This window comes from Coregonus clupeaformis, chromosome 7 (genome assembly GCF_020615455.1).
Source record: "Coregonus clupeaformis isolate EN_2021a chromosome 7, ASM2061545v1, whole genome shotgun sequence".
Taxonomy (NCBI): domain Eukaryota; kingdom Metazoa; phylum Chordata; class Actinopteri; order Salmoniformes; family Salmonidae; genus Coregonus; species Coregonus clupeaformis.
Genome location: NC_059198.1, coordinates 3875949 through 3936896, shown reverse-complemented (window position 1 = coordinate 3936896; position 60948 = coordinate 3875949). Strand labels below are relative to the sequence as shown.

General features: G+C 42.6%; 3 protein-coding genes and 1 pseudogene across 3 annotated transcripts; 2 read left to right on the top strand and 2 right to left on the bottom strand.

Moving 5' to 3' along the window:
- Window positions 1-3063: 3063 nt before the first annotated feature.
- On the bottom strand, window positions 3064-4885 carry LOC121570363. Its single transcript, XM_041881821.1, has 5 exons — window positions 4622-4885; window positions 4346-4512; window positions 3959-4213; window positions 3491-3841; window positions 3064-3366 (listed from the first exon to the last, which is right to left on the bottom strand). The coding sequence occupies exons 1-4, from the start codon at window positions 4764-4766 to the stop codon at window positions 3563-3565; spliced, it is 846 nt and encodes a 281-aa protein (XP_041737755.1). The 5' UTR covers window positions 4767-4885; the 3' UTR covers window positions 3064-3366; window positions 3491-3562.
- Window positions 4886-5272: 387 nt separating this feature from the next.
- On the bottom strand, window positions 5273-6323 carry LOC121570742. The gene is made up of 2 exons (XM_041882198.1): window positions 5580-6323; window positions 5273-5451 (listed from the first exon to the last, which is right to left on the bottom strand). Exons 1-2 carry the CDS (start codon window positions 6157-6159, stop codon window positions 5273-5275), a joined length of 759 nt encoding a protein of 252 aa, XP_041738132.1. The 5' UTR covers window positions 6160-6323.
- Window positions 6324-15692: 9369 nt separating this feature from the next.
- On the top strand, window positions 15693-19218 carry LOC121570741 (annotated as a pseudogene).
- A 4374-nt stretch (window positions 19219-23592) lies between these two features.
- Window positions 23593-26407, top strand: LOC121570362. The gene is made up of 4 exons (XM_041881820.2): window positions 23593-23956; window positions 24154-24420; window positions 24629-24735; window positions 25209-26407. Exons 1-4 carry the CDS (start codon window positions 23664-23666, stop codon window positions 25448-25450), a joined length of 909 nt encoding a protein of 302 aa, XP_041737754.1. The 5' UTR covers window positions 23593-23663; the 3' UTR covers window positions 25451-26407.
- The last annotated feature ends 34541 nt before the right edge of the window (window positions 26408-60948 follow it).

The following is a 60948-nucleotide window of genomic DNA, read 5'->3' as shown; positions in this document are numbered from 1 at the left end:
TTCTGGACCCAAAAGTCAGAACCATGTCCAAATGTCATATTAAATGTCCAAATGGCATATGTAAGTCTTGAAAGTACCAAATCAGTATGTCATGTCCATTTGCCAGATATGATCATAGGAAGTCAGTTCCAACGCCAAAGTAAGTGAACCATGTCCAAATGGCCTGTATAATGACAAAATGGTATATATATATCAGTATGTTAGGTTCTACTCCCTCAATCCCCTCAAATCCCTGTTATACTGGACATGTTGGCACTGGCAATACATCACATGACAAATGGACACTGTCCAATTGCAGTATAACATGTTAAGACTGGCAATGAATTATGGGTAATAGCAATATCTTACAATGGATCATGAATTGGACATGCTGTAATTTGCTATTACAAAGCTGAATTGCCCAAATGTAAAGCTCACTGAACTCGTGATGGCCTAGAAGTGATAGTGGGTCCTCTCCCTTACTCATTGGTGTTGATTTCAGCATGTCCATTTGGCTCATAATAAAGGCCCATTCAAACATATTCCAAATGTACTTGTACGTTTGCAATATGAAATACAGCCAATGCCAGTATAACATATTGGCATTGGCAATGTTTCATATGGCAAATGTACAATGTCCATTTGCCATATGAAATACAGCCAATGCCAGTATAACATATTGGCATTGGCAATGTTTCATATGGCAAACGTACAAGTACATTTGCAATAAGTTTGAATGGGCCTTTATTATGAGCCAAATGGACATGCTGTAATATGCTCTTACATAGCTGAAATGCACAAATGTAAAGCTTACTCAACTGGGGCTGGCCAAGAAATTATAGTGGATCCTCTCCCTTACTCATTGGTGTTGATTTCAGCACGTCCAGTTGGTAATGGTCAGTCACTGCTTAAACATATGACTAGGGGACAGTCTCCATCATAATATGACTGGTAATGATTTATGTGTAATGGACACTGTCCAATAGCAATATCTACAATGGGCATTTATAACCACCAATTGGACATGCTGTAACATGCTCTTACAAAGCTTAAAAGCCAAACTTTCAAGATTATTGAACTCGGGCTGGCCAACGAATGATAGTGGAACCTCTCCCTTAGTCATTGGTGTTGATTTCAGCATGTCCATTTGGCTCATAATAAAGGCCCATTCAAACATATTCCAAATGTACTTGTACGTTTGCAATATGAAATACAGCCAATGCCAGTATAACATATTGGCATTGGCAATGTTTCATATGGCAAATGTACAATGTCCATTTGCCATATGAAATACAGCCAATGCCAGTATAACATATTGGCATTGGCAATGTTTCATATGGCAAACGTACAAGTACATTTGCAATAAGTTTGAATGGGCCTTTATTATGAGCCAAATGGACATGCTGTAATATGCTCTTACAAAGCTGAAATGCACAAATGTAAAGCTTACTCAACTGGGGCTGGCCAAGAAATGATAGTGGATCCTCTCCCTTACTCATTGGTGATGATTTCAGCATGTCCATTTGGTAATGGTCAGTCACTGCTTAAACATATGACTAGGGGACAGTCTCCATCATAATATGACTGGTAATGAATGATGTGTAATGGACACTGTCCAATAGCAATATCTACAATGGGCATTTATAACCACCAATTGGACATGCTGTAACATGCTCTTACAAAGCTTAAAAGCCAAACTTTCAAGATTATTGAACTCAGGCTGGCCATGAAATGACAGTGGAACCTCTCCCTTACTCATTGGTGTTGATTTCAGCATGTCCATTTGGCTCATAATAAAGGCCCATTCAAACATATTCCAAATGTACTTGTACGTTTGCCATATGAAATATTGCCAATGCCAGTATAACATGTTGGCATTGGCAATGTTCCATATGGCAAACGTACAAGGTCCATTTGCCATATGAAATACAGCAAATGCCAGTATAACATATTGGCATTGGCAATGTTTCATATGGCAAACGTACAAGTACATTTGGAATATGTTTGAATGGGCCTTTATTATGAGCCAAATGGACATGCTGAAATCAATACCAATGAGTAAGGGAGAGGATCCACTATCATTTGTTGGCCAGCCCGAGTTCAATAATCTTGAAAATTTGGCTTTTAAGCTTTTTAACAGCATGTTACAGCAAGTCCAATTGGTGATAATAAATGCCCATTGAAATGTATTGCAAATGGACTTGTACGTTTGCCATATGTAACATTACCAATGCCAGTATGTTACAGTGACATAGGCTGTATTTCATATGGCAAACATACAAGTCCATTATAACGACACTCGGCTGTTGGATTCTGTTAAAGCTGTTGCACCCTTGTGGCCCAGCTGACTTCCATGCAGGCCCACATTGACCTTGTGACCTCTGGAGCTCCATGTCTCTAATTGTGCACTCCCTGCCTGTTCAAAAGACATCTCCCATGGGCCTGAGAGTACAGCTCACTCCCTGGACCTCCATGCATCTATTTCTACACTCTCTGCCTATTAAAACCCTCTCTCCCATGGGCCTGAGAGTAGAGCTTACTGTCTGGACCTCAGAGAGTGACCAGCCTCCACAGGGGCACACACAGACAGACCTATTAACTTGGGCCTTCTACCATGTGGCCCTGCTGACTTCCATGTAAAGTAGTGTTAATGTGTTATTGCATTCTTATTTTTAAATGAACTTAGTTAAGTAACACAAAAGAATATAGTGGATATAGGTGCTAAATGAAGCTACCAAGTTGAAAAAACACCATTATTTCAGGACATAAACCTCTGAAAACACTAAGTCAAACCAACAATAAACCTAGTTGACAGCTGCATTGTGTTCACACTCTGAGAAGGTTTTGAAATTAACTATTTCCTAAGTAATTACTCTCTGATAAATAACAGAGAGAAATTAATTAAGATAATTTTTTTAACCAACATTCACAGACAATAAAGACAAGACAGTGCAGGTTGAATATAATATAAGTGACACAAAGCAAATCCAAACCTTAAAAAAAGCACAACAACACAATGAATTACTCAAAAAAATGTCTTATTAAACAGAGCAAACCTTGGAACATTATAAAGAATCACACCAACATGGAAAATATATTAGACAGTTTGAATAAATGACACATATTTTATGATCTGAGCAAGCACACTAAAATAGAAAACCACACAACACAAAATTAGAACAGTGTAAATGTGAGAGAGTCCTTAAGAGTCTTGGTAAGAGGTGCTGCTTTTTTGAGTCGGTCTTTATTTGAATTCAGCTGCTGCATACCTTGCATCGTGACAATGGGGGAGGTGAGGGCGACCACCATGCGGCGCCTGCGGATCAGCTGCTTCTTGCTCGGGGTATGGTACTGCTCCAGCTCAGGCATGGACAACTTGGAGGGTGTCTGCAGGCACAGCAAACACAAAAGAGAACATATATATATATAAAAAAATGCACGTTTGACTGTTACATGGTATACAAGCACATTTTCGTAATGTAATGTGTGGTGTCGGAATAGCTGATCTTACCACAGGTTGTCTGGCCGTCCGTTCCTCATCCTCGACCTCTTCCTCCTCCGAGTCCCTGGAGGACGTGCCAGACTACTGGTACATCACCTTGGTCTTTTCGGGGGTGGTGCTCCCCTCGGAGAGGGAGTCCTCCTCTCCCGCCTTCCGCTTTCTTTTTGAAGAGGTGGAGGCCTGGTTCTCTGCGGCGACAGAGGTATCTTCTCCCTTTAGTGCTGCCTGGAAGAGTGCCTTGGTTTCACTGGCTTGGGCCGGATTTAAATTGATGGCATAAAATTTGTCTGCCGTCTGGATGTCGTGGCACATGAAGTTGGCCACCCTTTCCCTGTCAGCCTTCGGGAGCATGTTTTTGACCTGTAAGACACAAGCAAAAAAGACACACACACAAATATTTTTTTAAAATTGATATTATTTCAGACAACAGTGGAATAGGATCTTACAATACTTCTATTCATATCTAATCTGATTTACATGAGTGACAATGGAGGTCCGCAGGTCAGTGAAGGTAGGAGTTTCAGGCAGACCCATCTCCTTCCACACCTCCCTCAGGTAGGCAGGCAGGTTCTTGAGCTGAGTGCTTGTAGAATTGAAAAAGAAGTGCTGGGACTTCTTTCCCCCTGGGAGGCAGTGCTTGAATTTGAGGAAGTCTGAAAACCAAGTGTACTCATCCTTTGTCAGCGACATCTGGACCATGCCATGGTCTCTATTCGTTTCGTGTTCCCCCACCTATTAGAAATTGAACAGAAAAAACACACAAAAACACACAAATGACGCAAAGGCGACTGCAATTGTTTCCAAAAACAACCAACCAACCAAACAAACAAATAAACACATTCAGGTGTACGTTTAAAGACTTACACTGATGAGATACATCCCAGTCTGGTCACATTTTGCCTCCTCCACCTCCTTCACCAACATATTTTTATACAGGCCCGGTTTATGGCCGTATAAGGAGGTAAAATAGGCACACAGGTATCCATAAAACTGGTACTGATTTTTCTGTGTCCTTGTTTCTTCCAAGGTTTCTGTGGGGGACATGAAAATAATAACAGGCATCTTCACACTGCACTCTATACATGTCTGACGTTTATAAGTGTGTAATAACAGTGACATCACAGATTTAGAAACACTTACTCAGCACTTCTGGGATATTGGCCTTGGCAAGAGACTGGCACTCCAGCAGGGTCTTTCTGGAAACCACCTTGGCTTCCTTGCTCTCTTTAACCTTTACCTGGTGAATGGAAACTGGGCGTTTCATGGACTTGTTGATCCCCTTCATCAACTGGTTGATCCCCTTCCATTGATTTTTCGTCAGCCGGCATGCAGGTGGAGGGGTCTCCTCGGCATATTTAAGAAAGGCGCCGACAGTCAAGGTGTAGTGGTTGACTGTGGTGATTGCCTTTGTCTTTTGGAGGGATTGAACCCATCAAAAATAACATACATACACACACACACACACACACACACACACACACACACACACACACACACACACACACACACATCATACAATCAATTACTGCATTGTTAACCCTCCCGTTGTCCTAGGGTCAAAATGACCCGCCACTGTGTTGAACCAACTTTATTTTATTTTAATATTTTTGGGATCATTTGTGAGAAGGAGGCAGTGAGACTTTAAAGAAAGTATCACTGCCTCCTTCTCACAAATGATCCAAAAAATATAAAATTAAATAAAGTTGGTTCAACACAGTGGCGGGTCATTTTGACCCTAGGACAACGAGAGAGTTAATGAACGCTGATGAGACTAAAAAGAAAGAACTCTGCTTACCCCCTTATTTTGTCATGGTTAGTGAGGAAAAGGAGATTGGACTGGTAGGTCTCATCCTTCGCCATGTAGTTCAAAAATTGCGTCACCCTTTTGATCTTTCCAGCACAATTTTCCCTTAGTTTATAATTTGGATTGGGGCCCTCACAGGTCTTCCTGAATCCCTCAAGAAACACACCTGTCAAAGAAACATAACATTTTAGACAAGAATTACAATCTCATGAGGCAACATGAATCAGTCAGGCTGTTTAAAAAAAAAACTTTCCAACACAAACACTTGCCACTATTTAAAGAAACAGTACTTACTAATGGCAGAGCCCGGGAAGATAAGTATGCTGCCAGATCCGGACGTTGTAGCCTCCTCTGTCTGGTCCCCTGAACCTGTCACTTGGTCCAGCTGCAGCTCCTCTTGGGCTGTGTCTGCCTCGGCATGAAAGCTGAGGGACCTCTTTGCCGACCTCTCTTTTGCCGGACTCACCCTGAGAATCCCCATCTTCCTTTTCAGTAGCTGGTACCTCTTCCTCACTCTATGCAGCTCAGAGATCAGCTTCAGGTTGTCCTCTTTGATGGATATGATGGTCTCACTTTTCTTGGTCAGGGCCTCATCCCTCTCTTGCACAGCTTTCTGCAGCCTCAAAAGTGGTGCTTGGCAGTGGTAGTAATCATTAGTGCAGCCCTCTTCCTCCTCTTCCTCTGCAAAAGTATCTAAAAAGTTATCCTCCTCTTCTTCTTGCCTCACAGTCTCCACAATATCAAAATCGGTGGCCAATGGGTTGGCAGGGATCGACACCCTCAATGCCGCCAGCCTCTCCATCGTCAGACGTCTCTTCACCTCCTCTAAAGCCCGTCTGCTCTGTGCTCTGTTGAGCTCTGTATGGGAGTACATATGCCGGTCCAGCCTGCTGACATGGGTGGAGCATCCTGTCACTGGACACCGCTCCTGCCTGATATTGACACGGCCCGACTGCCAATTACAAAGGAGAATCCTCTCCTCAGTGTTCCGAACGTTGTGTACTTGCCTTAGGTGCTGACTGAAGCCAACCACAACCTTAAAGCAAAGTGGACATGAACGAAATAGAGAACGCACTGGAGCCATCTATATAATTGAAAAGTCAAATAACAGTAAATAGAAACCTTTACACAACCACTTCAGTTATCCAGAAAGTACAATGCTCCAGGCTGCTTAGTTGCTGCTTATAAACACATCTGAGACCACTCCCTCCACTCCTCCCTTGCTGTCAGCTCCCAGTCAAATGCATTCTATTTCCAAAACATACTCCTCCCACTACAACACACCTCCAACTCCTCCCTTGCTGTCAGCTCCTAGTCAAATGCATTCTGTTTCAAAAACAGTCACAACGATGTCACCCCTCCCTTGCTTTCAGCTCCTAGTAAAAAGCATTCTATTTCCAAAACACACTCCTCCCACTAAAACACACCTCCAACTCCTCCCTTGCTGTCAGCTCCTAGTCAAAAGCATTCTATTTCCAAAACACACTCCTCCCACTACAACACACCTCCAACTCCTCCGTTGCTGTCAGCTCCTAGTCAAACACATTCTGTATCAAAAACAGTCACAATGATGTCACCCCTCCTGTGCTGTCAGGCTCTAGTCAAAAGCATTATATTTCCAAAACACACTACTCCCACTAAAACACACATCCATGCTGTCAGGCTCTAGTCAAACACATTCTATTTCAAAAAAGCTCTTCTCCCACTAAAATACTCCTCCAACTCTCACCTTGCTGTCAGCTCCTAGTCAAACACATTCTGTTTCAAAAACAGTCACAATGATGTCACCCCTCCTATGCTGTCAGCCTCTAGTCAAATGCATTCTATTTCCAAAACACACTACTCCCACTAAAACACACATCCATGCTGTCAGGCATGGGTGACCGGACTGGTTACCAGGAGTACACCTGGTGATGGACGGGTTACCAGGAGTGCACCTAGTGACCGGGCAGGGGGTGTAGGCCTAGAGGCCTGGAGGTCTATAGTTCCATGGAGTAGGCTGTTCTCTCAAAAAAAAGAAGAATAAAAACCTGGTTTCTGCTTATTACCGGTTCATGAGGGTTGCCTAATCACACGTGACATTTTGGAAGGATGTGACCTTTTTAACCCTTTGAAACAGCACCCATGACCCCATTTTAAGGCACTTCCGGTTGTCACAGGAAGCTGTAATTAAACGTATTTTTACAGAGGGTTGAATGTAGTGTTTTCACAATCTGCAGGTTGGGTCAATCTAAACCATGTTTAGGGTCAATCTTACCACTTCCAGTTGCTCCAGGAAGCTTAAACTCAACACAGGTAATCCTTATAGTGGCCTGATGGGTTGACAAAGAAGACAGTTTGATATGGCAATCAAAACCCACATAGGCATCAAGTTGAAGTTAGGGCAGCAGGCAATGTATTTCTATGGGGAAATGAGTGTGAATAAATGCACCATGATGTCACTGTTAAGGGTTAATTCGACATGGTCACGGGTAGGCTTGCGCGGATCGGGAGGACCTTAGGAGCGTTCCTGTGGTTGAATTGTGTTTCTAGCCTCAACGGTTCTCTAGCTGTTGCCCAAAAGCATATAAATTGAGGTCAGGCTTCATTTTGGGCCTTTTTTGTTTGCACACTCACTGCCGTCAGCCCAAGCGAGCTACGGTCAAGTGTGGCACCTCGTTGAACTCGGAGCGGCCTCGAGATTACAGTGATGCCATCCATTTGCCTCTCAGTGTTGATTTCAGAAAGCTCGTTTTTTTTTATTTCACCCCTGTTCATTTGTTAATAGTATAGGTCATACTTCTGTTTTAGTATATGAAGGGGACCATGTACTGTATTCATATTCATATCAGAAGAGCTAAAGGTGACCCTGGACACGTGGCAAAAGGAATTTTGCAAATTGCATAAACAGGAGCAGAGTTAGAGCATTACATGTATACCCATGTTATCCTATGGGAACAACTCGGATGGGTCAGACTGAATGGAGCGCCGCACGCAGCTACAATAACGGTGGCTTGTCCACCTCCCCCCGATGAGATAGTCGAAAACGGCGCGTCTCTGTGTGACCCAGAGGCCGAAATATGTCGAATCATGTTAAAATCACTACAACTCAGGAAAAACTCCAGTCCCCTTATTTGCACAGACGCTGCGGTCAGACCGAGCGAGCTATGGTCAAGTGGGGCACATCGTTGAACTCGGAGCGGCCTAGAGACAACAGTGATGCCATTCATTTGCCTCTCAGTATTGATTTCAGCCTGTCATTTTTTTTATTTCATCCCTGTTCATTTGTTGATGGTAAAGGTCATACTTCTGTTTTAGTATATGAAGGGGACCATGTACTGTATTCATATTCATATTCATATCAGAGGAGCTACAGGTGACCCTGATCACGTGGCAAAAGGAATTTTGCAAATTGCATAAACAGGAGCAGAGTTAGAGCATTACATGTATACCCATGTTATCCTATGGGAACAACTCGGATGGGTCAGACTGAATGAAGCGCTGCACGCAGCTAGAATAACTCTGTGGCTTGTCCACCCCAACCTCCCCGATGAGATAGTCGAAAACGGCGCGTCTCTGTGAGACCCAGAGGCCGCAAAATGTCCAATCATGTTGAAATCACTACTAGTCAGGCTTCATTCCGGGCCTACTTATTTGCACAGACGCTGCGGTCAGCCCGAGCTAGCTACGGTCAAGTGGGGCACCTCGTTGAACTCGGAACGGCCTAGAGACTACAGTGATGCCATCCATTTGCCTTTCAGTGATGGTTTCAGCATGACAACTTGGTGATGGTAACTCCCTGTTTGGGTGATGGAGAGTGTCCATTTGCCATATGACATATTGCCACTGCCAATACTTTCTATTGCAATTGGACAGTCAGCCATCAACTCAGCCATCACTCCAAAAAAATGTCATACTGACACCAAACGGATACATATTGACACCAAACTCACTTTGTCCAACTCGTTTAGAAGCCACCTATCACATATGTCAGAGCCGGACCAAAACACATAGCGCCTTCTGTTCGAAACCATAAAAAAACATAAAACACGTAGTTACGTTCAAGCTGCGGGTCCGATTCTGACATTATGTGTAGGCCCAGCTGAGGCGAACCGGAATCCAGAGTTTCGGCTTGATAGGTCATTCGGAGCCCGCGCAGCGACCTTAATTAGTGCTGAAAAATCACTTCTTTCAGGGGTCGCTACGGGGTCCCTGAACGAGCTATCGGCCAGAGACTTTTATGTTCCGTTTCTATGGGCCGGGCCGGTTTCAATGCACCCAGCCTTGTGATTCTGGGACTTTTCTAAATGTCGTAATTTTCATGATGATAAATATGAATGGAACGTATTGCAAATGTACGAGGCTTTTTCTCGGCCGGAGAACCTCCTAGAGCCACGAAACTCACTGTGCAGGACCGGCTTAAGCTCTAGAACCTTTTTTAAAGTTTCAGAGCTCTAGGTCTGACGGTTCTTTGATGATTCCAATTCAGGTAACTATTGCAGGCTCTGTGCGTCTGTAAGCCCTACACTGTATCACTCCAGCTTGGCTGTGCGTGTGAGCTTTTTTCGGGGGTCTGATGGCTAGTGTGAGCACTTGTCAGGCTACAGCATGTCTCTATGGGTGCTTTCTCTGTGTCCTGGGCTTCTGGGGTGGTTCTTTGGGTCTCAAAAGAGTACTTGTGTTAGTTTGTCCAATTGCATTACAACATATTGGCACTGGCAATATACGTAATGGCAAATGGACACATGTACATATCAGTGTTGCAAATGTACATAACTAGTTAAAGATGGACACATTTTACCCATAAAATCACATAAAATCACAGAGATCACGTAGAGCTCCGAAACCTGCCTTAACGGATCCGCCTTAACACGCCTCAAATGGACCTATAAGTGTTTTCTACAAAAAAAACCATATTTTTTTTCATCGTCAATGTGACGTTCTACGATTTCTCGTAAACTACGATAGTTAAATTGCCGCCCCCCCGCTCACCGAGTTTCGTTTTCAAAGTCAGTACAGTTTACGAGAAACGGCCACGTCCATTTGGCTGATGAAACGTCCATTTGCAATATGACGCTCATCGCCACACTGTGGAACTGTCCGGTACTGCAGGAATTTGCCCAAAAAAAGAAAAATGTATATCCCGGAAAGCGAAAGTCCTGGAGACTTCGTCTCGCGACTTCACGCGGGGCGGGGCCCGGGGGCTCGACCCGGGGCCGTCGCCCCATTTTTAGCTCACCCGCAGACGTCTAGTAAGGGGCCGTCCATTTGCCATATGGTGAGTCCCACCGATCATACGGCCGCCGCCGTTTCGAGTCCTTATGTAGGTTTGGGACGTGGTGTGGCACATAACTATAAAGTCTAGCTTGCTAGTTAGTTATATTGTTAGATATCACTGGTGAATATTACTGTAGTATTTTTTACATTAGCCCAACTGTGTGTGTCCTAAAATTGACTATGACCTAATTTATGCTCAATCAGTAGCTAACTAAAAGTAGCATGCTTTTGTAATCGCTGATTACACAAGGGCCACGTTCCGTTGCCAAAAGTTTTCGAACGTTGCAGATAGAAATGCCATGAATAGAGCCGACGTGAGTCCTTCTTCTACATGTCAGAGAGCATGTTTGTTCTACATAGCTAACATATTTCTATCTGAACGTTTCAAAACGTTGTGTCCTGCTGAATGCGCCCCTGGCTCTTACCAAACCATGACGGAAGCTTGAACCACCAGTGGCAGTTACACTGTAGCGCCTATACAAGTATATTTCGATCTTAAAGTTGCCACTTATGTCATCATTTCAAATGTAGGTTTTGACAAGTCATCCTTTAACATCACTCAAAGAGAATGTGTTGAACATGGATCCCTCCCCAGGGTTGATAGATAACAAACCGGTTTCCATAAGGAAATAGTGTGAGTCAACTGCACTTTTATAATCTCATTGTCATTTTCACTGGTCAAATCATCCTGTAACTTCATTCGAGAATGTGTTGACCATAGATCCTAGATCTCCTTTTGGCTGATCTCACTCTAATCTTCTATCTCCCCAGGGTTGTATGTGTGTGCCCAGTGTGGACACCAGCTGTTCTCCAGCAGATCTAAGTACAAGCATTCCTCCCCCTGGCCTGCCTTCACTGAGACTGTCCTCCAGGACAGTGTGTCCAATCACGAGGAGAGACCTGGGGCATTCAAGGGGAGATCCTCTCAGTTTGGGAGTGGAGTTGCATTGGACCAGAGTTGTGAAGTGTACCCTAGGTACAGATCTAAGATCAGCTAAGCTTCCCCTTCCCCAATCTTAACCATTAGTGGGGGAAATGCAAAACTAACCCAAGATCAGTGTCTAGGGCAGTGGTCACCAACCGATCAATCACGATCGACTGGTCGATCTTCTAGGCATTCCTAGTCGATCACCAAACATTTCTGTAGAAAATCCCACGATAAAGGCTTGCGCTCCTTTATTTATTTTTGCATTCGACTTTGTGCTTTTGGCGGAAGGTGCACTTGATTCAGAAGCCCTGTGCGCCGGGTAGGCAAAGTGTTCCCATTTTAAACCATTTAATTTGTCTGAGGGGACAAACTCTGCTTACCCTGCGGACCAGGAGAGCTGTGTCTAAATCAAGTGCTCCTACTGTGCTAGCCAATCAGATCGCTCAAATCACCTAGTACAGCTTCCACGACCCCACAGCAAAGTTTGACACTAGCCTACGTTAGATTTCATAACTTTTAAAACCATGACCAGAGAGAAACTGTCAAGGAATACAACAGAGCTGCTGTTTTTATGAGTAATTTAATGTTTACGTTTTTATTCAGCACTGTCAACACTGTTTTTATACAACACTATTACAAAACATAAAATGCACTTCTCCCTACTTCCACTCGTGCTGCAGCTGCAATGAATTAGTAGCCAAGTGTATCTATAGCCCTGCATTTTTATTATTAGCAGTTCATCATGTCTATTTTAATATATCGAGGAATATTTCACTTTCTCTGGTCATAGGAACAACATGAATTTGTGCATGAGGCAGAAATAATGCGGTGCGACTTGAGTTTCACCATCAATTGGAGGACAGTGTCTCCTCTCTGGTCAGTCTCACTGGAGGAAAGTAGAGAGCAGGGACCATGAGAGGCGGACCCTCTGCTGCTCTCTCCCTCCCTCCGCTGAGACTGACCATCAGATGCAGGTACAATTAGTCCAGTAAAATTAAAAAGGTAATTATTGCAATTTATGCTCATCTGTGCCTCGCAAGTGGTACAACAACTGATCTATTTTGTTATCAAAACTCGAGTTTTGAAATATGGTCTGAGAATAACAATATTGGCAGGCCAAGCATATAGTCAATATGCTGTGATAATGTATTAGGCCTACTTCACAAATGTCATTCTTACAGATTTGTTTTTATAAAAAGTATGTCATGTTTAAAAAAATCGGAGCAGTTTATCTCGGCTTGCTTTTTGACTGCGATAGTGATCTTGACTCAGAAAAGGTTGGTGACCACTGGTCTAGGGGCAACTTAACCTTACTCCATAGGAGCCTCCCTCTGTTGACTGTTCATTGTTAAGTACTTGTCTGCTTGTGGTCAATGCAATGATGAGCCAATGTTCATTTTAACAGGATGTGTGTAGAGTATTGCATTCAATTTCTGCATTTGTAACCAGTGTTTCATTTTGAACTTGGGAAGGCCCTAACAATCATGTGTTTGATAAGTTGATTGTACACTGAACAAAAGTATAAACGTGTTGGTATCATGTTTCATGAGCTGAAATAAAAGATTTTCTGTATGCACAAAAAGCTCATTTCTTTCAAATTATACACAAATTGGTTTACATCCCTGGTTGTGAGCATTTCTCCTTTACCAAGATAATCCATCCACCTGACAGGTATGGCATATCAAGAAGCTGATTAAACAGCATCATCATTACATATGTGCACCTTGTACTGGGGACAATAAAAGGCCACTCTAAAATGTGCAGATTTGTCATACAGCACAATACCACAGATGTCTCAAGTTTTGAGGGAGCGTGCAATTGGCATGCTGACTGCAGGAATGTCCACCAGAGCTGTTGCTAGAGAATGTAATGTTAATTTCTCTACCATAATCCGCCTCCAACGTTATTTTAGAAAATGTGGCAGTATGTCCAACCGGCCTCACAACTATATGGCATCATGTGGGCAAGCGGTTTGCTGATGTCAACGTTGTGAACAGAGTGCCCCATGGTGGCGGTGGGGTTATGGTATGGCCAGGCATAAGCTACGGACAACGAACACAATTGCATTTTATCGATGGCAATTTGAATGTACAGAGATACCGTGACGAGATATTGAGGCCCATTGTCGTGCCATTCATCCGCCGCCATCACCTCATGTTTCTGCATGATAATGCACGGCCCCATGTCGCAAGGATCTGTACACAATTCCTGGAAGCTGAACATTTTCCAGTTCTTCCATGACCTGCATACTCACCAGACATGTCACCCACTGAGCATGTTTGAGATGCTCTGGATCGACGTGTACGACAGCGTGTTCCAGTTTCCGCCAATATCCAGCAACTTTGCACAGCCATTGAAGAGAAGTGGGACAACATTCCACAGGCCACAATCAACTCTATACGAAGGAGATGTGTCACGCTGCATGAGGCAAATGGTCACACCAGATACTGACTGGTCTTCTGATCCACTCCCCTACCTTTTTTTAAGGTATCTGTGACCAACAGATGCATATCTTTATTCCCAGTCATGTGAAATCCATAGATTAGGGCCCAATGAATTTATTTATATTGACTGATTTCCTTATATGAACTCTACCTCAGTAAAATCTTTGAAATTGTTTCATGTTGTGTTTTATGTTTGTTTTATGAATGAAAACACTTTTTTCTTGGTAAAAATTTAGCACATAGAATTGAGTATACTATTGTATGGAAAGATGGAATCTGATAGTTGTGTGTTTCAGGTCCGATGTGGGAAGTGTGGAAATGGACTGGGTCATGAGTTTGTGGGCGACGGGCCAAAGAAAGGACTCTCACGTTTCTGAATATTCAGCAGCTCACTGAAGTTCGTCCCTAAAGGTACGGGTTCACTTAAACTATGTTGTCACGGAATGTCAAGCCAATTTGATTAGATAGGGCTATTTCAACATCACATAAGTAAATGCTTTTTATGTCTCTCGTTGATACCTAACCAATCTGACTAAGCACACATTAACCACTGGATAGTTAATGTTACACTTAAAAACTATGAACAAAAATGTTGTACTCTCTCTCTCTCCACAGATAAGGTCTCTCTCTCCACAGATAAGGTCTCTCTCTCCACAGATAAGGTCTCTCTCTCCACAGATAAGGTAGACGGACAGTAAGGTGAGCAGCAGGGGTATGGAGTCACAGTGGTGGTAGAGCAGTAGGATTCTCTGGAGTCTCTGTGCTGCTGAAGGTGTGGAGGACAGTGGATGAAGTGTCCTGTGATAAAGCCCACTCTGGGACCTCCAGGACACTGATGGTCAATGTCTTCACTGTACAAGGACAGGGGAACCAAATAGCCAGCTACATTACGCAATAATGCACAATCATAATAGAACAATACTACACAATCATAACACAGACGCACAAGGAGTCACACGGTTACACAAAGATAGCCTCTTTCATTTAATCATTGTTTTATTTTTTATTTGAACATTGTCAGTGAAAAGGGGGATCACTACGTAGCCTTCAGTTTTGAATGTAACTTCAATATGTCCTAATTTATATACAGTAGTGCTCTTATGTATGGCTCAATCTACCAATGTATAACTATGTTAATCAGTTCTATCAATGACGTTATGAGCCTCTTAAAGATAGATTTTATTTACATCACTGTCTATCGTCTTACGGTCACAATGTATAATATGCAAACAAAAAGAGAAATAAAGATATACTTTTATAGAAGATTACATTGTTTGTTTATATTTTTATGGGCACAACCTAAACAAGTATGTCATGAAAATAGTTTCTCAGCCATCTTTATGACAAACACATCAATCATGCCAGTATTCTAAAGTACTCACCTCATAAGATTAGCAGACCTGATAATACTCTATTGTTAACATATACTCAATCAATACTCGGGTTATAATACTCAATGAGAGATATCTAGCTGTGGCACTGCTGAACAGAACAACTAATCTTGTTCCACCTCTGTTGTCCAATATACTGTCACAGTAACTGTTTTTTTATTTTATTTGATGCATTATACTCCCACCTTGTGGCAGACATGAGACCATGCATTATACAACCAGAACGGGCTTGTCATTTGATCTGGCAGTGAATGTGGGCTAACATGCTCTGTTAACATGCAGGAACACACTTCTCCCGAATCAATCTAGTTTTATAATAGTTTTAGGTCAACAATACTATAGCTTCTAAGTCCCATCTAGGTTTTCTGCCATGAAGGAAATTGATAAAATGTAATATTGTTTCTTCTCTGGTGGAGAGGTCTGTCTACAAAGACTACTTCCAACCTGGTACAGTAAGTGGGCAAAATGACCAGCTGCATGTCTGACTTGCCAAACAGTTTGGTCAGGAAGGATACAGCAGCTTATTGTCTTTACATGTTAGTGATTCTTCACCAACAGTGTTTGCTTGAAGTACTTTACTCTGGCATTTAGAAATGAAGCACTTCATAACTATAAACCTTGGGCTATTTGGGTGGGTGCACCATTCTAGAAAATGTAGATAAGTGTAGAACAGGCATAGTTCTCAGTCATAAACAGGGCATCGTGTGAGCTGCTCTATACATTACATTTCTATATGGAACACTCAGAACATTGCCCCTCCCCACTTAATAGACCCCTTACTATCCTACATGTTCTCCCTTCAGGTATATACAGTGAGCTCCAAAAGTATTGGGACAGTGACAATTTTGTTGTTGTTTTGGCTCTGTACTCTAGCACTTTGGATTTGAAATGATACAATGACTGTGAGGTTAACGTGCAGACTGACATTTCATTTGAGGGTATTTTCATCCATATCGGGTGAACCATTTAGAAATTACAGCACATTTTGTACATAGTCCCCCCATTTTACAGATTGTCCTGAATGAATCGTGAAAAGTGTTTAGAAACATATTCTATTCTTATTTACAATAAATGTGACACATAAGTGAATTTGTCCCAATACTTCTGGTCTCCTAAAATGGGGGGACTATGTACAAAAACAGCTGTAATCTCTAAACGGTTCACCGGATATGGATGAAAATACCCTCAAAGGCGTCGTATCATTTCAAATTCAAAGTGCTGGATTACAGAGCCAAAACAACAAAAAATGTGTCACTGTCCCAATACTTTTAAAGTTCACTGTATGTTCAGAATGTGGATATGAGCTCTTCTCCAGCATATCAAAGTTTGAGCATTCCTCACCATGGCCTGCCTTCTCTCAGACCATCCACCAGGACAGTGTGTCCAAATACTCTGAGAATTGGGGACCAGTGAAGGTGTGTTGTGTGTGCAGTCAGAGAGGGACTGATTCACCCTTATGGCCTATAGGAGACCTAACGTGTGTAGGAGTTGTTGTGACTTAGTGTGATTGTTGGCAATAGAGGCTTCAGTTTTTGAGTAGTGGCACTTTAACATGTTTAATGTGTCACCTTTTAACAAGGATACAGAACTTTAAAACAGAGGGAATCCTTTCTGGATGTTGTTTGTTTCAGGTCTGTTGTGGGAAGTGTGGAAACGGACTGGGTCATGAGTTCTTATACGACGGACCATGAGAGGGACTCTCCTGCTTCTGAATATTCAGCAGCTCACTCACATTCATCCCCAAAGGTGGGAATTCAGTGTGTTTAACCTCTGTGAGCAGAAAGAGTTATCATCCTGTGTAGAATATAACTCATTTGTTCCTGGGGAAAAACAACAACAACACAAACAAACAAAGACACTAATGGAGGGTTAAAGACAGTCTTTATGTATTCTCCTCTGATATAGAGTACTACAGTATATACTCTTACTCTGACCCTGCTCCCCCCACCCCCCCCCCCACACACACACCTTCAGGAGTCTGTGCTGCTGAAGGTGTGGAGGACAGTGCATGAAGTGTCCTGGATAATAGCCTAAAAAGTTGTTTGATTGTCTTTTATAACACATAAGCCAATAGCCATCTATTAGACATTAAATACAGTGCTACTGCTTTTTATTAAATACAAGTCATCATGTATTACAATGAAGCACTGAATTAATGCATAATAATTGCCTCTGTTAAAGTTCAATTCAGGGACTGTCTGTGTATTTTAATTTTTTTATCAATGTTTATTCCCTTCTGAATTTCAGTCTCTTCAGCCAGCGAGTGGGTCTTAGTTTATGATCTGTAGTAAAGAGTGACTTTGGTGTCAAATTACATTACATAGCCACTTGCACTGGAGGCTGGAAAGTCCCACCTATTTCATTCCATGAAAGGCCCATCACTTCTTGGCAGACAGATACTCAAACGAAGCACAACGCTGGAAATCTATCTGCATCCACATAAACTAGTTCTGGCATCGTTCTATGACAAACACAGAAGGTTTTATATTGAATTCAATAGAAGGAAACAGAGAGAGCGAGAGAGAGAGCGAGAGAGAGAGAGAGAGACGGCCAGTTCCTTAATGTATCCATTGGCTGTATTATACCGCCCAAACATTAAGGAACTGACAGTCTCTTTATCTCCTCTCTCTCTGTCTTCTTATATTAAATTATAGGTAGCCTAATATTTAATCCCTTAGCTAAGTGGGCAGGGGGGAACACATGACAGGCATTAATTAGAAATATGTTTTAAGGTATTATATAAACCAATGGTAATCTATAAGGCATTTATTCAGTGATTTTCTTCTTTGTCAAATATATGTGTTTATTCATTCACAACTAGGATATGATGGGTAACACTTTATTTAAAGGTTCTGTAATAAACCATCAGGTGAATGGGCAAGACAAAATATTCAAGGGCCTTTGAACGTGGTATGGTAGTAGGTGCCAGGCTGGATTTTTCACTTTCAAAAGATCCTCTATGTATCAAGAATGGTCCACCACCCATAGGACATCAAGCCAACTTGACCCAACTGTGGGAAGCATTGGAGTCAACATGAATGCTTTCAACACCTTGTAGTCCATGCCCCTGCGAAATTGACGCTGTTCTGAGCATAAAAGGGGCGGGACGTCAGATTTTCTGTTATGTTTTCTGTGTTATAGGTGGCAGAGATGCGTCAATCAGTATATTGGACTTTTCTGTGATGTTCCCCAGCTCTGTGTTCGGTCGAATTCCTCCCCCTCCTGGTCCTCCCTTTTTTACATGACCGGACAATACCCGGGTGAGTCACACTCGATAAGTCCTGTGTATGGGGCTTCAACCAGTTGTCTCTGGTCAAAGACAGGGGTTCAGCACTTTGTCTGGGTAAAGGGCTAATGCTCTACAGGCTAGACTCCCGGTGCTCCTTTAAGTGTGCCTTTAACACAGTTACCCCCAAGGCCCCCTTTGGTTTCCTGCTAAAGCCCACCATATGGTCTGGTAACGGACTACCTATGGTAGAGCACCTCAAGCTAAGGCTGTTATTAGTGTTCCCTTTCTTCTGAATACTTTATTCATCCAATAGAGTAACTAGTTAGTGAAAACTAGTAAGACTTCATGTTTGGTTCCTCTGTTTCACAACAGATAGTTTTTTTCAATACAACTTGGTTCTTTCAGAAGAGGTTATTTGCTTCTCAACTCTCTTTCACAAAACCTTTACAATGACTTTTAATAGTTCTATCTGGCAATTAAGCCCACGACTTCCTCAAACAAAGTTATACAACACATCGTTACCTTCAGACATGATGCTGTTCAACAAAGTTAGATAACACATTTTCCCCTTCATACATGACGACGACCCACGGTGATGTCTCCTCTAATGCCCACCTGTTGTTCAACAGCTCTATCAGCTCTGACCCAGGGCTTGAGTACAACAGGGTGCTTCCATATGAGGTGAACTTCCACCCTCCGGCAGAGGAATATCTGTACACGGTTGCTCCGCACCCGACACTTCTTATCTGCCTTTAACTGGGTCATGCTGTATTTCAGCTGCTCGGGGCTGGCTCTTCTTCTTCTTCTGCTGCTGCTGCTGTTTTTTCTTCTTCTTCTGCTTCTTCTTTGTTTTACGACCGGCAGAGTCCTGTTGGGGCACTGGATGAGTCATTAGGTCACCAGGACATGGTCCAATCATGACAACCCCTCCATGGAGTCATCCAATGGTTGTGAATCCTGTGACCTTGCCTTGTCCAAAAACAATCCCTTACCCCTACCGCCCATAGTCTCTTCTGAACATAAATATAAACGCAACACGGAACAATTTCAAAGATTTTACTACGTTACAGTTCATATAAGGAAATCAGTCAATTTAAATAAATAAATAAATTGGGCCCTAATCTATGGATTTCACATGACTGGGAATACAGATATGGATCTGTTGGTCACAGATACCTTAAAAACAAAGGTAGGGGTGTGGATCAGAAAACCAGTCAGTATCTGGTATGACCACCATTTGCCTCATGCAGCGCGACACATGCTCCTTCGCATAGAGTTGATCAGGCTGTTGATTGTAGCCTGTGGAATGTTGTCCCACTCCTCTTCAATGGCTGTGTGAAGTAGCTGGATATTGGCGGGAACTGCAAAATGCTGTCGTACAAGTCGATCCAGAGCATCACAAACATGTTCAATGGGTGGCATGTCTGGTGAGTATGCTAGCCATGGAAGAACTGGGACATTTTCAGCTTCCAGGAAGTGTGCACAGATCCTTACGACATGGGGCCGTGCATGGTCATGCTGAAACATGACCATGATGGCGGCGGATGAATGGCACGACAATGGGCCTCAGGATCTCGTCACGGTATCTCTGTGCATTCAAATTGCCATCGATACACCACCCCTTCCCTGTGGGCCTGAAAGACCATAAATGTGGTCTGCGGTTGTGAGGCCAGTTAGACGTACTGCCAAATTCTCTAAAACGATTTTGGAGGTGGCTTGTGGTGGAGAAATTAACATTAAATTCTCTGGCAACAGCTTTGGTGGACATTCCTGCAGTCAGCATGCCAATTGCATGTTCCCTCAAAACTTGAGACAACTCTGGTATTGTGTTGTGTGACAAAACTGCACATTTTAGAGTGGTCTTTTATTGCCCCCAGCACAAGGTGCACCTGTGTAATGATCATGCTGTTTAATCAGCTTCTTGATATGTCACACCTGTCAGGTGGATGAATTATCTTGGCAAAGGAGAAAGGCTCACTAACAGGGATGTAAACTAATTTGTGCACAACATTAACACAGATCCACAGATGATGCAATCTCCATTGCGCTCCACACTGCCCTTTCACACCTGGACAAAAGGAACACCTATGTGAGAATGGTATTCATTGACTACAACTCAGCGTTCAACACCATAGTGCCCTCAATATTCATCATTAAGCTAAGGACCCTGGGACTAAACACCTCCCTCTGCAACTGTATCCTGGACTTCATGACGGGCCGCCCCCAAGTGGTAAGGGTAGGTAACAACACATCTGCCACGCTGATCCTCAACATGGGGGCCCCTCAGGGGTGCGTGCTCAGTCCCCTCCTGTACTCCCTGTTCACTCATGACTGCATGGCCAGGCCCGACTCCAACACCCATCATTAAGTTTGCAGATGACACAACAGCAGTAGGCCTGGTCGCTGAGAACGACGAGACAGCCAATAGGGAGGAGGTCAGAGACCTGGCAGTGTGGTGCCAGGACAACAACCTCTCCCTCAACGTGATCAAGACAAAGGAGATGATTGTGGTATACAGGAAAAAGAAGAGGACCCGAGCACGCCCCCATTCTCATCGACGGGGCTGTAGTGGAGCAGGTTGAGAGCTTCAAGTTCGTTGGTGTCCACATCACCAACAAACTAACATTGTCCAAGCACACCAAGACAGTCGTGAAGAGGGCACGACAAAACCTATTCCCCCTAAGGAATTTGGAATGGGTCCTCAGATCCTCAAAAGGTTCAACAGCTGCATCCTGACTGGTTGCATCACTGCCTGGTATGGCAACTGCTCGGCCTCCGACCGCAAGGCACAACAGAGGGTAGTGTTTACGGCCCAGTACATCACTGGGCCAAGTTTCCTACCATCCAGGACCTCTATACCAGGCAGTGTCAGAGGAAGGCCCTAAAAATTGTCAAAGACTCCAGCCACCCTAGTCATAGACTGTTCTCTCTGCTACCGCATGGCAAGCGGTACCGGAGGAGGATAGGAGGACAAAGACAGGGGTTAGCAATAGGGGGAAGCAGCGCCAAGTCTAGGTCCAAGAGGCTTCTAAACAGCTCCCCCCTCCTTTACGCTGCTGCTACTCTCTGTTTATTATCAATGCATAGTCACTTTAATAACTCTATCTACATGTACATATTACCTCAATTACCTCGACTAACCGGTGCCCCTGCACATTGACTCGGTACTGGTACCCCATGTATATAGCCAAGCTATTGTTATTTTTACTGTTGCTCTTTAATTATTTGTTACTTTTATTTCGTATAATTTGATATTGTATTTTCTTTGGTGATTTTTAAAAACTGCATTGTTGGTTAAGGGCTTTTTCACTGTAAGGTCTACACCTGTTGTATTCGGCGCATGTGACAAATAAAATTAGATTTTATATTTATAGCTGTGTTCTCTGTTTGTCTGTTGCCAGTTTGTTTTGTTTCGTCAAGCCTATCAATGTTTTTCCCCTTGCTCCTGTCTTTCTCAAGTTCCTGTTTTCTAGTTTTCCCGGTTTTGACCATTCTGCCTGCCCTGACCCAGAGCCAGCCTGCCGTTCTGTACCATTTGGACTCTGATCTGGATTACTGACTTCTGCCTGCCCTTGACCTGTTGTTTGCCTGCCCTCTGTTTTTGTAATAACCTTTTGTTACTTCGACACTGTCTGCATCTGGGTATTCTCCTGAAATGTGATAGAACCTGTGTTTTCTATAGTTCAATAATGCTATATAATATAATTCCATATAATATAATTATTTCCAACTATAATTCCTTCCAAAAGCAAACATTGCCCCACCTAACTGATAGTGGGGTGGTAGATGAAAAGTTTTCCTTATGGCTCAGGTGCCTACATACACCATAGACATATACATAATTTACACACACACACACACACACACACACACACACACACACACACACACACACACACAACAAGTCAGCTCAGACAGATCCAGCTCAGAGAGGCCCAGCTCATGAACTCCATCAGCAGCAGATTTTTATTTAGAATGGAAAATGAATGTGTTTATGCAGCAAATGTTAGTGTACCGTATCCCGTTGAACCAAATTGCATGGATTCGTTCCTCTAATCCAGAGATGGGCAACTGGCCCCTTTTGTAGGCCTTCGGACCAATTAAAAAAACTATACAGTACCAATCAAAAGTTTGGACACACTTACTCATTCAAGGGTTTTTCTTTATTTTTTTACTATTTTCTATGTTGTAGAATAATATTGAAGACATTAAAACTATGAAATAACACATATGGAATCATGTAGTAACCAAAAAAGTGTTAAACAAATCAAAATATATTTTAAGATTTTAGATTCTTCAAAGTAGCCACTTTTTTGCCTTGATGACAGCGTTGCACTCTTGGCATTCTCTCAACCAGCTTCACCTGGAATGCTTTTCCAACAGTCTTGAAGGAGTTCCCACATATGCTGAGCACTTGTTGGCTGCTTTTCCTTCCTTCACCTGGAATGCTTTTCAATTAACAGGTGTGCCTTTTTTAAAGGAATTTATTTCCTTCTTAATGCGTTTGAGCCAATCAGTTGTGTTGTGACAAGGTAGGAGTGGTATACAGAAGATAGCCCTATTTGGTAAAATACCAAGTCCATATTATGGCAAGAACACCTCAAATAAGCAAAGAGAAACGACAGTCCATCATTACTTTAAGACATGAAGGTCAGTCAATCCAGAAAAAAGGTTTTACGGGAAGAGACCAAGGAAATGGAAAGGTTTATTCTAACCTTTAAAAACACGTTTATAAAATATAAATACTGTATATAGGCCTAGTACAGATAGATATGGAACACTCAGAACATCGCCCCCTCCCCACTTAACAGACCCCTGTTCAAACCCTTACTATCCTACATGTTCTCCATTCAATTATATAAGTTCAGAATGTGGATATGAGCTCTTCTCCAGCAATTCCAAATTTGAGCATCTCTCCCCATGGCCTGCCTTCTCCAACACAAACACACAGGCCTATTTATAGAATTTGACTCATTGGTCATATGCTGCACAACACCACCCTCACTGGTCGAAGCCGTCTGGCAAACTTTTCTAACTGCGTCAAGAGTATAAGAGCTCAGCTCTGAGAGGAAACATTTGCTGAGAACCAAGAGTTGGGCTACAAGACATTGTAGGCTACCAGGAGTTGAAATGGGTCTTCCAGCCTTGGGTCTGATACCGTTTTTGGGGCCCCTTGCGTTTCCAGTAGCATTGGGAACAGCCGCAATAGGGGGATTTATATTGATTAAGGCGATTCATAATAAACCGTCGTATCATCCAGGAACTCCAAAAATAACACGTTCCGTGACGGTAAAGTCAAATAAAGCTTCTGGAAATGAACCCACTGGAAATGCTGCCAGCAAGAACACAGAAGGACATAGTCGCAGCGATGAAACTACGATCATAATTGCTTACGGCCTTGGAGTTGTTGACACTTATAAAAAGTAGGTCTATAATTTTTTATAAATTTCTGTCAAGTCTGCTTTACCCACTGAGTACAATGGGCCTTTTATTCATAAGAGCATGGATAGGCCGAGCCTATTATTTTCATGATATAATTGCTATTACATTGTATAATTCCTTTTGAATTGACACAAGAATGATGACAGCCTACTGATACTTCCTTTTCTCTCCTCATAAGTGTTAAAAAAGGTCGACCATCTCAGTTTGGTCCGGGTAATCATCGCATAGCAGAAGCAGACCATATACCACCATTGGCTTCTCTGAGGATAGCCCGAAACCATGAACGACTGGATCGTCTCCTACAAGTGAATCCAAGGCTTCATGAGATGATCATGAGCCTTGATTATGACCCAACTGGACAGAGCCTGTTAACCATGAGGGTTCTTTACCAGGATCACAGAGATGCTCTGACCACTGGAAACAGCAGGGAATCTCAAGTAGCCAGGTGAATGCTTTAGAGTAGGCAACGCCTTTTCTGTGTTATCGTGTTTAGCAGATATGAAGGAACATACATTGTCCAGTTATGGCAGAATAGCAAAATGGCCACCATGATGATGTTGTATGACGTTGTACATGGCACCATAGTTATCCTCGGCCATCAAAACGTAGGTGTAGTCGTCACCTTTTCTGTTATCATGTTTTCTGTGTTCTAGTCGTCTGCTGGCAGAGACAATCCTAGACGGAGATGCTGCAGTTATGCTAAGGAAGGCTTTTATCATGGGTCATCCTATATCTTCTCGGCAGCTCAGAGAAGATGCAGGTAAAAACATTGATTACAATAGATACTGTAGATCTTTAGTGTCTCTTACAAAAGTAATAATTTCTCAAAGTTTGCCTTAGTCGCTGAATTTGCCTGTATGTTGTATTAGGAGTATTTTACAAAAAACTAAGATATATATACAGTATATTATATATATATATATACACACTGTATATTTCTCACCAGTCCACCATTGATATGGTCTCAGAATATCATCATTTTGAACAATGGAGCATCAGAGCTAGATTAATAGAAATTGTGTTTAGTTCCCGGAATAGTATTATCAACACTTGCTCTTGCTTTCAGGCGACTTGAAGCGATATACATTGAAAGTGTGGGACAATTTGGGACTTTATCAAAAGTGGACTAATGAAAAAAAAATATATATATATATATATAAAAAAATGTTTTTTGAGTAAAATGCCACTTTAAAGTGTAAATATTCCCAATTTTAAACTATGCACTTATTCTAGGATTGGTCACATCATATACCGAAGGTAACATTGACATGTCTGATGAAGGAACAAGGTACTACTACAGAAATGGCTACATTGAGCTGGTCAAAGCGTACCAAAAGAAGGGGATAATCAACAAGAATCAAGCACAGAAGCTGATTTCATGGGTGGAAAGAGACATGCACCTGGACCGGGATACCCAAGAGTATGAGGAGATCCTTGATTATATTAAACGTCATGTTCATGTTTTCCGGTGGTAGAAATGGCAAACAAAACTAGGCAATACTGAGTAAATACAGATTGTGTACTCTAACAGGAGTTCCCAAGTTAAAAAGGTTTCTATGATATGCAAATTATGGAATTCAGTATTGTTGGATTCTAGCTTGAAATATACTTATTAATGTTACCATTCTAGAACTTATTGATTACTTTACATGTATAAGGAATGTATATGTTGGGATCAATGAAGGGTAGATAGGGACTTGGTGTAGAAAGTTCATATTCTGTTCCATGTTTCTAAGGAGGGAGTCGAAGGGCAATAGTTAGTCTCTGATAAGGCAGGCCAGCTGCGGAACTAGGGAGAAGCGAGGAATGCGTCTCGAGGTCAAGTCAACAGCTGAAGTGAGAAGAAACCTCTGGGAGGCGGGCCAGAGAGGCCCACCACAATGACTCTCCTACAGTCTTATCTCACACATACTGTACACTTCCACGCATGAAGGTTTTAGTATGAGGCAGGGGTATGACTACACCAGTGAGAGGAACCAATTAAGTTCCTGCCTAGCAACAGAGATGTATTGGCTGTCTAGATGTGTAAGGAGTTGTCCCCGCCTATTAGAAGGTTATAAATATGTGTTTGTGTAATCATGCCTTGTCTTTGCAGCTGTATGACCCAGTGGGTGAATAAACTTGGTTTGAGTTTGTTCAGAACCTAACAGTGTTAATATCATAATGAGGAGTATCATTTATTGCTGATAATTGTTGAAACGTTTTTGTTTTTGCCTATGTATAGTCGGTGCTTGGTTGATTATGTTCAGCAGTGTACTTGTAGTAGATCCTGTCTGCCTGTTGCATTGGTAAATGTATAGCCTATAGATTCTCAACAAAATGTTTAGATTTCCTGATTCTCCTCATTTATTGTAACATTATGCAGTATGCATTAGTTCAAATGTATGGCAAAAAATATTGATTAAAAGATCACCTATTTTGGAAGCAGCAAACAGTGAGTGGACATTACTTTCTTATTTTTATTAGATTGTCTGTTTTCTCCCATCACAGCCATTAAACTATGTAACTGTTTTGGTCTCATGGTGAACTCCCTGAGCGGTTCCTCCCTCTCCGCCAACATTCTTTATTATCAGCGCACTAGAGAGGTTCCAACCAACTCAATGCACCATGTACACATGTCGTTCAGGAGCTCTCCCGGGGCAGTTCCGTTAGATCCTTATATACTGGTTACAGACACGTTACATAGGCATAGTTCATAGGGTTTGTTCTGGCATGTGTCTGGCACCATCTCCTATCTTAACTTATAGAACATATTCTGGGAGTTCTGCCAGAATATGTTCTATATATCTTTACCAAGCACAGGCATGAACAAAGGATTATTTATGACACTAATACAAGATTAAAATGTTCAAGGCTGTCTCTTCACATGATATACATTTCCATCACAAACGCCTATGTCTTAGTTACTGGGTGTATTGATACACTATCCAAAGTGTAATTAATAACTTCACCAAGCTCAAAGGGATAATCAGTCTGCTTTTGTTTGTATTTTTCTACCAATAGTTTCCCTTCTTTGTGAGGCATTGGAAAACCCTCCCTGGTCTTTGTGGTTGAATCTTACAGATAATTTGTACGTGTGAGGTACAGAGAAGGGACAGTCATTAAAAAAATCATGTTAACAACTATTATTGCACACAAAGTAAGTCTGTGCAACTTATTATGTGACTTGTTAAGCAAATGTTTACTCCTGAACTTATAAAGGCTCTCCACAACAAAGGGGTTGAACACTTATTGACTCAAGACATTTTAGCTTTTCATTTTTTATTAATTTGAAAACAATTCTAAAAACATAATTCCATGTTGACATGATGGGATATTGTGTGTTGATCAGTGACACAAAATCTCAATTTAATCAATTTTAAATTCAGGCTGTAACACAAAATGTGGAGAAAATTAAAGGGGTGTGAAAACTTTCTGAAGGTACTGTCCATGTTCTTGTCCCATATTAAACCCTTCTTTTATTTTTTTATAGGATATGTCGACGAGCACCACATAGAGGTCAGGCGAAAGAGATATCAGTCAGGATCAAGTCAATCTTCAGTCGTTCAAAGATCTCTCTCTGTGACTGGATGCAATTAATTTACAGGTAGTAATAATAATAATAATAATAATAATAACATCAATACAAAGATTGATATAGCACTTTTAATTTACATAGAAATCTTAAGAGTGCTTGAGCATAAACTAAAAGAGGAAAATAGTTATATAAAAAAATGGTGATGATGATTATACATTCATAGACAAACTGTCATTTGATTGTAATTCTAATTGTCTTGTAGGCCATATTAGAATGTATAGTCAAAACTTTACATTTTTATTTTGTGTTCAAGATTTTCAAAGGGCCTACGACTGTGCCAGATTGATATGATCGATGACAACATTGCAGCAGCAAGCTCAACAACCCTTACTAAAATGGCAAAAAAGCTACGGGAGGTCTGTGTCACAGCAGTTGAGAAAATTAGAAGGCATAGAGGTCAGCAGATCAGTGGAAGAAGATCATTTGTTGTTATTGATGAGAGCCATTTTCAGTACAAAATAAAGGTGTGTTTTGACATTTGTTGTGAGAAAGTAAATAATTAAGTCTTTAAATAATTAAGAACTTTAGAAATATGATTTACCAAATTGTTAATATGTTTGTTTATGTCTGTGTTTCTTGTTTTGTGATTTTTATTCATCATCAGTATGCGAGGGGAAGAATGGCTAGAGGGTGGAAGAGGAAGAAGTGTCTCTTTGGAATGGTGAGTGTGCGGCATCAAGGATGAAGAAAAGGGAAGCCTATTCTGCGCCTTGTGGAGAGAAGATCTCGAAGACACCTAGTCCCCTTGATTGCCCATCACGTGAGGCCTGGATCATCAGTTATCAGTGACGAGTATGGGTGCTTATCGTGTACTCCCTGCACTAGGGTACAACCAACACACAGTCAACCACAGCAGCTGGTATGTAGATGCCCACACTGGAGTCCATACCCAGCACATTGAGAGGGCCTGGTGAACCTACAAGGAGCAGATATTGAGGCTCAGGGGAAATCGGACTGAGAGTTTACTTTCTGACAACCTTACTGTGATTGAGTGGAATGAATGGCCCACAAAAAAACACTGTCATGGTCCCCTTGGAAGAATAATTCATGATATTATTAAAAAATACAAATAGTTGTATCCACCCATGTTAACAACTCCTGGTAGGGAATGTTGCCAGTATTTTTCAATTCAAGTACAAGGAACTCCATAAAAATCACAATTGTCAGACGAAACTCAACGTTTTTTGCGACACAATGTACCACAGCAATACAGGCATAGAGGCTATAATCAAGGCCTATAAGGCATCTGGAAAACTCCATTTTCGCTCTTGGCTAGTGACTAGTGGCTAGTGGCTAGTGGCTAGTGGTTCAGTGGTTCAGTGGTTCAGTGGTTCAGTGAGAAAGAAACAAAGGAGGGTTCAGTTTCAAATAACCACTGGAGACAAACATACTGCAAGTCCGTAATCTGTATGTCTGTGTGTTCCGATTCCATTCAAAGTTACAGCACATGTATAAGTTCCAGGAAGTGTAAGGGCCGAGTTGTTTAGAGTATCAGGGGGCAGGAAACCCATTAATCGGTGTGTCTGTGTGTCTGTGTGTTCCACTACCTCCTCGTTCAAAGTTACAGCACATCCATAAGTTCCAGGAAGCACAAGGGCTGAGTTGTTTAGAGTATCAGGGGGAAGGAAACACCCGTCCTTCTGCCAGGGGATGTCTTAGTTTCAAACAACCACTGGAGACAAACACACTGCAAGTCAACGAACACCGTACCATTAACATGTTGGAGTTACACCCTTTAGAACACCGTACCTTTAACATGTTGGAGTTACACCATTTAGAACACTGTACCTTTAACATGTTGGAGTTACACCATTTAGAACACTGTACCTTTAACATGTTGGAGTTACACCCTTTAGAACACCGTACCTTTAACATGTTGGAGTTACACCCTTTAGAACACTGCATCTTTAACATGTTGGAGTTACACCCTTTAGAACACCGTACCTTTAACATGTTGGAGTTACACCCTTTAGAACACTGTACCTTTAACATGTTGGAGTTACACCCTTTAGAACACCGTACCATTAACATGTTGGAGTTACACCCTTTAGAACACCGTACCTTTAACATGTTGGAGTTACACCCTTTAGAACACTGTACCTTTAACATGTTGGAGTTACACCCTTTAGAACACCGTACCATTAACATGTTGGAGTTACACCCTTTAGAACACCGTACCTTTAACATGTTGGAGTTACACGCTTTAGAACACTGTACCTTTAACATGTTGGAGTTACACCCTTTAGAACACTGTACCTTTAACATGTTGGAGTTACACCCTTTAGAACACCGTACCTTTAACATGTTGGAGTTACACCCTTTAGAACACCGTACCTTTAACATGTTGGAGTTACACCCTTTAGAACACTGTACCTTTAACATGTTGGAGTTACACCCTTTAGAACACCTTACCTTTAACATGTTGGAGTTACACCTTTTACAGCAGGGATCATAAACTAGATTCAGCTGCGGGCCGATTTTTTCTTGAGCCGATTTGTTGACTGAAAATTGACCGCAAGAAGCCCAAACAGATATAATATTTGACTAAAACACAATAATTGTAAACCTTGTTTATGCGTGGGAATAATTGGGAACAGATTTCCAAAATTCTAATCACTTGGAGCTGATTTCCTGTAGTAGTATTTTATGTTCTTCATTTACTTCAGCTGTGGATGTGAGCGGTGAGTATAGGTCCACTTGAGCATAGCAAAAAAAAACGTGTCATTTCCAATTAACAGAAAGAAAGTGGAAGTAAGATACTGTATCTTTAGGTGCACCTTCTGCAGATAACTGGCACAAAAGAAAATGGATAGTGTTAAGGGCCATAAAGAGTCCAAGAAAAACTGATTATACTACAGACATTTAGGAGTCAGCTGTTTGCTGCATCAGGAAATGTTAAATAAAATATGAATATTTCCTTTAACATTCTGTACTGTGTCTATATTGTTTTCCTGATGATAAGTGAGGCATGTTGATGATAAGTGAGGCATGTTGATGATAAGTGAGGCATGTTGATGATAAGTGAGGCATGTTGATGATAAGTGAGGCATGTTAATGATAAGTGAGGCATGTTGATGATAAGTGAGGCATGTTGATGATAAGTGAGGCATGTTGATGATAAGTGAGGCATGTTGATGATAAGTGAGGCATGTTGATGATAAGTGAGGCATGGTGATGATAAGTGAGGCATGTTGATGATAAGTGAGGCATGTTGATGATAAGTGAGGCATGTTGATGATAAGTGAGACATGTTTCAGCTCTTTTTGAGCCCTTTGTGGAGCTTCAGGTATTGCCGGAATGGCTTCTTACGGCATGGACAGCCTTTGGGGAGTAACGGGTAATTTATAAATGTTTTATAAGGCATAGATAGTCCCCACTTTAGATGAGCCCACACAAAAGAGTTAACTAATGATTAGTATATGGGTAGTTACCATATGGCCAAAACAAAAGTTACAATAATCTACGTCTACACAACTCAGAAAGTTATATGGCCACCTTCAATTTTGAGTTTATATCCAATTTAATGAACCGTTTCAGGCATTAGTGCCTTGAATTTGTCCTCTGGTGTGACATTACAATTAATGTTAATATAAATGTTTAATGATTCCCAAATAGACAAGAAAATTATTTTTACTCATTATTTAGTTACTTCTGTCTTTAAATCAGTAATCAAATTCTGTCATTTTAAATGAAAAACCCATATTTTCCTTGTATAATGATGATAACAAAGTGCCTAGCTATTACATTTTGGGTAAGATTCACAGTCATTTCACTAAACCTAGATAAAAAGCAATTATCTTACTTGTGTATTATTGGAATGTTACCTGCTTTATGCTTAACAATCATTTTGACATTTTGTCCAAGACAACGCCTTTTTTTCTTTCATTTATTGCCGTCACCCCATAGGACATTATGTCACCCCATAGGACATTACATCAACCCATAGGACATTATGTCAACCCATTGGACATTATATCACCCCATAGGACATTATGTCACCCCATAGGACATTATGTCACCCCATAGGACATTATGTCACCCCATAGGACATTATGTCACCCCATAGGACATTATGTCACCCCATAGGACATTATATCACCCCATAGGTCATTATGTCACCCCATAGGACATTATGTCACCCCATAGGAAATTATGTCACCCCATAGGACAATATGTCACCCGATAGGATATTATTACATTTACATTTTAGTAATTTAGCAGACGCTCTTATCCAGAGCGACTTACAGTTAGTGCATACATTATTACTTTTTTCATACCCCCCTGTGGGAATCGAACCCACAACCCTGGCGTTGCAAACGCCATGCTCTATCAACTGAGCTACATCCCTGCCGGCCATTCCCTCCCCTACCCTGGACAACTGCGCGCCGCCCCATGGGTCTCCCGGTCGCGGCCGGCTATGACAGAGCCTGGATTCGAACCAGGATCTCTAGTGGCACAGCTAGAACTGCGATGCAGTGCCTTAGACCACTGCGCCACTCGGGACATCCGAGTGTCACCCCATAGGACTATGTCACCCCATATGTCACCCCATAGGACATTATGTTACCCCATAGGACATTATGTCACCCCATAGGACATTATATCAACCCATAGGATATTATGCCACCCATTGGACATGATGTCACCCTATAGGACATTATGTCACCCCATAGGACATTTTGTCACCCCATAGGACATTATGTCACCCCATAGGACATTATGTCACCCCATAGGACATTATATCACCCCATAGGACATTATGTCACCCCATAGGACATTATGTCACCCCATAGGACATTATGTCAACCCATAGGAAATTATGTCACCCCATATGAGTTGGACGGCAGAGTGTCACGATCGTTGAGAGACGGGTCAGACCAAGGTGCAGCGTGGTATGCGTACATGTTTATTAAGACGAATAAACACTTGACAAAATAACAAAACAACGGAAATGTGAGGTCCTCTGGGCCATACACACAACAACCCTAACAGGAACACAAACAAGATCCCACAACTAAGGTCGGCAACCAGGCTACCTAAGTATGATCCCCAATCAGAGACAACGAGCGACAGCTGCCTCTGATTGGGAATCACACCCGGCCAAACATAGAAATATCAAACTAGATCTACAACATAGAAATATATAACATAGATCTCAACAGAAACTCACACCCTGACCCAACCAACAAGATTTCTCTAGATCAGGGCGTGACACAGAGTGAAGGAAAAGCAGCCAACAAGTGCTCAGCATATGTGGGAACTCCTTCAAGACTGTTGGAAAAGCATTCCAGGTGAAGCTGGTTGAGAGAATGCCAAGAGTGTGCAAAGCTGTCATCAAGGCAAAGGGTGGCTATTTGAAGAATCTCAAATATAAAATATATTTTGATTTGTTTAACACTTTTTTGGTTACTACATGATTCCATATGTGTTATTTCATAGTTTTGATGTCTTCACTATTATTCTACAATGTAGAAAATAGAAAAAATTAAGAAAAACCGTTGAATGAGTAGGTGTTCTAAAACTTTTGACCGGTAGTGTAAATGTCGCAGAGGCATGCTTGTTCCACAAACGTTGTTTCCTGCTGCATAATGCACCCCACATTTATACTTATATATCTGCCACAGCTCCAAAAAATGTGGCTTCCCTCTCACCTGCACCTTCGCCTGGGCGGTAGGAGCATGCACAGTAATCAAGGGGATTTCTTAAGCACGCAAAAGAAAGAACCCTTTTGGGTTCCATGTAGAACCCTTTTGGGTTCCATGTTGAACCCTTTCCACAGAGGGTTCTACATGGAACCCAAAAGGTTTCTCCTATGGGGACTGCCGAATAACCCTTTTGGAACCCTTTTTTCTAAGAGTGTTTAAAGAGTAGGTCTATAATTTTGGTTAATTTTTGTGTGGAAGTACAGTTAGACCTAGGCCTAAGCTCATGAACCCAGAACCAAATATTGCATTGCAGACAGAAAGGCCATGAAAAGAGCCAACATGATTCCATTATCTACATGTTGGAGAGATGTTTGTTCCACATAGCATATTTCTGTCTGAATGTTCCAAAACGTTGTGTCCTACAGAACGCGCCCCAATTGCTGGAGCTCTGAATAACACACATGCGAATGTTCTTTAGTTTGGGGAGGAGTGGACCGTGGAGGAGTGGTCCTCTGTAGCTCAGCTGGTAGAGCACGGCGCTTATAACGCTAAGGTAGGGGGTTCGATCCCCGGGACCAGCCATACACAAAAACATATAATGTATGCACGCATGACTGTAAGTCGCTTTGGATAAAAGCGTCTGCTAAATGGCATATTATTATAATGTCAGCGGCAGGTCAAAGTTCACAGTTGATTTGATGTCTCTCCCAATCAAAACCAATGATCAAATCAACCAACTTAGTGGAAGGAGGTTACATGAAACAATTCAAACAAAAACATGGTCCAATGCAGGCAGAGGTAAGTAATAACTTTAACACAGGTCATTGCATCAAAATTATACTTACATAATCATTATAAAAAAACTATGTATCCAAATAAGATCTGCCAAAGCTCCAAACGAACATTGCTTCCCTCTCACCTGCACCTTCCCCTTAATGGCCACAAATGGGTCAATCACATTTCTCAATGAATTAATAAATTAACAAGCTCTAACAAGCACATGGGTAGGAGCATGCACAGTAATCAAGTGGTATTTTACGCACACACACATAACAGTTAATCATATTCATATGTGTGTGTGTGTGTGTGTGTGCAGTATGTGTGCGTACATGTCCACACGTGTGTGTGTATACAGGCACTCCTCAGCAGGCACTCCTTACCCAGCAGTGTATGGAATTTCTCTCTCTTTCACTTAGAAACACACACACGCACACACACACCTGGAACTTGGATTCATTGGTCAAATAATGCACAACACCGCCCATCCCACAAGTCACATGACAAACTTATCTAAGTGCGTCAAGAGTATAACTTTTCAGAGTTCAGCTCAGAGAGGAAACATTTGCTGAGAACCAAGAGTTGGTCTACAAGACATTGCAGACTACCAGGAGTTGAAATGGGTCTTCCAGCCCTCAGACTGTTAGGGTTCTTGGGGCCAGTAGGGTGGGGGGCAGCAGCAGTGGTAGGGGGGTTTATATTGATTAAGGTGGTTAAAAAGAACAGAGAGGAGAAACTATGGATTTCTCCAGGAACTCAACAGTGTTTTGATGACGAGAGAACATGGTACAAGAAGGAAAAGTCAAATGAAGCTTCTGGAGAAACTGGAAATGCTAGTAAGAAGAGAGAAGAACCGTGCCGTCATGACGAACATGATGATGACATAATAAAAGGTTATGGCCTTGGATATGTTGGCACATATAAAGAGTAAGTCTATCATTTTGGATAATTTTTGTGTGGAAGTACAGGTAGACCTAGGCCTAATCTCATCAACCTAGAACCAAATATTGTGTGAGCGGAGTACTTCAGCCATCTACTCTATTATATGGGTTCTGGGTGGATGACGGGAGATATTGGACTAGTGTGAGTGGAAGAACCAGGGTGGATCCCTTTTTGGTAGCAGACAAGTCCACCTCACACACTTTCCGTCTATGTGATTTCTGACCTTGAGCTTAATCCTTAAGAATCTATTGGCGGACCCGTGTGTCAATATAAGTAACACAATAAAAAAATCCCCATCAAAATCTGTCAGTTTAAGCTAAAGACATCAGGTATTTTTGCATGGGCTGCGTCTCAATCCAATACATCCGCCTATGTCGGCCTTCCGCATCTGCGGTGGAAGGTGGCCGAACTACAGCAGTGTTTGTCAGACCATGAGACATCGATCTTCTCACAAAAACATCTGTAGCATCCGAAAGGTTTGGCCTACAAACTACTATGGAAAGGGGAGAATGAACACGATGGTGTTCTCCGTTTTGCTCTATGAGCCCCACAAGTGTCACGGGACTTGTCTGAAGGTAACCCATACAAACAAATATAAGTATGGAGGTAGTTTTGTGCCCCCAAAAATAAGGGGTTAAATATGTGTACAAAAAAAAACATACACCAGACAAAAGTTTGGACACACCTACTCATTCCAGGGTTTTTCTTTATTTTTACTAATTTCTACATTGTATAATAATAGGGAAGACATCAAAACTATGAAATAACACATGTGGTAACCAAAAAAGTGATATATTTGATAATTGAGATTCTTCAAAGTAGCCACCCTTTGCCTTTATGACAGCTTTTCACACTCTTGGCATTCTCTCAACCAGCTTCATGAGGTAGTCACCTGTAATGTATTTCAATTAACAGGTGTGCCTTTTTAAAAGTTAATTTGTGGAATTTCTTTCCTTCTAAATGCATTTGAGCCAATCAGTTGTGTTGTGACAAGGTAGGGGTGGTTACAGAAGATAGCCCTATTTGGTAAAAGACCAAGTCCATATTATGGCAAGAACAGCTCAAATAAGCAAAGAGAAATGACAGCCCATCAATACTTTAAGACATGAATGTCAGTCAATGCGGAAAATTTCAAGAACTTTGAAAGTTTCTTCAAGTGCAGTCACAAATACCATCAAGCGCTATGATGAAACTGGCTCTCATGAGGACTGCCACAGGAAAGGAAGACCCAGAGTTACCCCTACTGCAGAGGATAAGTTCATTAGAGTTAACTGCACCTCAGATTGAAGCCCAAATAAATGCTTCACAGAGTTCAAGGAACAGACACATCTCAACATCAACTGTTCAGAGGAGACTCAGGCCTTCAGGGTCGAATTGCTGCAAAGAAACCACTACTAAAGGACACCAATAAAAATAAGATACTTGCTTGGGCCAAGAAACACGAGCAATGAACATTAGACCGGTGCCAATCTGTCCTTTGGTCTGATGAGTCCAAATTTGAGATTTTTGGTTCCAACCGCTGTGTCTTTGTGAGACGCAGAGTAGGTGAATGGATGATCTCTGCATGTGTGGTTCCCACCGTGAAGGATGGAGGAGGTGGTGTTATGGTGTGGGGGTGCTTTGCTGGTGACACTGTCAGTGAATTATTTAGAATTCAAGGCACACTTAACCAGCAAGGCAACCACACTATTATGCAGCGATACGCCATCCCATCTGGTTTGCACTTAGTCGGACTATCATTTGTTTTTCAACAGGACCCAAAACACACCTCCAGGCTGTGTAAGGGCTATTTGACCAAGAAGGAAAGTGATGGAGTGCTGCATCAGATGACCTGGCCTCCACAATTACTTGACCTCAACCCAATTGAGATGGTTTGGGATGAGTTGGAACGCAGAGTGAAGGAAAAGCAGCCAACAAGTGCTCAGCAGGAGTGGGAACTCCTTCAAGACTTTGGAAAAGCATTCCAGGTGAAGCTGGTTGAGAGAATGCCAAGAGTGTGCAAAGCTGTCATCAAGGCAAAGGGTGGCTACTTTGAAGAATCTTAAAATATATTTTGATTTGTTTAACACTTTTTTGGTTACTACATGATTCCATATGTGTTATTTCATAGTTTTGATGTCTTCACCATTATTCTACAATGTCGAAAATAGTAAAAATAAAGAAAAACCCTTGAATGAGTAGGTGTGTCCAAACTTTTGACTGGTACTGTATATATACACTACTGTTCAAAAGATTGGGGTCACTTTGAAATGTCCTTGTTTTCAAAAGAAAAGCAATTTTTTTGTCCATTAAAATAATATCAAATTGATCTGAAATACAGTGTAGACATTGTTAATGTTGTAAATGGCTATTGTAGCTGGAAACGGCTGATTTTTTATGGAATATCTACATAGGCGTACAGAGGCCCATTATCAGCAACCATCAATCCTGTGTTCCAATGGCACGTTGTGTTTGCTATTCCAATTTTATCATTTTAAAAGGCTAATTGATCATTAGAAAACCCTTTTGCAATTATGTTAGCACAGCTGAAAACTGTTGTGCTGATTAAAGAAGCAATAAAACTGGCCTTCTTGAGAATAGTTGAGTATCTGGATCATCAGCAATTGTGGGTTCGATTACAGGCTCAAAAAGGCCAGACACAATGAACTTTCTTCTGAAACGCGTCAGTCTATTCTTGTTCTGAGAAATTAAGGCTATTCCATGCGAGAAATTGCCAAGAAACTGAAGGTCTCGTACAACGCTGTGTACTACTCCCTTCACAGAACAGCGCAAACTGGCTCTAACCAGAATAGAAAGAGGAGTGGGAGGCCCCGGTGTACAACTGAGCAAGAGGACAAATACATTAGTATTATATATATTATTATAGAGTGTCTAGTTTGAGAAACAGATGCTTCACATGTCCTCAACTGGCAGCTTCATTAAATAGTACCTGCAAAACACCAGTCTCAACGTGTCAGTGTTTGAAGTGGATGTGGTGTTGGAGTCAGGCGCAGGACACAGAAGCTTAGTCCAACAGACTTTACTAGTCAGAAATATGACAATACAAAAAGAACGGGCATCAAACAACGGAGGCGAGCGATACGCAAACAGTGCGTAAAACACGAAATATAAGCGATGCGCAAACAGTGCGTCAATACACTTAAATACACCAGAGCAAAATCCAAAACCCCAACGGACAGGCGGACAACAACACACAACTACAAACAAAACCAAAGGAAACTTATAGGTGACATAATCAATAAGTGATAAGACACAGGTGCACCAAACAGACAAAACCAAACAAACATAGAGAACATCAAACGGTAGCAGCTAGTACTCCGGGGACGACGAACGCCGAAGCCTGCCCGAACAAGGAGGAGGAGCAGTCTTGGCGGAATTCGTGACAGTACCCCCCCCCTTGACGCGCGGCTCCAGCCGTGCGCCGTTCCCGGCCTCGGGGACGGCCAGGAGGACGTGGAGCAGGGCGCGTAGGATGACTACGAAGGAACTCAGTCAGGAGGGATGGATCTAAAATGTCCCTCCGAGGCACCCAGCACCGTTCCTCCGGACCGTACCCCTCCCACTCCACAAGATATTGTAGACCCCCCATCCGACGTCTCGAATCCACGATGGACCGGACTGAGTACGCCGGAGCCCCCTCGATGTCCAGTGGGGGCGGAGGGGTCTCCCTTATCTCACTCTCCTGGAGTGGACCAGCTACCACCGGCCTGAGGAGAGACACATGGAATGAGGGGTTAATGTGATAGTCATTGGGCAGTTGCAACCTGTAACACACCTCATTCAATCTCCTCAGGACTTTAAATGGCCCCACAAACCGCCGGCCAAGCTTCCGGCAGGGCAGGCGAAGGGGCAGGTTTCGAGTCGAGAGCCAGACTCGATCTCCAGGGGCGTAGACTGGACCCTCACTGCGGTGGAGGTCGGCGCTCGCCTTCTGCCTGCGGATGGCCCGCTGCAGATGGACGTGGGCAGCGTTCCACGTCTCCTCCGAGCGCCGAAACCACTCATCCACCGCAGGAACTTCGATCTGGCTCTGATGCCATGGTGCCAGAACCGGCTGATAACCTAACACACACTGAAAAGGGGTCAGGTTAGTAGAGGAGTGGCGGAGAGAGTTCTGAGCCATCTCTTCCCAGGGGATATACCCCGACCACTCCTCCGGCCGGCCCTGGCAATAGGATCTCAGAAACCTACCCACATCCTGGTTTACTCTCTCCACCTGCCCATTACTCTCTGGGTGGTAACCCGAGGTAAGGCTAACCGAGACCCCCAAGCGTTCCATGAACGCCCTCCAGACTCTAGAGGTGAACTGGGGACCCCGATCAGACACTATATCCTCGGAAACCCCGTAGTGCCGGAAGACGTGGGTGAACAAAGCCTCAGCGGTCTGTAGGGCAGTAGGGAGACCCGGCATAGGAATGAGACGACAGGCCTTAGAGAACCGATCCACAACGACCAGAATAGTGGTATTCCCCTGGGAGGGGGGAAGGTCCGTAATAAAGTCCACCGAGAGGTGAGACCACGGCCGTTGTGGAACGGACAGGGGTTGTAACTTCCCCCTGGGCAGGTGTCTAGGCGCCTTACACTGAGCGCACACCGAGCAGGAGGAGACATAAACCCTCACGTCCTTAGCCAATGTTGGCCACCAGTATTTAACACTAAGGCAGTGCACTGTCCGGCCAATACCTGGATGTCCAGAGGAGGGTGACGTATGAGCCCAATAAATGAGCCGATCACGGACCTCGAGCGGCACGTACGTCCGACCCACTGGACACTCTGGGGGAGTAGGGTCGGTGCGTAACGCCCGCTCAGTTTCTGCATCGACCTCCCATACCACCGGTGCCACCAGACAAGACTCCGGCAGTATGGGAGTGGGCTCAATGGACCTCTCCTCTGTGTCATACCGCCGGGACAGGGCGTCTGCCTTACCGTTCTGGGACCCTGGGATGTACGTGATCTTAAAAACGAACCGGGTCAGGAACATGTTCCACCTAGCCTGACGAGGGTTTAATCTCCTAGCTGCCCGGATGTACTCCAGGTTACGATGGTCGGTCAGAATGAGAAAAGGGTGTTGAGCCCCCTCAAGTCAATGCCTCCACACCTTTAGGGCTTGAACCACGGCTAACAGCTCCCTGTCCCCTACGTCATAATTACGCTCCGCCGGGCTGAGCTTCTTAGAATAGAAAGCGCAGGGACGGAGCTTAGGTGGCGTGCCTGAGCGTTACGACAGTACTGCCCCAATACCGGCCTCTGACGCGTCCACCTCTACCTGGAACGCTAAAGCGGGGTCCGGGTGCGCCAGCACCGGAGCCAAGGTGAACAGGTCTTTCAGTTTACAAAACGCCCTGTCCGCCTCAGCTGACCACTGCAAACACACCGGGCCCCCCTTCAGCAGGGAAGTAATGGGAGCTGCTACCTGTCCAAAACCCCGGATAAACCTCCGGTAGTAATTGGCAAAACCCAAAACTGCTGCACCTCTTTCACAGTGGTTGGGGTTTGCCAGTTACGCACGGCTGACACACGGTCAATCTCCATCTTCACCCCTGACGCGGACAACCGATGACCGAAGAAGGAGATGGACTCCTGGAAAAACAGACATTTCTCTGCCTTGACATACAAGTCATGCTCCAACAGTCTACCCAACACTCAGCGTACCAGGGCTACATGCTCGGCACGTGTAGCAGAGGACACTAAGATGTCGTCAATGTACACTACCACTCCCTGCCCATGCAGGTCCCGGAAGATCTCGTCCACAAATGATTGGAAGACTGAAGGAGCATTCATTAACCCGTATGGCATGACAAGATACTCATAATGACCTGAGGTGGTACTAAATGCTGTCTTCCATTCATCCCCCTCCCTAATGCGCACCAAGTTATAAGCGCTCCTGAGATCCAGTTTTGTGAAGAACCGCGCCCAGCGTAATGATTCAGTCATACTCGCAATCAGAGGAAGAGGGTAACTGTATTTCACAGTGATCTGATTGAGACTACGATAATCAATACACGGGCGCAAACCTCCATCTTTCTTCTTCACAAAAAAGAAACTTGAGGACGCAGGGGAAGTGGAGGGCCGTATGTATCCCTGTTTCAGGGACTCAGCTATGTATGTCTCCATAGCCGCCGTCTCCTCTTGAGACAGAGGATACGCATGGCTCCGCAGAAGTGCCTGTCATGAACCCTGCATCCTGAGTCGGTTCCTGCCTGTGTTGCCATTTTTCTGCTCGGAATCTCCAGTTCCCTGAGGGTTCTTGAACGCTCCCGGCCTGGTTGCCGGGCGACGTTGCTAGGCGGGAGATCTCCCGATTAACCGCACCTGCATCTCATCAGCGGTCTGCACACCTGGTCCTGATCATCACCCTTCATAAGCTCTGACCTGACATCCATTCCCTGCCGGATCGTTAGCCATGAACAGTATGTTTGTCAGTGTATCAGCCTTGGAGTTTCTAGCGTTAGTTTTGTTGTTTTGCACCTTGTTGGCTTGCCGTGTACTTACCTCCGTTTTGTTTCTATCTGCAGTCAATCTCCCGGAACCTTCACCCAACCCCTGCCTGGTTGTCGGCGGCTGCCGAGCCATTATTGGATCTGCCACTGCACCTCCACCAACTCATCTCCGCCGCCCGCTCTGTCCCCTGGATTATTCTGCATCGTTTTTTGAATCTGTTAAATAAATACTCACCTTCGTTTCAACTCACCTTGTCCTGGTCTGCTTCTGGGTTCTGGCTTAGTAAACCGTGACAGTGCCGCACCTGTCTGGAGGTTTATCGCACAATCTCCCGGCCTATGAGGTGGCAATCGTGTCGCCCTCGTCTTGCTGAACACGAGTGCCAAATCCTCATACTCAGGGGGAATGTGCATTGCGGGCACTTGGTTCGGACTCTCCACCGTGGTCGCCCCCACGGAAACACCTAGACATCGCCCAACACACTGGCCAGACCATTCCTTGAGAGCCCTCTGTTGCCACGAAATGGTGGGGTCATGGGTGACTAACCAAGGAAGCCCCAGCACCACGGGATACGCAGGAGAGTCAATTAGGTACAACTGAATAATCTCCTCATGACCCCCCTGCGTCTTCATCTTTAGTGGCGCTGTGATTTCCCTAATCAACCCAGACCCCAACGGGCGGCTATCAAGGGCATGGACAGGAAAGGGTGCATCAATGGGCAGGAGGGGAATCCCTAACCTAGAACAAAATTTCCGATCAATAAAATTCCCAGCTGCGCCTGAATCGACTAGCGCCTCATGCTGGGAATGAGATGCAACCTGAGGAAATACTACAGGTATACAAAAGTGAACAACAGAGAGCTCTGGGTGAGTGGGGCGCCTACTCACCTGAAATGACTCTCCAGTGCGCGACCTGTTGTCCCGATTCCCTGGAGACCCTCCCCAGCACCTAGCCGCAGTGTGTCCTCCACGGCCACAGCTGGTGCAGGGACGGCCCCCTCAGATTCTCTCTCCTTCTCCTCTAGCGCCAGCACCCCCGAGCTCCATTGGGCTCGGCTCGGAGGTGCTGGGGAATGGAATGGACGGCCCCATCTCGGGACGTCCGCGGGTGGCCAGCAGGGTATCCAGACGGATGAACATGTCCACTAGCTGGTCAAAGGACAGATTGGTGTCCCTGCAGGCCAGCTCTCGACGAACGTCCTCTCGCAGGCTACACCTATAGTGGTCGATGAGGGCCCTCTCATTCCACCCCGCATCTGCCGCTAGAGTCCGGAAATCCAGGGCGAAATCCTGTGCGCTCCTCTTCCCCTTTCGGAGGTGGAACAGACGCTCCCCCACCGCTTTACCCTCAGGAGGGTGATCGAAAACAGCCCTGAAGCGGCGGGAGAACTCCGCGTAGCTGATGGTGGCGGTGTCTATTCCCCTCCATTCGGCGTTGGCCCACTCCAACGCCTTGCCGGAGAGACAGGAGATGAGGGCGGACACGCTCTCGTATCCCGAGGGCGCCGGGTTTATGGTGGCCAGGTAGAGTTCCACCTGAAGGAGGAACCCCTGACACCCGGCTGCTGTGCCATCATACGCCCTCGGGAGCGAGAGCCGAATCCCACTGGATTCCGGAACCGGTCTGGTGGGACTGGCCGATGGTGGTGGTAATGTAGGAGGAGGTGTGGGCACGCCTCCCCTTTCCCATCGGCGCAGGGTGTTCATGACCTCCTGCATGGCGGAGCCGAGTTGCTGGATCCTGGCGTCCTGGCAGCTGACCCGATCCTCCAGCGACTCGGACGCCGCCGCTGCTCCTGCTGACTCCATAGATGGTGTGTTGTTCTGTCAGTGTTTGAAGTGGATGTGGTGTTGGAGTCAGGCGCAGGACACAGAAGCTTAGTCCAACAGACTTTACTAGTCAGAAATATGACAATAGAAAAAGAACGGGCATCAAACAACGGAGGCGAGCGATACGCAAACAGTGCGTAAAACACGAAATATAAGCGATGCGCAAACAGTGCGTCAATACACTTAAATACACCAGAGCAAAATCCAAAACCCCAACGGACAGGCGGACAACAACACACAACTACAAACAAAACCAAAGGAAACTTATAGGTGACATAATCAATAAGTGATAAGACACAGGTGCACCAAACAGACAAAACCAAATAAACATAGAGAACATCAAACGGTAGCAGCTAGTACTCCGGGGACGACGAACGCCGAAGCCTGCCCGAACAAGGAGGAGGAGCAGTCTCGGCGGAATTCGTGACTCAACGTCAACAGTGAAGAGGTGACTCCGGGATACTGACCTTCTAGGCAGAGTTGCAAAGAAAAAGCCATATCTCAGACTGGCCAATGAAAATAAAAGATGGCCAAAAGAACACAGACACCGGACAAAGATTGGAAAAAGGTGTTATGGACAGACGATTCGAAGTTTGAGGTGTTCGGATCACAAAGAAGAACATTTGTGAGACGCAGACCAAATGAAAAGATGCTGGAGGAGTGCTTGATGCCATCTGTCAAGCATGGTGGAGGCAGTGTGATGGTCTAGGGGTGCTTTGGTGGTGGTAAAGTGGGATATTTGTACAGGGTAAAAGGGATCTTGAAGAAGGAAGGCTATCACTCCATTTTGCAATGCCATGCCATACCCTGTGGACGGCGCTTGATTGGAGCCAATTTCCTCCTACATCAGGACAATGACCCAAAACACAGCTCCAAACTATGCAATAACTATTTAGGGAAGAAGCAGTCAGCTGGTATTCTGTCTATAATGGAGTGGCCAGCACAGTCACCGAATCTCAACCCTATTGAGCTGTTGTGGGAGCAGCTTGACCGTATGGTATGTAAGAAGTGCCCATCAAGCCAATCCAACTTGTGGGAGGTGCTTCAGGAAGCATGGGGTGACATCTCTTCAGATTACCTCAACAAAGTGACAACTAGAATGCCAAAGGTCTGCAAGGCTGTAATTGCTGCAAATGGAGGATTCTTTGACGAAAGCAAAGTTTGAAGGACACAATTATTATTTCAATTAAAAATCATAATTTCTAACCTTGTCAATGACTACATTTCCTATTCATTTTGCTATATTTCCTATTGAAACTCATTTCATGTATGTTTATATATATATATATATATGGTCCTCTGTAGCTCAATTGGTAGAGCATGGCGCTTGTAACGCCAGGGTAGTGGGTTCGATCCCCGGGACCACCCATACGTAAAAATGTATGCACACATGACTGTAAGTCACTTTGGATAAAAGCGTCTGCTAAATGGCATATTATTATTATTTTATATATATTTCCTTAGCATTCGTATATCCCCTAGATATAGGACAGACACGTCAAAACCTTATTCCTTAAGGTTTATTTTTTTACTGTCTTTTTTGCCATTTATGAATGTGTTATTCAATGCATTTCTATGGGCTTTAGTAGTAAAGGCCAAATTCTATATTTTATCAAATCAAATTTGGGATACCTAAAGGGGACCTAAAATTCAAATTCAAATAGCTAAATGATCCATGGTATGACCATCTTAAATCAATTCCATACGTTAGCTTAGTAGTTATAATGGATGTTATAGATAACCATGGATCATTCCATATGAAATCAATCGCCTTTTTGTCATTAACCCTTTCCATGTTTGCCCACGGTAGAAGTGGTCAGAAAGTGACATTTTGGAAATGAATGCCAACATATTCAGGAGACCAGCCAGCCAGCCCAGCGGGAGACAGAGGTACTCAAAGTTATTTAGCCACTATCAGTAGCGACCATCTGTAATAACCAAACGCATTTAACTGCCAATTTAGTGTTACTTTCCTTCATTTTGTACATTTCGCATCATTCCATTCCATTGATTCATTTACCTTTGTTGTTTCCTCTCTTGTAAACGCTTTCACGTTGGTGTGATTATTAATGGGGGTTGCTAGCAATAGTCGATTATATTTAACGTAATACAAATTGTGTAAATGCAAGTCGGGACATGTAATTAAATAATTATGGAGCAAACCAAACAGTAGCAGTTTGGTCTGGAACACAATGCAAGACTTGACCGCTGTCATTACATCACAGTTCCATGATCAGTGAGGGCAATTAGGGTAGACTTAGAAGACTATTGTACACTACTATTCTTCCTTCCAATATTACCATGGATTGAATAACTGAATGTGGAATCTTTTTGGGGTAAAGGCTCTCCAAAACTGTGTCTCTATGAAGTACAGTAGGTAGGATTTCTGAATAGGCCTACTTTCCTAGCCATAAATAATCTACAATATCAGAGCGTATCTTAAATATTGCCTAGGTGCTGAAACAAAGACAAAAGTATATTTTTATTGATTTCTTAAATATTCTGAATGCATTCTCAATACATTCTAGTCTTCTTGTGTTGAGTAAGGTTACCAGTATTTAAAGGGTTCTGTTCTGAAATATTAACTGGAAAGTTTTAACTCCAAACTCTTATGTTTTATAGAAAATCTGTCGGCCACGAAAGGGTGGGACTTTTAATTTTGAATCCAGATTATTCAGAGTGTGTAAGGAAGACACACCCAAATAAGTTGTTGTAGGCCCGCATTATATAATCATTCAAAAGTAAGCGAAGTGGTTAAATCCAAACACTTAGGAAACGTGTATCTTTCCTAAGTCTGAATCGGGCCCTATGAGACATAGACCGAAGATAGCCAGACAGATAAGCATTATAGAGGATATTTGTCCATTCAGAATCACCATAGCCATTTCTTTAACCTCATCAGTCCTGAGGACCCCAGAAAAAATCACTACTGTCATTTATCTGCATGTCTAGCCCTTATATTTAGCCTCACAATTAAGTGTTTTACCAGTTTATTTTCAGGACAACCAGGGCTACAAGTAGAGCACAAAACAATTTGACATAAACAGTTTCATTCATGAGTTTAACTGATAAATGTCATTAAGAAAAATAAGGTCTGCCAAACAAAAACCTGATAAAAATGAATTTATAAGAATGCTGTAAGTACAGAAATGGTTTGCTCAGTGGGAAATGAATATTCAACTGGTCAGTGACAACTGTGTGGAGTTTGTGTCACGGTTTCGGCCGAGGCTGCTCCTTCTCCTTGTTCGGGCAGGCTTCGGCGGTCGTCGTCTCCCGAGTACTAGCTGCCACCGTTCTATGTTTCGATGTTTGTTTGGTTTGGTCTGTTTTGTTACACCTGTTCCTTGTTAGTGTTAATTATGTGTCCTATAAGTTCTCTTGGGTTTTGTCATGTGTTGTGTGTAATTGTTCGTTGTCATGCTAGTTCGTTTTTCTCTCTGGATTGTTTTTAAGAGAGTTCCGCACAGTGTGTGCCTTTTGTTTGTACATGACCGGTGTGCGTAAAGTTCGCTTGCCTGCCAGGTTGTATTTAGCCGTGTTTGGCTTGTTCCTTTTTGTCTTCACTAAAGACAGTAGTACGAAGCCTCGGTGTGTCCTGCGCTTGATTCCACACCACATCTACACTCAACCTTGACAGTTTGTAGTTTGTGACAGAGCTATGTGAGCTTATTACAGTATTATATGGATTTCCTATGATCTTCTATGTAGAAGAACTCCTTACCTTCTAGCTACTATTGTGTAGCTTGTGAGCGTCATAGGGCAAAACAGATTACATGTACATGTTTGTGAGAGTCTCAATAGTTTGTAGCTCAAACCGTTCAAACGCTACCAACGTTTTTGTGAGAGGAACCGCCCCCGCACCCCTTCGGGATCCGCCCTTGTCTCACAAACACCACTCTAGCTCAGCTCCCGTTAATCACACAGACTAATGGTTGGTATCAATGGACGGAGAAGAAATAGAAAAACAACAAACACACAATGTTTAAAAGGGGTTAGAAGTCCCAAGCAAGCCAGTGTCATGATTAAAGTCTACTTTGATAGCTGAATACAATACAATAGGCCTTTTTATGGATAGGCCTAGGACTTAATTTTCATGACAGCATGGATATAATTCCCTCTGCATTGACAAACTAATAATCTCGTCCACCAGCTGGCTCTCTGTTAAACCATAAGGTTTCACAGCGCCTCAGAATGGACGTTGAATAGAAGTCTATGGCAGGAGCAGATGAAACATCCGCTGGTTTTAATTGGCTGATCTCTCAGTCCATCATCTAGCGTAACCCTTAGAATAATATAATATGGACTTCAAACGCCAGCACCACAAGTGATTTAAACAAGGAAGTCAGCTTAGAATATCTGAGAAATACGGATCTTAGAAATAGTTTTCAATTGGGCTTCTCAAAAAGAATACAGTCAATTTGATTAAACATTAATTTTCTTTGCCGATTTTCGCCCCATCTAATACAACTGTCGCACGCTCGCTCCCCATTCCCGCCTCGAGTTAGAGCCAAGACTCATAATCGTGTGATTCTCTCAGAATTTAAATTCATTAGCATTCCACTCAGTAAAAAAAAAAAAACGAAAGTAGGGTGGTTGGTTGGGGTGGATGGGTGGGCATTTCGCATTTTAGCTAATTAGCAACTTTTCAACTACTTACTACTTTTTAGCTACTTTGCAACTACTTGGCATATTAGCTAACCCTTCCCCTAACCCTAACCTTAACCCTTTTAACTAACTCTTCCCCTAACCCTAACCTTAACAATTTTAGCTAACCCGTTCCCCTAACCCTAACCCTTTAATCTGACTCCTAAACTTAACCCTAACCTTAACCTCTAACCCTAACCCCTAGCCTAGCTTACGTTATAATTTAATTCAAATTAAATTCAAATTCTGCTTCCTAATTCAAGAGTTAAATTGAAATTAAAGAGCAATTCTCAATTCAGAATTGACCCCAACCCTGCTTGAGCGGAACAAGTGTAAACTTCATAGGAAATGGGGGAAAACAGAATTGGGTTTATCATCCAGAAACAACTCCTTACCCTTATATTGACAGACTTTTCTGGTTGCAAATGATAAATTAACAAAATTCCTGAAAGTAACAGTTTTTTTAAACGTTTCCATTGAGGATTTTGAAAGGCATATTCCTTTTCTTTGCAATCCTATTATACCTATCCCATATTTTCATAACACCACAAATTCCACAGGGGTAGGAGTAAGACGTTCTTTCTGGACATGGCCTGTGCAGCTCCCCTGCTCTGTGTGTTCTCTTTATTGCTTACCCCTTCTGTTTTTCAGGTGGCTTTTGACACAAACAATTCTAAGCGGAAAAGATGATTGTGCAGTAAAAATGCTGAAGCAGGCTTTTATCATGGGTCATCCTATAGCTTCCCAGATGCTCAGATACGACACTGGTAAAAAAAAATATATATATATATACACTACCGTTCAAAAGTTTGTGGTCACATAGAAATGTCCTTGTTTTCTAAAGAAAAGCAATTGTTTTGTCCATTAAAATAACATCAAATTGATCAGAAATACAGTGTAGACATTGTTAATGTTGTAAATGGCTATTGTAGCTGGAAATGGCTGATTTTTTATGGAATATCTACATAGGCATACAGAGGCCCATTATCAGCAACCATCAGTCCTGTGTTCCAATGGCACGTTGTGTTTGCTAATCCAAGCTTATCATTTTAAAAGGCTAATTGATCATTATAAAACCCTTTCGCAATTATGTTAGCACAGCTGAAAACTCCAGTGTAGCTCAGTTGGTAGAGCATGGCGCTTGCAACGCCAGGGTTGTGGGTTCGATTCCCATGGAGGGCCAGTATGAAAAATTTATGCACTCACTAACTGTAAGTCACTCTGGATAAGAGCGTCTGCTAAATGACTAAAATGTAAAACTGTTGTGCTGATTAAAGAAGCAATAAAACTGGCCTTCTTGAGACTAGTTGAGTAACTGGAGCATCAGCAATTGTGGGTTCGATTACAGGCTCAAAAGGGCCAGAAACAAATAACTTTCTTCTGAAACTCATCAGTCTATTCTTGTTCTGAGAAATGAAGGCTATTCCATGCGAGAAATTGCCAAGGATCTAAAGATCTTCTACAACGCTGTGTACTACTCCCTTCACAGAACAGCGCTCTAACCAGAATAGAAAGAGGAGTGGGAGGCCCCGGTGCAAAACTGAGCAAGCAGACAAATACATTAGAGTGTCTAGTTTGAGAAACAGACGCCTCACAGGTCCTCAACTGGCAGCTTCATTAAATAGTACCCGCAAAACACGTTTCAACAGTGAAGAGGCGACTCCGGGATGTTGACCTTCTAGGCAGAGTTGCAAAGAAAAGTCCAGTGTCTGTGTTCTTTTGCCCATCTTAATCTTTTCTTTATATTGGCCAGTCCGAGATATGGCTTTTTCTTTGCAACTCTGAAGGTCAGCATCCCAGAGTCGCCTCTTCACTGTTGACGTTGAGACTGGTGTTTGCTGGTACTATTTAATGAGAAAAAAAAACAGGGAAAAAATGCATACTTTCTTTATGAAACACCATTTCCACCACCATTTTTGTATTTCCTGATCATTTAGGATGTTGGACACCCTTAATTGGCTGAACGCTGTGTGCAACATTCTAAATTGTCTGAAAATACGAAAATGGTGGTGGAAAATTGTGTTTCATAAAGAAAGTATGCATTTTTCCCCTGTTTTTTTTCTGCCTTCTCACCATTAAAGCTAGTTAACGAGGTAAATTATGCTTTTGCAGCCTGAATGGAGGATGCTTTTATATACGAGCCATCTACAGGAGACACAAGTTTATTACCGGATATGTGCATCAAGTCTAGCTAGATGATAGTGCAGATCTAGCGCCCATGCATTATCGGATGCCTAGGCTAAATGTGTAGTTGAGAAGGACTAGTGTTTGAACCTATCACTAACATTCATTCTCTCAACATGTAAAAATCCCTTGTAACTGTGAAAATATGCACTCTTATTGTAGGATTTGTTGACGCCGCACTACGTACCGATGGTAAAGTTGACATGTCTGATGAAGGCACAAGGAAGTACTACAGATATGGCTACACTGACCTGGTCGATGAATATCTCTACAAGGGGATAATCAACAAGAATCAAGCACAAGACCTCAAAATATGGGTGAAAAGAGAAATGCACCTGGACCTGGATACCCCAGAGTACAAGGAGATCCTTGAAGACATTAATGATTTCTACGACTGTTTTTATATGTTGTAGGCCTACTCTTACAGGACTATCCAAGAGTAAAGAATCAAAAGTATACCTTCCATCACGTAGTGATCATATTGTGGAGTAGCCTACAATTTCATGTTGATCATCTTATTTTATAATTATAATGTTTTGCTTTACGAAATGATTGGTTGATTATGTGCAGCAGTGTGCTAGTGGAGCCAATCTGCTTACATTAAATAGCCTCTTGAAGCTTATCACTGTTTAAAGTCTCTTTCTAATCTACATTTACCTGGAGGTCTTCATATTGACCACATTGGTAAATGTATAGACTTCCTGCAAAATGTATAGATTTCCAGATGTTCCACTTTTACTCAGATGGAAGCCTATGCAACAATTGTTAAATGAATACTACCCAAATAATATGTAGTAGGCTATAAAATATATTGTTTTTCTCAAATCATGTACAATACATTTTTGGAACTGTGTTGAAACGTAGGCCTATCTATCCCAGAACAGCAATAATGAAATGCTCAATTATACTGAACAAAAAATATAAATGCAACATGCAACAATTTCAAAGATTTAACTGAGTTACAGTTCATATGAGGAAATCAGTCAAATTAAATAAATAAATTAGGCCCTAATCTATGGATTTCACATGACTGGGAATACAGATATGCATCTGTTGGTCACAGATACCTTAAAAAAAAAAAAATTGGGCCTCACAATGGGCCTCAGGATCTTGTCACGGTATTTCTGTGCATTCAAATTGCCATTGATAAAATACAATTCTGTTCATTGTCCATAGCTTATGCCTGCCCATACCATAACCCCACCGCCACCATGGGGCACTCTGTTCACAACGTTGACATCAACAAACCGCTTGCCCACACGACTCCATACAAGTGGTCTGCGGTTGTGAGGCTGTTTGGACATACTGCCAAATTCTCTAAAATGACATTGGAGGCGGCTTATGGTAGAGAAATTAATGTTAAATTATCTGGCAACAGCTCTGGTGGACATTCCTGCAGTCAGCATGCCAATTGCACACTCCCTCAAAACTTGAGACATTTGTGGCATTTTGTTGTGTGACCAAACTGTACAGTGGGGAAAAAAAGTATTTAGTCAGCCACCAATTGTGCAAGTTCTCCCACTTAAAAAGATGAGAGAGGCCTGTAATTTTCATCATAGGTACACGTCAACTATGACAGACAAAATGAGAAAAGAAATTCCAGAAAATCACATTGTAGGATTTTTAATGAATTTATTTGCAAATTATGGTGGAAAATAAGTATTTGGTCAATAACAAAAAAGTTTCTCAATACTTTGTTATATACCCTTTGTTGGCAATGACACAGGTCAAACATTTTCTGTAAGTCTTCACAAGGTTTTCACACACTGTTGCTGGTATTTTGGCCCATTCCTCCATGCAGATCTCCTCTAGAGCAGTGATGTTTTGGGGCTGTCGCAGGGCAACACAGATTTTCAACTCCCTCCAAAGATTTTCTATGGGGTTGAGATCTGGAGACTGGCTAGGCCACTCCAGGACCTTGAAATGCTTCTTATGAAGCCACTCCTTCGTGCTCGGGCGGTGTGTTTGGGATCATTGTCATGCTGAAAGACCCAGCCACGTTTCATCTTCAATGCCCTTGCTGATGGAAGGAGGTTTTCACTCAAAATCTCACGATACATTGCCCCATTCATTCTTTCCTTTACACGGATCAGTCGTCCTGGTCCCTTTGCAGAAAAACAGCCCCAAAGCATGATGTTTCCACCCCCATGCTTCACAGTAGGTATGGTGTTCTTTGGATGCAACTCAGCATTCTTTGTACTCCAAACACGACGAGTTGAGTTTTTACCAAAAAGTTATATTTTGGTTTCATCTGACCATATGACATTCTCCCAATCCTCTTCTGGATCATCCAAATGCACTCTAGCAAACTTCAGACGGGCCTGGACATGTACTGGCTTAAGCAGGGGGACACAGCAGGATTTGAGTCCCTGGCGGCGTAGTGTGTTACTGATGGTAGGCTTTGTTACTTTGGTCCCAGCTCTCTGCAGGTCATTCACTAGGTCCCCCCGTGTGGTTCTGGGATTTTTGCTCACCGTTCTTGTGATCATTTTGACCCCACGGCGTGAGATCTTGCGTGGAGCCCCAGATCGAGGGAGATTATCAGTGGTGTTGTATGTCTTCCATTTCCTAATAATTGCTCCCACAGTTGATTTCTTCAAACCAAGCTGCTTACCTATTGCAGATTCAGTCTTCCCAGCCTGGTGCAGGTCTACAATTTTGTTTCTGGTGTCCTTTGACAGCTCTTTGGTCTTGGCCATAGTGGAGTTTGGAGTGTGACTGTTTGAGGTTGTGGACAGGTGTATTTTATACTGATAACAAGTTCAAACAGGTGCCATTAATACAGGAAACGAGGGGAGAACAGAGGAGCCTCTTAAAGAAGAAGTTACAGGTCTGTGAGAGCCAGAAATCTTGCTTGTTTGTAGGTGACCAAATACTTATTTTCCACCATAATTTGCAAATAAATTCATTAAAAATCCTACAATGTGATTTTCTGGATTTTTTTTCCTCAATTTGTCTGTCATAGTTGACTTGTACATATGATGAAAATTACAGGCATCTCTCATCTTTTTAAGTGGGAGAACTTGCACAATTGGTGGTTGACTAAATACTTTTTTTCCCCACTGTATATTTTAGAGTGGCCTCTTATTGTTCCCAGCACAAGGTGCACCTGTGTAATGATGTTTAATCAAATAAATTATGTTTAATCAGCTTCTTGATATGCCACACCTGTCAGGTGGATGGATTATCTTGGCAAAGGAGAAATGCTCACAAACAGGGATGTAAAGAAAATGTGTTCACACAATTTGAGAGAAATAAGCTTTATGTGCGTATGGAAATTTTCTGGGATCTTTTATTTCAGCTCATGAAACATTGGACCAACACTTTACATGTTGCATTTATATTTTTGTTCAGTGCCTTAGTACCTGACTTACATATCGAAAATTCACTGTTCAGTGTTTGGTTCACGGACTACGAACACATTGTTTTCATCAGAAGAGAAATGTGTGAAATTGTATTCACTGTTTACGGCAATCAGTAAATACTACTGGACGAAATTCTGAATCATCCAATCAGTGTCATACCATGTACAATATATGGAAAGATCTAGACAATGGGGACTGTCTAATTGTTATGATTTTTTACAGTATTGCGTACATGCAGAGACATAAAGAATTAAGCTATTTTTCATCTCCAAAATTGTGACCTTCCATTATAGAGCTTTGCTTTGGTTTGGATTTAGACCTATACATTCATATCAGTTGTGTTCCTCCATTGTATTCACCTTTCATTATTTCTATTGTGGATTGTGTTTCTGTGCAGCTATGGAAAGTCTACAAAACTATAAGCAAACCAACCTTGGAATTGGATTATGATGATTATTGGATGATTGAGTCCTGCACACAATGTGCTTATTTTTTATTAAATGTTTTTTACCAGGAATAATATTTGATTTCATGTGTATGAAATTGTTTGGTGAAATTTGCATAAAAATAGAGTAAATGGCCATAATTTCGCACCTTTAGATAGTTGTGCTTCCAATTTTAATCATCATGATTTAGTGACAAAAAAAAAAAGAAATACAAATAAAATGTGTTGATCTACTGGGATTTTAAAAATACTTTAACTTCCTGTTTTGTCTGCTTGGACTCGAGAGATAAGTATGGCTGCGTTCATGTTTTTACAGGCAGTCCTAATGTTCTTTTGAGAAGGCAACAACACTTCGAAAACTGTTTTGCAAAAGGCCGCAAAGTTCTGTGTCTTGTGGACTCTTGTTTTAAAAGCTTGTAGGCGATTGAGAAAATTGAATCATTTCAATAACTAAGTGGTTGGAAAAAGCTTTCTGACTACAACCACGACTGGACAGAATATAGTGCTCAGGAGGACAGGCAGGCTAGCTCTTACCAGATCTGCATACTGTAACTATCCTAAACCTTCCACCTTCCATGAAGAGTGCAGTTGCAGGTTTTCACCTGTTGATGGTGCTGCCCACTTTGATAATATTAGTCCCTGGTAGATAGAGCGCCATGCTTTCTTTGTAACCTGCAGTATGTTAAGCGTTTAGCTGATGGAAGATTTGTACATGAGAGGATGTATTTTAAATGTTTTTTGTAACCTCAATAAATCAAAGCCATGTAACCATCAACAAAACATCAACAACATAAAAATAGTAACAATGTAGCCTACATGGAGATGGTATTAGAGATCAGACAAGACTCTAGCCAGTTCAATACACTTTTGTGTAATATCATTATTTCTGTGCTTTTGTGTCAGATCATTATTTCAATGCTTTTGTGTCATCATGTTTGTTATTAATTCTACAAATCATCAAATAAACAGGTTATTCAACCATACAGCCCTTCTGTTATGAAGTTTATCTGATGAAACCTCACCACCACACCTCTCTATCAATCTATCACATAGCTGCAACGTCACACTAGCATGGTACAGTAGTACAGTACAGTACCAACACCAGCATGGTAGACTAGTACAATACAATACAGTACAGTATAGTACCAACACCAGCATGGTAGAGTAGTACAGTACAGTACAGTACATTATAGTACCAACACAGCATGGTAGACTAGTACAGTACAGTACAGTACAGTGCCAACACCAGCATGGTAGAGTAGTACAGTACAGTATAGTACCAACACCAGCATGGTAGACTAGTACAGTACAGTACAGTACAATACAGTACAGTACAGTACCAACACCAGCATGGTAGAGTAGTACAGTACATTATAGTACGAACACCAGCATGGTAGACTAGTACAGTACAGTATAGTACCAACACCAGCATGGTAGACTAGTACAGTACAGTACAGTACAGTACAGTACAGTACAGTACAGTACCAACACCAGCATGGTAGACTAGTACAGTACAGTACAGTACCAACACCAGCATGGTAGACTAGTACAGTACAGTATAGTACCAACACCAGCATGGTAGAATAGTACAGTACAGTATAGTACCAACACAAGCATGGTAGACTAGTACAGTACAGTACCAACACCAGCATGGTAGACTAGTACAGTACAGTACAGTACAGTACAGTACCAACACCAGCATGGTAGAGTAGTACAGTACAGTATAGTACCAACACCAGCATGGTAGAGTAGTACAGTACAGTATAGTACCAACACCAGCATGGTAGACTAGTACAGTACAGTACAGTACAGTACCAACACCAGCATGGTAGACTAGTACAGTACAGTACCAACACCAGCATGGTAGACTAGTACAGTACAGTATAGTACCAACACCAGCATGGTAGACTAGTACAGTACAGTACAGTACAGTACCAACACCAGCATGGTAGAATAGTACAGTACAGTACAGTACAGTACAGTACCAACACCAGCATGGTAGACTAGTACAGTACAGTACCAACACCAGCATGGTAGACTAGTACAGTACAGTACCAACACAGCATGGTAGACTAGTACCGTACAGTACAGTACAGTACAGTACCAACACCAGCATGGTAGAGTAGTACAGTACAGTATAGTACCAACACCAGCATGGTAGACTAGTACAGTACAGTACCAACACCAGCATGGTAGACTAGTACAGTACAGTACAGTACAGTACCAACACCAGCATGGTAGACTAGTACAGTACAGTATAGTACCAACACCAGCATGGTAGACTAGTACAGTACAGTATAGTACCAACACCAGCATGGTAGACTAGTACAGTACAGTACCAACACCAGCATGGTAGACTAGTACAGTACAGTACAGTACAGTACAGTACCAACACCAGCATAGTAGACTAGTACAGTACAGTACAGTACCAACACCAGCATGGTAGAGTAGTACAGTACAGTACAGTACCAACACCAGCATGGTAGAGTAGTACAGTACAGTATAGTACCAACACCAGCATGGTAGAGTAGTACAGTACAGTACAGTACCAACACCAGCATGGTAGACTAGTACAGTACAGTACAGTACAGTACCAACACCAGCATGGTAGACTAGTACAGTACAGTATAGTACCAACACCAGCATGGTAGAGTAGTACAGTACAGTATAGTACCAACACCAGCATGGTAGAGTAGTACAGTACAGTACCAACACCAGCATGGTAGACTAGTACAGTACAGTACAGTACAGTACAGTACCAACACCAGCATGGTAGAGTAGTACAGTACAGTACCAACACCAGCATGGTAGACTAGTACAGTACAGTACAGTACAGTACCAACACCAGCATGGTAGACTAGTACAGTACAGTACAGTACAGTACCAACACCAGCATGGTAGAGTAGTACAGTACAGTACCAACACCAGCATGGTAGAGTAGTACAGTACAGTACAGTACCAACACCAGCATGGTAGACTAGTACAGTACAGTACAGTACAGTACCAACACCAGCATGGTAGACTAGTACAGTACAGTATAGTACCAACACCAGCATGGTAGAGTAGTACAGTACAGTATAGTACCAACACCAGCATGGTACAGTAGTACAGTACAGTACCAACACCAGCATGGTAGACTAGTACAGTACAGTATAGTACCAACACCAGCATGGTAGACTAGTACAGTACAGTATAGTACCAACACCAGCATGGTAGAGTAGTACAGTACAGTATAGTACCAACACCAGCATGGTAGACTAGTACAGTACAGTACCAACACCAGCATGGTAGACTAGTACAGTACAGTACAGTACAGTACAGTACCAACACCAGCATGGTAGAGTAGTACATTACAGTATAGTACCAACACCAGCATGGTAGACTAGTACAGTACAGTACCAACACCAGCATGGTAGACTAGTACAGTACAGTATAGTACCAACACCAGCATGGTAGAGTAGTACAGTACAGTACCAACACCAGCATGGTAGACTAGTACAGTACAGTACAGTACAGTACCAACACCAGCATGGTAGAGTAGTACAGTACAGTATAGTACCAACACCAGCATGGTAGACTAGTACAGTACAGTACAGTACAGTACAGTACAGTACAGTACAGTACCAACACCAGCATGGTAGAGTAGTACAGTACAGTACCAACACCAGCATGGTAGACTAGTACAGTACAGTACAGTACAGTACAGTACAGTACAGTACAGTACAGTACAGTACAGTACCAACACCAGCATGGTAGAGTAGTACAGTACAGTATAGTACCAACACCAGCATGGTAGACTAGTACAGTACAGTACCAACACCAGCATGGTAGACTAGTACAGTACAGTACAGTACCAACACCAGCATGGTAGACTAGTACAGTACAGTACAGTACAGTACCAACACCAGCATGGTAGAGTAGTACAGTACAGTACAGTACCAACACCAGCATGGTAGAGTAGTACAGTACAGTACCAACACCAGCATGGTAGACTAGTACAGTACAGTACAGTACCAACACCAGCATGGTAGACTAGTACAGTACAGTATAGTACCAACACCAGCATGGTAGAGTAGTACAGTACAGTATAGTACCAACACCAGCATGGTAGACTAGTACAGTACAGTACCAACACCAGCATGGTAGACTAGTACAGTACAGTACAGTATAGTACCAACACCAGCATGGTAGAGTAGTACAGTACAGTACCAACACCAGCATGGTAGACTAGTACAGTACAGTACAGTACAGTATAGTACCAACACCAGCATGGTAGAGTAGTACAGTACAGTACCAACACCAGCATGGTAGACTAGTACAGTACAGTACAGTACCAACACCAGCATGGTAGAGTAGTACAGTACAGTACAGTACCAACACCAGCATGGTAGAGTAGTACAGTACAGTACAGTACAGTACAGTGCAGTACCAACACCAGCATGGTAGAGTAGTACAGTACAGTACAGTACCAACACCAGCATGGTAGAGTAGTACAGTACAGTACAGTACCAACACCATTATGGTGAACTAGTACAGCACAGTACCAACACCAGCATGGTAGACTAGTACAGTACAGTACAGTACAGTACAGTACCAACACCAGCATGGTAGAGTAGTACAGTACAGTACAGTACCAACACCAGCATGGTAGACTAGTACAGTACAGTACCAACACCAGCATGGTAGACTAGTACAGTACAGTACAGTACAGTACCAACACCAGCATGGTAGACTAGTACAGTACAGTATAGTACCAACACCAGCATGGTAGACTAGTACAGTACAGTATAGTACCAACACCAGCATGGTAGAGTAGTACAGTACAGTACCAACACCAGCATGGTAGACTAGTACAGTACAGTACAGTACAGTACAGTACCAACACCAGCATGGTAGAGTAGTACAGTACAGTACCAACACCAGCATGGTAGAGTAGTACAGTACAGTATAGTACCAACACCAGCATGGTAGACTAGTACAGTACAGTACCAACATCAGCATGGTAGACTAGTACAGTACAGTACAGTACAGTACAGTACCAACACCAGCATGGTAGAGTAGTACAGTATAGTACCAACACCAGCATGGTAGACTAGTACAGTACAGTACCAACACCAGCATGGTAGACTAGTACAGTACAGTACAGTACCAACACCAGCATGGTAGAGTAGTACAGTACAGTATAGTACCAACACCAGCATGGCAGAGTATTACAGTATAGTGCCAAACCCTAAACAACAAGTCAGAGATGGATAACTGGGGGATAACTCTGTAAAACACTGCTGAGCAGATGTGTTAAACACCTCCAGCCACTGCTCCAGAGGAATCCCAAACAAAGGAGGGATTGGGGGCGCATTCAAGCTCTCTAGTTCTTTATGTCTCTGAGGAGCAGGTGTGAAGCAGCTCATTTCAAAGGACAGAGGATAAGAGAGGAAGACTTCAAAGGGGGCAGTGTAAAGTATGGGATTAGTGGACAGGGAATGCAAACATGCATTGTCCTGGTGCTTTTGAAGCAGGTTGTGAACTAATTGCTTAATATGACTGATGTTGTTTGTTCGTCAACATAACAATAAATACCATCTGAATAATGTGTTGGTTTGATCTCTAGGACCTTTAGTCAAGAGAGAGTTGTGGTCAAATCATAAATGGTCAAGTGATAGCATATTGAGTTTCAGACATGTCCTCTGGGGGTTCACGTTCATTTGTTGCAAATTGCAGAAAGCCTACTCGTTTATATCTACATACACCATCAACTTTAACACCAGAGATAGTAGCAGTTGTGTAAAGTACTTAAGTATTTGGGTATCTGTACTTTACTATACTATTCATATTTTTGACAACTTTTACTTTTACTTCACTACATTCCTAAAGAAAATAATGTAAAAATAAATAAATAAAAAAGGGTGCCTTCTGGTTTGCTTAATATAAGGAATTTGAAATTATTTAAACTCTTACTTTTGATACTTAAGTACATTTTAGCAATTACATTTCCTTTTGACACTTAAGTATATTTAAATCTGACTACTTTTAGACTTTTACTCAAGTACTATTTTATTGGGTGACTTTCACATTTACTTCAGTCATTTTCTATTAAGATATATTTACTTTTACTCAAGTATGACAATTGGGTACTTTTTCCACCACTGGATAGTAGTGTATTTGTGTACTTGTATCTCCAAAGCCAAGTTCAGCCATTTCTAGACATTGGGGAACCGTCTTAATATCATGATGGAGGAAACAAAAGGGCCGAGGCTTACACCGTGTCTGATCCCCTTACTGGGTCATTGATGATACATGTTTCTCTTCCTCTGCTACAAGCCTGTGACCCAAATGGCACCCTATTCCCTATAAAGTACATCACGTTGGACCATCCAGGGCCCATAGGACCATCCAGGGCCTATGGGCTCTGGTCAAAGATAAGGCTTTGGTGAAAGGTAGTGCACAAAATAGGGAAAAGGGTATCATCAATCACAGCTGTATGTCCAGAGGAAGCCTCAGAGCAAGCCTCACAGCAAGGAGGAAGTAATAACCTTCAGATATAATATAGTGGGACAGAGTGAGGCTAACTATTGTTTTCCTCCCCTGACCGTTGGGGCTTTTCCTCCCCTGACCTTTGGGGCTTTTCTTCTCCTGACCTTTGGGGCCCCATTCTGATAATAAAGGACAGAAAAGCTTTAATCAGATTAAAGCACTACTACCTCCCCCCAGCAGCAAGTCTAAACATCCCTCAGATCACACACACACACACACATATCCACTGACTCATTCATAGCACATCTTGATCTGAGCATACCACAGCCACTTGTCAGCAGATATTTTTCATAGAGGCACCTGTTTCTATTTGGAACCACACGGTAAAGGACCTTTTTCTGTGACCAGTGGCAGTATTACTGTACATGTTAGTGGAGGCTCCTCAGAGGAGGAAGGGGAGGACCATCCTCTCTCAGTGAATTTCATAAAAATGTAAATTGTAAAACATTTCAAAAGTTGTCCTTTTTAGATAAAACTATACTAAATATAATCACGTCACCAAATAACTGATTAAAACACACTATTTTGCAAAGAAGGTCTACAGTAGCCTCAACAGCACTCTGTAGGGTAGCACCATGGTGTAGCCGGAGGAC

Coding starts and splice junctions, on each gene's coding strand:
- LOC121570363 (XM_041881821.1), bottom strand. CDS start 4,766: ATGAAGGGGATCAACAAGTCCATGAAACGCCCAGTTTCCATTCACCAG. Junction 4,513..4,621: donor CAATATCCCAGAAGTGCTGA/GTAAGTGTTTCT, acceptor TGTCCCCCACAG/AAACCTTGGAAGAAACAAGG. Junction 4,214..4,345: donor CTGGGATGTATCTCATCAGT/GTAAGTCTTTAA, acceptor AATTTCTAATAG/GTGGGGGAACACGAAACGAA.
- LOC121570742 (XM_041882198.1), bottom strand. CDS start 6,159: ATGTACTCCCATACAGAGCTCAACAGAGCACAGAGCAGACGGGCTTTA. Junction 5,452..5,579: donor CTTCCCGGGCTCTGCCATTA/GTAAGTACTGTT, acceptor TTTCTTTGACAG/GTGTGTTTCTTGAGGGATTC.
- LOC121570362 (XM_041881820.2), top strand. CDS start 23,664: ATGGGTCTTCCAGCCTTGGGTCTGATACCGTTTTTGGGGCCCCTTGCG. Junction 23,957..24,153: donor GTTGTTGACACTTATAAAAA/GTAGGTCTATAA, acceptor TCTCCTCATAAG/TGTTAAAAAAGGTCGACCAT. Junction 24,421..24,628: donor AGGGAATCTCAAGTAGCCAG/GTGAATGCTTTA, acceptor TCTGTGTTCTAG/TCGTCTGCTGGCAGAGACAA.